This window comes from Linepithema humile, chromosome 8 (genome assembly GCF_040581485.1).
Source record: "Linepithema humile isolate Giens D197 chromosome 8, Lhum_UNIL_v1.0, whole genome shotgun sequence".
Classification (NCBI taxonomy): Eukaryota; Metazoa; Arthropoda; class Insecta; order Hymenoptera; family Formicidae; genus Linepithema; species Linepithema humile.
In genome coordinates, this window is record NC_090135.1 from 981,177 (window position 1) to 1,042,124 (window position 60,948).

The 60,948-nt window shown below is 40.4% G+C and overlaps 5 protein-coding genes and 3 long non-coding RNA genes across 11 annotated transcripts; 4 read left to right on the forward strand and 4 right to left on the reverse strand.

Annotated features, from left to right (window-relative positions):
* Nucleotides 1–5,761: 5,761 nt before the first annotated feature.
* On the reverse strand, nucleotides 5,762–6,343 carry LOC137001526 (uncharacterized). Its single transcript, XM_067360567.1, has one exon. It carries the CDS (start codon nucleotides 6,341–6,343, stop codon nucleotides 5,762–5,764), a length of 582 nt encoding a protein of 193 aa, XP_067216668.1.
* Nucleotides 6,344–12,477: 6,134 nt separating this feature from the next.
* On the reverse strand, nucleotides 12,478–14,821 carry LOC105672330 (uncharacterized). Its single transcript, XM_067360569.1, has 5 exons — nucleotides 14,755–14,821; nucleotides 14,064–14,692; nucleotides 13,757–14,008; nucleotides 13,550–13,642; nucleotides 12,478–13,455 (listed from the first exon to the last, which is right to left on the reverse strand). Exons 1-5 carry the CDS (start codon nucleotides 14,819–14,821, stop codon nucleotides 12,478–12,480), a joined length of 2,019 nt encoding a protein of 672 aa, XP_067216670.1.
* A 12,268-nt stretch (nucleotides 14,822–27,089) lies between these two features.
* On the forward strand, nucleotides 27,090–29,162 carry LOC105671991 (uncharacterized). Its single transcript, XM_012366654.2, has one exon. It carries the CDS (start codon nucleotides 28,048–28,050, stop codon nucleotides 29,062–29,064), a length of 1,017 nt encoding a protein of 338 aa, XP_012222077.2. The 5' UTR covers nucleotides 27,090–28,047; the 3' UTR covers nucleotides 29,065–29,162.
* A 4,919-nt stretch (nucleotides 29,163–34,081) lies between these two features.
* LOC137001618 (uncharacterized) lies at nucleotides 34,082–36,322 on the forward strand. 2 transcript variants are annotated; one of them, XR_010891578.1, is made up of 5 exons: nucleotides 34,086–34,587; nucleotides 34,729–34,843; nucleotides 34,954–35,034; nucleotides 35,138–35,344; nucleotides 35,623–36,319. It is a non-coding gene; the product is annotated as an uncharacterized lncRNA (long non-coding RNA). The 2 variants fall into 2 exon arrangements; XR_010891577.1 differs by having other exon boundaries at nucleotides 34,082–34,587; nucleotides 34,954–35,344; nucleotides 35,623–36,322.
* Nucleotides 36,323–42,858: 6,536 nt separating this feature from the next.
* On the forward strand, nucleotides 42,859–48,931 carry LOC137001615 (uncharacterized). Its single transcript, XM_067360729.1, has 4 exons — nucleotides 42,859–43,716; nucleotides 43,804–44,433; nucleotides 45,591–45,799; nucleotides 46,644–48,931. Exons 1-4 carry the CDS (start codon nucleotides 43,404–43,406, stop codon nucleotides 46,842–46,844), a joined length of 1,353 nt encoding a protein of 450 aa, XP_067216830.1. The 5' UTR covers nucleotides 42,859–43,403; the 3' UTR covers nucleotides 46,845–48,931.
* A 1,135-nt stretch (nucleotides 48,932–50,066) lies between these two features.
* On the forward strand, nucleotides 50,067–52,457 carry LOC137001616 (uncharacterized). 3 transcript variants are annotated; one of them, XM_067360731.1, is made up of 4 exons: nucleotides 50,067–50,561; nucleotides 50,860–51,646; nucleotides 51,871–52,054; nucleotides 52,334–52,457. In XM_067360731.1, exons 1-3 carry the CDS (start codon nucleotides 50,455–50,457, stop codon nucleotides 52,039–52,041), a joined length of 1,065 nt encoding a protein of 354 aa, XP_067216832.1. In that variant the 5' UTR covers nucleotides 50,067–50,454; the 3' UTR covers nucleotides 52,042–52,054; nucleotides 52,334–52,457. The 3 variants fall into 3 exon arrangements, with proteins under 3 accessions (XP_067216832.1, XP_067216833.1, XP_067216831.1); XM_067360732.1 differs by having other exon boundaries at nucleotides 50,860–51,113; nucleotides 51,195–51,646; nucleotides 51,871–52,457; XM_067360730.1 differs by having other exon boundaries at nucleotides 51,871–52,457.
* Nucleotides 52,221–54,078, reverse strand: LOC137001620 (uncharacterized). Its single transcript, XR_010891580.1, has 4 exons — nucleotides 53,785–54,078; nucleotides 53,491–53,668; nucleotides 53,013–53,417; nucleotides 52,221–52,598 (listed from the first exon to the last, which is right to left on the reverse strand). It is a non-coding gene; the product is annotated as an uncharacterized lncRNA (long non-coding RNA).
* A 3,505-nt stretch (nucleotides 54,079–57,583) lies between these two features.
* On the reverse strand, nucleotides 57,584–58,758 carry LOC137001619 (uncharacterized). The gene is made up of 2 exons (XR_010891579.1): nucleotides 58,415–58,758; nucleotides 57,584–58,091 (listed from the first exon to the last, which is right to left on the reverse strand). It is a non-coding gene; the product is annotated as an uncharacterized lncRNA (long non-coding RNA).
* Between the last annotated feature and the right edge of the window lie 2,190 nt (nucleotides 58,759–60,948).

Consider the following 60,948-nt stretch of genomic DNA (forward strand, 5'->3'; position numbering starts at 1 on the left):
GCCTTCCTAGAGCCTCGGCCAGGGCATCAGCCTTCCTCTCGCTGTTTGGGCCCGGTACTTCCAGGCGGGTGGCTCCCGTCCTGGTTATCCCGGGCTTTAGATGCGAGATCCCATACTCATCGAGGCTGATCCTGCTCCTCGCCTCCCTTAAGATCCGGATGTAGTCCCCCATCGAGCACGTGACGATGATCGCCGCCGTGCTGGGGGGCCTCCGGACCTTTCGGGTCTTTGTAGGGGCGGTTTGAGCCGGACCCTTCTTTTCCTGTTGTCCCCCCACCTGGGCCATCCTCGTCCTTTTTTCCCTTCCCGCCATCAAAGCGTAGCTTTGGTTGGCGGGAGGAGGGTCAGGTAACCTCTTCTGTTGTTGCTGCTGCCGCTGCTAATGCTGCTGTTGTCCCTGCCGTTGCCGCTGTGGAAAGGGGGTTCTTCCCTCCCGTTCAGCCGGCGGTTCCGCCAGGGTCGCGGCCAGTCCTTCCCCATCCCGACACGGACGTGGGGTTCCTTCAGAGGGGGCGGTGCAGGCAAGAGGAACGGCCTCGGCCTTTTCCCCCTTCTTGCTTCCCCCCCTCCCCTCCCTCGGGGAAGGGGAACTCCTTCCCTGTTGTTGTGGCCGGGGGTGGGACATATCCCAGCTCAGCAAGCACCGCCGGTAACACTCTCTCCAAAGCCGTCCTTATTCTCCGGATCTCTTCCCTTTCAATATCGGAGGAGAGGGGGGGAGAGACATTTTCTCTCTCTCTCTCCTGCGTTGTCCCGCTGTTCGATCCCGCTCAGTCTGTTGAAAAGATTCTTTCTTTCCCCCCGTCTCGTTCATCCTCCCCATCAGGCCCAATGCCGGGCTGATAGAGGGCGGACCAGTCGTCGGGGCAGGGGCGGATAGAGGAGGAACTGTTATTTTCTTTTTTAGTTCCTCCATCTCTTCCCTTAGCCTTCGATTCTCCGTTCTAAGTCCCTCAATCTCTTCCTGCATTTCCCTCTGCTTCTTCAGGAGGAGGTCCTTTTCAGGGGAGGTAATAACACCCCTCTTCCTGAGTTTTTTGGGCCTTGCGTCATCGGCTCCGCCTGCCCTCCTCTCGTTTGTAGACGTTGTCCCTTTGTGTAGCCCCATCACCTTTTCCTTTGGCGTGCTGAAAAAGGGCTCCCCATCCTCAAGCTCACTCGAGGAGGAGATCACCCTTTTCGCTATCCTTTTCGCTTCGGCGGGGGGGGGGAGGCATCTCCGCCGACCCTGGTCGTCCTGGCGTCTTTTTGCAGCCGACCTACTGCGGTTTTGTCAACCACTATGTCTCGGCCGGCTCCTTCACCCCTTCTCTCACTCATCTTCATCCGTGTCCTTGCGGCGACCTCCTGTATAGCTTTGTTGTCGTCATCATTTGGTCCGTCCTTTGTGTTTATGCTATTTATGTCTGTATTTGTTCCCATATTAGTCCCACAATTATGGTAGGAAATACAGGTCCCTCCCGGCAGAGCCTCCTTACCGGGATAAGGCGACTAAAATACTGTGGGGTTGCGCCAGGTGCCCCACAGGGATCGTTTGCGACCGCACATTTTTAGAGTCTCTGCGGCCATTCAGCCCTCGGCACGATGCCCTCCACCTTGGTTTGAGACTTCCGCGCTATTGTCCCGGACTCGACACACCAATCGGCGCGTACGCCTTACGGGCCCCCAAAAAGAAACTGGCCCGCTCGGCGCACGCCACCGACCGACCAGCGGGGAGACCCGCCCCACCACCCGCCTGCATGAGGCCCGACATGCGGCGGATCACGAACGCCGGCATGCCCCGAAAGCGTGCCCCCGGATATGAATGCGGATTTCCCCGGGAAACACGTCCCGACGCAGCCGCCACCCCCTCACCATCCACATGCCGGCCCGCAAGAGGACCACTAGTCCCCACCCGGACGGGCGTGAATGTGGTGAGTTGTGTGTGAGTGTGAATGAAGTGTGTATGTGTATGAATGATGAGTGAGTGTGTGTGTATGCAGTACAGGGAACGGCACCCCACGCATCGCCACGATGCGCGGGGGCCCCCCGCCGAATGCACGCATGACCCCCGACTTCCGAGCATCTTCGCATCGGCAAAGGCGCCCAGAGAGTACGGGGGCCAAGGATGTGTGTGTGTGTGTGTGTGTGTGAGCGTGTGTGTATATGGTCGCGCGAGCACGAGGAAGGACGACCCCCGACCGAATGCGACGAGTCCGGGTACAACCGGGGAGGAGAGCAGCACACCTCCACCCCGCCAATCCTGTGGTTTGTTCTCGGAGTTTCCTTTTCCTAGGCCGACTGCCCACCCAGGGCTAGCGAGCTCGGCTTACCCGGGTCTTTTTATAGAGGTTTTTCCACCCTCGCGGCCCGTGCAAGCTCCATGCAAGCACCGGCCCCCGGCCCCATTAACTGGGGTTACGGTATGAGTCGCCACGCCCCCTTCCCCCCCTCCCCTCGTGCAATGGGGGCACGACTGTTATGCTGGAACACCGGCGTGCTAACGAGGCTGGTCAGGCCCCGGATTTTTTCTCGAGGTTTACTCCTCTATCCCGGTAGAGTGAATAACACTCCTAACAAATCCAGGCACCCGGGCGATTGAAGTCAGGGCCGCCAACCCCTACCGGCTAATCGGGACAAGTCCCTTGAGGGGTAGCCGGATCCCCGTTCCTCCCTAAAGAGGAACTGTGCGCTCTTAGCACCGTGAGAAGACTCCAACGAGCCATCCCACGGTGAGCCCCCTCACCACGACAAGGTGGCGCACAACGAGAAGGGACTCAACCTAATTTTTTTTTTTTTTTTTTTAACGAGGGGAAATGCCTACGCATACTCGTGCCCCCGGGGGAGGGCAACGGGTTATGTGGGACCCGCACCCACTAAAACCCCTCGGGTGACACTACCCTAACCATTAATGGATGAGGGGCGGGGTATTGCCAAGTGGCATGCTTCCCGCACCCCCTCCTGGTCTGGTCATCGTGTGCGGCCTGTTTCTCTCAATAGGAGGGAGAGGGATTCTCCTCCTTCTTCTACCACGGAAGGGGTTTTACCACGCCCCTTCCGGCTCAATGTGGGACCCGTTGTGGATCTGAGAGCCCCCCCCCCCGGGAGTCACAGATCGTGGTCCTCATCGATGTTCCCTGATGGTGGTGATGTTGGCGGTTACCCGCGGGTGTGCGAGGTGTGTGCTACACCCTTTCCTCCTCTTTTTCTACTTACGGCGAGAGGGGTTTATCATCAGAGGTGTAGTCCTCATCGTCGTCATCTAGGTCGGAGCTGTCCAGCAACCGGCGAGCGGCGGCCTCCTCTCTTTGCCTCCGCCTTTCTTCCTCCTCCTTGGCTCGCATCGTGCCCTCCGCGAAGGTGTTCAGCGCGGTCCATGCCTGTTGGAAGTTCAAGACTGCCCGGATTACCTCCGGGAGTGTTAAATCCTCCCCAATCGATGCCTGGAGAATTTCCCTGGATCCTGACCAAGCTCTGCAGATTTGCAGAGTGTGTTGAACCGTGTCAGGGCCCTCATCGCAGTGGAAACATGCATCCGAGTTCGACTTTCCCATACGGTGCAGGTATGCGTTGAAGCATCCGTGCCCCGTTATTAGCTGGGTCAGTCTGAACGTCGTCTGGCCATGTGTGCGGTCCAACCAGGCCTGAAATACAGGCAAGATTGCCTCGCGGGTCCTCCACCCAAGTGCGGTTTCTGGGCCAGCGATACTGCGGAGCCATTCCTCGCGCAGACGCTTCTCCTCCTCTTTCCTTATGTCCCGTTCGATCTCGGGATTTAACTCTTCTCTCTTCGCATGCTCCCTCAATTGAGAGAAGATGCTGGCCTGCTTGTTCGCCAGCAAGTGAATGGGCGGGATCCTGGCCAATAGAGTAGCGGCCGCATGCAATACCGTACGGTATGCAGCGATTACCCTTTGCGCTATGGTGCGCTGCGCCTTGCGCAAAGGCATCAATGCGCGCGGTGACGCCGAGAGTTTCTGGGCCCAGACTGGAGCTCCGTATAGTATAACCGAGTGGAGAACATGAGCGTACAACCTGCGTTTGTTCTCCCCGGGGCCTCAGAGGTTCGGCATAAGTCGCGCCAAAGCTCCGGCTACTTTGTCCGCCTTTTCCGCCGCATATTTGAAGTGCGGAAGGTATGTCAGCTCACTATCCAGCTTCACACCCAGATAGGTCATGGCTGGTTGTGTCCTGATAGCCCCATCTCCGACCCAGATGTTGGGCGGGTCTGCCGGGGCTCTTCCCGGGCGATGGAACAGGACGGCCTCCGTTTTCGGGGTGGCCACGGTGAGTCCGAGCCTACGGATACTCCGCAGCACCCTCGAGACCTGCACGCAGGCTCGTCTGCGCACTTCCAATATGCTTGGGGCGGTAGCCACTACCAGCGTGTCGTCGGCATAGCACACCACCGAGCATTCCGTTTCCAGATCTACCTCAAGGACCCAGAACAGACCCCTGAGGGACTCCGGCCTGGACCTCTCTCCTTCCCCCGTCTCCGTCTATCGTCGGGTACACGATTGAGCGTTGGCTGAGGTACGCGTCCAGTATCCTTCGCAGGTAATCCGGGATTCGCTTGTCCGCAAGGGCGTTGCGGATGGTTATCCATGGGATTGAGTTAAACGCATTTTGTACGTCCAATCCCACGGCCAGTGCGTAACCTCCTCTGGTTGTTGCGTTCTGGATGATGCGCTGGACTTCCAGTATGGCGTCGCAGGTTGACCGGCACCTACGGAAACCAAATTGGTGTGGCGATAGGTTGGAAGTCGCGTGTTCCGCCATGTGTGCGTATATGCGCTCCGCGATGACCCGCTCAAAAACCTTCCCTATCTCATTAAGGAGACAAATGGGGCGTGCTCTCGGCAGCTCATTGGCTCCCTCCTGAGTTGGCTGACCGGTTTTGGGGATTAGAACCAGTCGGGCCTCCTTCCATGGGGCAGGAAAAATCCCATCCTTAAGGCACGCATTAAAGCACCTAGTTAGCTCCTCGATCATCACTGGAGGGATCTTCTTCCAGTAGGTAGCTTTGATGCCGTCTATTCCCGGGGCTACGTTGGTCTTCTTGGTTCCCAGTATCGCCGCACGGGTTTCATGGGGGGTAATGGCCCATGCTTCATCCCACAGCCAATCCTGCCATCGATTGCGGAGGTTGCGCGTTTCTCCTGCTGGGAACAGCGAGTCCAGGAGTCTGTCCAGGTCCTCTCTGCTCAGGGTCTCGGTGAGACCGGTGCCAGACCTTTGCAATCGATTCATCACCAACCTGTAGGGCAAGCCCCAGAGGTTCCCATCGATCTCGCCAATTAGATCGCGCCAGGCCTTCGATTTGGCCTTTATAATCGATACTTTGAGCCGATGTCTAGCTTCTCTATACGCAGATTCGTGCTGTCCGATCGGTCCAGAGAGGTCTTCCTCTGTCAGCGCCTGTCTTTTTTTGATTCGAGACCAACATCTCCTGGCTCGGACGCTGTTCCTGCGCAGTTCCGCTATCTCTGGGTTCCACCAATACATCACGCGATTCGGGCTCTTCTTCTGGGACCTGGGCATTGAAGAATCGCACGCTTCCTTCATCGCGCTGTCTATCCAGGCAGCATGATCTTCGGCGGATGTCAGTCCTCCTGAACCTACCATGTTGCTCCACACTAGGGATGCTCTGAAAATGTCGACATCTATTTTCTGCTGGTTCCAGCGTGGTGTGTCTTCCAGCCGGGTTTGCGGGCGAGAGCCTCGTTTCTTCTTTTTCCTCCTGCTAACGGAGAAAATAATCCCAAGGTGGTCAGAAAAAGTCTCAATTTCCGTTGCGACTCTCCAGTCCGTGATTCTCGTGGTTAGTTCCTCTGTGACCCAGGTCAGGTCCACGATTGAGGAGCCTTGCGATCTCTCGCATGTGGGTGCGTTTCCCACGCAACCCTATATTGCGAGCCCAGTTCACGAGGGCACGGCCCCTCCAGTTCGTAATTTGGGATCTCCAGCATTCAGATCTTGCGTTGAAGTCCCCGCACAGTATTACTCTGGGGCCAGCGGCCCGGACAACTTCTTCCAGCCCATGCAGGGCCCGACGGAAGGTGGCAGCGCGATCCTCTCCTTTCTCAGGGGGGATGTAGCATGAGACGATTTTAATGTCTCCGCAAGAAATTGCCACGAAGTTGTCTCCTATCCTAAATAGGCTGCATCCGTGCTGGAGGCGGTCTCGGCTCCAATAGATAGCAGCTCTACCATCTTTGCTGCCATGCCAGAACGGGGAGTCGGGGATACAGTAGGGCTCGGACACCACCGCGATCCTAATCCCGAGTTCAGCAATGTTTTGCACTAGCAGATCGTGTGCTTGCCTGCAGTGGTTTGTATGGACTAGGAAGACCCTAAGGTCCATTATCTACGTCCATCTCGACAGCCCCCCGTGCTGGATCCTCGCTTTCCAGGTTCCCGAGCCGTGGTACCTTTTTCCTACCTTTAATTAGGGTCTTGTGCGCATCGCATTGCCCAGAACCCATTCGATGTCCGCTGTCTTTTTTCTGAGAGGCACAAAGTAGACAGTGCAGACTCTTGTTGCACTCTGTTGCATTGTGGCCTATCTCACCGCATCTGTAGCACCTGTCGCTTCTGTCTTCGTCCGAGGGGCAGGTTGCTTTCAGGTGTCCGAACCCCCAGCATTTGTAGCATTGTACTGGGCGCTAAAGTACTAATTCCACTTTGACTGTGGTCCACTTTGACTGTGCCCACTTTGACGGCAGCCGCTAGGGGGCATTGAATCCAGGCCAACCCCATCCCATTAGTCATGGGACGTATCCGACCAGTGCGGACTTCGTCCATCTTACATCCGCCTATGTCTGCCACGACCTTTTTGATTTCGGCGGTGTTGACTGTGTCGTCCAGTCCTATCATGCGGATTTCTCCTTTGACGGAAAGTTTCTCCAGTTAGACTGAAGATAGATACTTCCTCGCCTTCCTTTCTTCCTTCAAAGGCTTCTAGGAGTTTTCCAGCAAGAGCGTCTGCTTTCCTGACTCCATCGGCTCCAGGGATTTGTATAAGGATGCCCCCACTAACGGCTTTACAAATCTTGGATCGAACGATACCCAGATCCGTCAATGAGACCTTGTTGCGGGCCTCAGTGAGGATTTCCGCGTAGGAGCACTGGGGGTTCCTGCTTTTGATGGCGACTGCGACCGTCCTGGGCGCTCTTTTACGTGTTTGCGCACTATTCCGGCTTGTGCTCCTTTCTTCTTTCTTTTTCTGTACCTGTTTCGATGTTTCAGGTTCTGTTATCTTCTGACTACCTGCTTCGTTCGTTTTTTGCATTTTCCTGTCCTTTTTTCCTTTTTTAGACCTGACAATCTCGGTTCAGGTTCCTCTGGCGTTGCTCGTTTTGCCCTCACCACGTACCACCACTATGGGTTGCTTCACTTTGACGTTTTCCGTGATGGTCGGCTTCTTCCCAGCCGTTCGTTCCCTGGGTACCAGGGAGTTTGCGGGTTGAGGGTCCTGGTTGGCGGAGCTCCTAGTGGCCAAGGGTGGTCGTATGAGCTGCTCGGGCATGAGTTGGCTTCCCAACGCCTTGAATCGTGCAGATATCATGGTTCCCACCTGAATCATGATGTTCCGCGCAAATTCTTCCCAGGGCCTCTCCTCACCTTCTTCCGAGTTCCCTCGAAGTCTATCCTCTCCTCTACTTCTCAGGCTCCTTCCCAGTTTCTCCTTTCCTTCCTCTTTCAGGTTTCCTTTCTTTTTTCCTTTCAGGTTCTCCCTCTCTTTTTCTTTCAGGTGTTCCTGGGATCTAACCTTGTTTTTTTCTTTTTTCAGGTTCCCCAGGTCGTGTCCTCCAGTTGCGGTTTCCCTCTCATGGGTGGTGAGCTCTTCCATGTCGACCTCTGGTATTTCCCCGGCTGCTTCAGGTGTTGGATCCAGGTAAGTATCAAGGTGAGTATCTGTTCCAGGTGCCGAAACGTGGGGATCAGGGTAAGTATCCCTATTAGTATGGGTAAATTTTTTTATTTCCTCCTTAACGAATTTTAGTTCTCTTTTCAGGGTTTTTACTTCCCGATTCAGGCGGTCGTTCTCCATCGCCATTCTCTGGGTGTCATCTTCCGGGAGGCGTTTTCCCAGTGTCTGAGTAACCAGGTTGATGGTGGAGGCAGCGTCCTTCAACATCCTGGTGAACGTTCCCTTTAGGCTTTTCGATTTTGTAGCAACCCTTTCGATTGCTGCGGTTTCTTCCTTTATAGTTTTGACGAGTTTTGTTATCTCGTTTCCATCTTCTGCGTTATCATGTTTTGGGAGGTTGTCGTCCCCATAGATTTCCTCGAGTAATTTCTTTTTTCTCTTGAATCGATCTATCCAATCATCTGCTCCTCTTTCTTTAACCGAAGCTGAATTTCCTTTTCCTTTTCCTCCCTCAGTTTTCTCCTGGCTTCGGCGCGTCTCACGTAATCACCGGTGGTTGGCGGGCGCCCTCTTTTGCCGTTGCCCAGTCCATCCTCTGTTAGTCCATAGACTTCTTCGTTCTGCAGTTTATCGACGTATGGCGGATCCGCGACCGGTTTACGTTTCTTCTTCCCTTTGTTCGTCGCGATAGAAAGGTTGTCTCCCATCATTATGTCATCTTTGGTTTCTTCATTGGACATCTTTTGGCGCAGCGTTCTTTTCCTTGTGTTATAGCTGCTTGTGCTTCGGATGCTCATCCTTTCATCATCAGACGAGTTTTCTGTCTTTCTTGTGATTGTACTCGCATTGGAGTCGGAGCCTGCCTGTGTATCATCCGAGTCAATCTCGATGACACTCTCGAGGGACTTATCAAGATCCTTACCTGCATTTTTGGCCGCCTTTTTCATTTTGCTCTTTTTGTAATCAGCCTCTTTTTTAATGTCAACCAGCCTGACTGACATTTGGGAATTTTTAGCGATCATTTTTCCATCGCCCACCAAGCTCGCAAGCAACTCGGTGGGTAGCCTGTAGTCTGATGACGACGAGGGAAGGGCCAGGACGCTACCCTCCACACCCGCCGACGACTGGGTCTCCGGACCCCCTGTCGTAGTAAAGTTAAAATCTTTGTGCGACATATTATCCATAAAAATTGGTTTGTTGACACAGTGTTCTTCTGCAGGTTTGTAATCAGAGTTTTCCTTCTCCTAGGTCGGTTGCCGGCCAAGGCTCGCGAGCCCGACCTGCCCGATGTGTAGAAGCACTACTGGGCCCGGTCCAACAACACGTCGAGCGGCCCCAGCAGCTGGACCAGACCGGGATCCCGGGGGATACACCCCAGAGGATCCGCTCCGGACCATCACCGTCATCTTAGTCTTCAGTAAGGCTATAGATGACCCAGTCAGATATATCTGGTAGTTTCAAGCACATCTGACTGTCCTTCCTTGAAAGGTCCAGGGAAAGTCCCTGGTCATCTCCCTTGTGGGATACCTGGACTGAACCCCAGCCAGGCACCCACATCCCCCCACCGAGGCCGGCGACCCGGGCCCCATTAGAGAACCAACCGCCGGCCCAGGTTGGCATGCACTCACCCGTAGACCAGGAGCACCCAGACCACGGGGAGGCGCCGGCGGGAGCACCCGCAACGTTTTTTATAGAGGTTTTCTCCTCTTGGCGTGCGCCTCCGCCTCCCAGAGAGAAAACCCCAGAGGGAGAACAGAGACGCGCCTGCGGGAGCACCCGCGTCGTCACGGGCAGGGAGCAGTTCTTCCCCTAACGGTGCCGTGCAACCGGGCGATTGTAGTCGGGGCCGCCAACCCCTACCGGCGATTGGGATTCCATTCGTGCCTAGACACGAACTTCGTCCCCAAAGAGTCGCCGGGCTCCTTGTTCCCCCCATAGGAGGAACTGTGCGCTCTTAGCACCGTGAGAAGACCTTTTCAGGCCGTCCCACGGTGAGCCCCCTCACCACGTCAAAGTGGCGCACAACGAGGGGGCAACCTAACCTAACCTTTTTTTTTTTGCGCGGGATGGGGGAAATGCCTTTACGCACTCCATCAGGCCGTCCTGACGGAAGTGTGGGACTCCTGCTGACCCGACCCCAATTAAGGGAAATACGGGTCAGACAGACTACCCACTAAAACCCCCACCCCGTTGACAAGTCTTTCTCCTGTGCCTTGTCGACAATACCCCGGGAACGCCCGTGAGCATAACTTTCGGCGGTATTGTCAGGTCGCACCCGTTTGTTTTTTTTTTGGGCACCCTGGCCAATTAAGGCCCCTCTCCAGGCCTTTGTAAACCTGACTCCTGCTCTTGGCACCTTCTCACCCTCTTAACGGTATTGAGGGGAGTTTTGTAACGGTGGTGCTATACATTCCGTTTCCTACGATGAAAATGAGGTTAAGGTCGATTGCCCGTCGATGGAGTCATAGTCCTGATCATCATCATCATCATCCCCGTTTTCGGAGTTGTAGCGTCGCCGTCTCCTTGCCGCGGCCTCTTCGCTTTGCCTCCGTCTTTCCTCGTCTTCTTTGCCGCACATTACCAACTCCGCAAAGGAGTGGAATGCGGCCCATGCTTCCCTAGATTCGATTATTATTCGAATCACCGCTGCGAGCGATAGATCTTCCCCGACTACGCTCTTCAGTTCCTCTCTCTGTTTGGCTTAGGCTTGGCAGAATTGCAGGGTGTGTTGTGCGGTATCTGGACCTTCCCCGCAATGGAAGCACCTGTCGGTGTTCAGCTTACCCATCCTGTTCAGGTACTCGCTAAAACACCCATGTCCGGTGATCAGCTGTGTCATTCTAAAGGTCAGCCGGCCGTGGGATCGATCCAGCCAACCAGTGAACACCGGTACAATCGCCTCTCTCGTCCTCCATCCGGCTTCTGTGTCCGGCCCGGAGATACTTCTCCGCCACTCCTCTCTAAGCCACGCCTCCTCCTCTGATCGGATTCCGCGTGCTTTTTCGGGGGTTAGATTGCCCCTTTTCTCCGCTTCCCTCAGTCGAGTAAAGATGTGACATCTCTCGACTGCCAGTAGATGAATGGGCGGAGTCCTCGATAGTAACGCTGCTGCTGCGTGCGACACGGTCCGGTATGCCGCGATTACCCGTTGCGCTATCGTGCGCTGCGCCCTGCGCAATGGTATCAGCGCGCGAGGAGGTCGCGAGCGTTTCCGCCCACACTGGCGCTCCGTATAGGATTACCGAATATAGTACATGCGCGTATAGCTTCCTCCTGTTCTCCCCCGGGCCCCGAAGGTTCGGCATAAGCCGCGCCAGTGACCTGGCCACTCGATTCGCCTTCTTTTCCACGTAGGAAAAATGCGGTTGGAAGGACCACTCCGGATCCAGCCTCACCCCCAGGTAGGTCATCGATCTCCGGATTGTGATGGCCCTGTCCCCTACCCAGATCGTTGGTGGGACAGCCGGGGTGGCGCGCCCCGGGCGGTGGAAGAATACTGCCTCCGTTTTGGGAATGGCTACGGTTAGCCCGAGTCTACGAATCCCGCGGAGGGTTCTGGCGACCTGAACGCAGGCGCGTTTGCGAACCTCCAGGATTGATGTTGCCGTGGCGATAACCAAGGTGTCATCGGCATAACATATGACTGAACACCCGTCCTCCGTTTCCATCCTAAGGATTTTGTCGTACGCGATATTCCATAGAAGAGGGCCCAGAACGGATCCTTGAGGGACGCCCGCCTGGACCTCTCTTCTTCCGACATGTGTTCGGTCGATCGTCGGGTAGACAACTGTGCGCCGGTCCAGATACCCATCGAGGATTCGCCGCAGGTATTCCGGGAATCTCTTGTTGACGAGGGCGCGCCGAATAACCATCCACGGGATGGAATTGAACGCGTTTTGGATGTCCAGTCCGATCGCAAGTGCGTATCTTCCTTGGCGTGTCGCCCCGCCGATGACCCTCTGCACCTCCAGGATGGCGTCGCAGGTAGAGAGCCCTCTGCGGAAGCCGAATTGGCGCGGCGATAGGTCATAAGCTGGATGGTCCTGCATGTGTAGGAGCATACGCTCCGCAATAACGCGTTCGAACACCTTCCCCGCCTCGTTTAGAAGGCATATAGGGCGCGCTTTGAGCAGTGCGTTTACATCTTCCTGCGATCCGGGCTTTGGGATCAGCACTAGCCGGGCCTCCTTCCACGGAGCAGGAAAAGTCCCTTCACGGAGGCAGGCGTTGAGACCATTAGTCAGGTCCTTGACCATGGGAGGCGGGACCCTTTTCCATATGGCCGCCTTCAATCCATCGAGCCCGGGGGCCGCGTTGGGCTTCTTATTGTCGCGGATCGCGGCAAGCGTCTCCTGCTCGCTGATGGCCCACGCATCGTCCCACCTCCAGTCAGCCCATCTGTTACACAGATTGCGGGTTTCACCCGCTGGAAACAGGGAGTCTAGAAGACGGTCGAGTGTCTCTGCTTCCATCGTCTCTGTGAGGCCAGCACCGGATCGGCGTAACCGGTTCATGACTAATCGATAGGGCAGCCCCCAGGGGTCCCTATCGATTTCGGAGATGAGCTCTCTCCAAGCCATTGCCTTGACCCTGATGATCGAGTTCCTAAGTGCCCGCTTGGCCTCTCAATACGCGGCTTCGCTGTCCTCAAGCTCTTCAGGGGGGGTGGCCGTCCCTTGTCCGCACTGCCTACATTTTCTCCGTGTCCAGTGCCGTCTGGCACGGATGCAGCTCTCGCGTAGTTCGGCGATGTCCGGGCTCCACCAGTACGCTGATCTGCGCGGGTTCTCCTTCCTAGATCTGGGCATCGAGGTGTTGCACACATCCGTCATCACCCGATGCGTCCAATTGGCCCACTCCTCTGCGGAGGTTTTACTGGCTTGTCGTACAGCGCCGCTCCAGATGAGAGAGGCCCTGAATATATCCTCGTTCATCTTTTTTATGTTCCAACGGGGTGTGTCCCTGTAGGAGGGTGAACGTTGGCGATAACGTCTTCTTCTTCTTCTTTGGGCTTCCTCGATGTTGAAGAGGATCGCACAGTGATCGGAGAGCGTTTCCAAATCTGGCTCGACTCTCCAATTTGTCACACGCTCGCATAGATCCTCGGTGGCCCACGTGATATCAACCACCGATGTGCCCTGCGGCCGGACGCACGTGGGCGTGTCTCCAGTGTTGACTACCCGTAGTCCCAGGTTGCTGGCCCACTTCCAAAGGAGATCGCCTCTTTTGCACGTTATCTTGGAGCCCCAGTGTGTGGATTTCGCATTAAAATCGCCGCACAACACTGTTTTGTTGCCTGCTGCTCGGACAGCTCCTTCCAGCTCATGCAGCTCCCTGCGAAAGGCGACCGCACGGTTTCGCCCCTTCCCAGGGAGGATATAGCATGAGATGACCTTCACGTCTCCGCACGAAATTGCTACGTAATTGTCGCCGCGTCGAAACAGGCTACAGCCCTGTTGGAGGTGGTCTCCATTCCAATAAATGGCAGCCCTCTTGCTGCCGCTCGCGTGCCAGAATGGAGAGTCGGGAACGCTATAGGGCTCGGACACAGCAGCAATCCCGATCCCCAATTCGGTAAGATACTGCACGAGTAGATCGTGCGCCTGCCTGCAATGGTTGGAATTGGTTTGAAGGACCTTAGTCCCCATTATCCAATTCCATCATTGTCTCGGTCCTCCTTGCCGAGTTCTCCATTACCGCACGCTTGGGCGGCGCTTTGCCTTTGCTCTTAATAGGTATTTTCTTCGCACCGCATTTTTCCGAGCCTAGACGGTGCCCGCTCTCCTTCCCCTGAGATTCACAGATCAGGCAGTGCGGGTTGTTTGCGCATTCGACCACTCTGTGTCCTGCCTGTCCACACCGATAACACCTCAGGCTTCTATCCTCGGGGGAGGAGCAACTCACCCTCATGTGCCCGAATTGCCAGCACTTAAAGCACTGGACGGGGCGGGTGCGCAGTAGCTCCACCTTCACTGTCGACCAACCCAGACGAAACTTTTTGAGACCGTTCATACGGACTGCGGCCACGAGGGGGCACTGTACCCATATCAGACCCAGGCCGTTCGTCATTCGCTGGATCTGTCCAACCCTCATTTCCTCTACCGTACAGCCGCCTTTCTCAGCAACGGCACCTTGCACCTCGGCGGCGTCGACAGTCTTCAAGTCCGATAATTCGGAGTTCACCCTTGACGCTGGGCCTGGAGATTATTACCTCCTCTCCCTCTTTCCTCTCTCTAAAGGCTTCGCAAAGTTTACCGGCTAGGGTGTCGGCTTTTTGGGTTCTGTCGGCTCCAGGGATCTCAATGATTACCCCTCCGCTGGCGGTCGGGCGTACCTTGGAGGAGTCTATCCCCAGGGACGTGAGGGAAATTTTCCTTCGGGCCTCGAAGAGGATCTCAGCATATAAACACTGAGGATTCTTTCCTTTGATGGCTACCGCCGCTGTTCGTGGCGCCCGCCTCGTTCTCCGCCGTTGCTCGCGGGGTTTTGCCTGTCCTTTCGGCTGCGACACCTCGCTCGGGAGTATTTTGCTTCCTTTGCCCGTACTTGCGTCTTTACCAGTTGCGGTTCTCTTCTTCTTGGGCTTCCGTTTTGTGATCGTGGTCCAATTTACCGCTTCCTTCATGTTATCGGCCTGGGGCGGAAGAGCCTTATCATTGTCGGTGTTACCGTTTTGGCGGCGAACAGTCACTCGCTGGTCTAGTCTCACGTTCTCCGTGATGATGGGTTTCTTCCGCTCGCGTCTCTTACTCAGAGCTGGGAAGTCAGAACCCAGTCTTTGATCGGCAGGTCCGTCAGAGGCCAAAGGAGGCCGCAGGGGTTCTCCGGCAACAAACGACTCTCCACCCAATAAACACGAATTGATATAAGATACGTATAATAATCCATAGAACTATACGTACTATACGGTGTAAGAAACGTATGAAATAAATCTATATAATCGGTGGATATGTCCGCAATCCATCCCATTTTATCTACGTATATATAAATGGATTTATAAACATATTTATGAAACGTATTTTTAACGTATTTATAAACGTATTTATATAAACATGCTATACAGTATAAGAAACGTATAAATTAAACGTGTATAATTGGTGGACATGTCCCTAACTAATCCCATTTTATATATGTATTTATAAACGTATTTATAAACGTAAGGTTAACATTTTACACACACACACATGCGCGCGTGCGTGTATGTGTAGGCTAATAAAATTTAAAAATTACATTAATAAAGTACATAATTTGTTATAAGATTTATTATAAGAATACTATAAAAATAAGAAATTCACATACAGTTTTAATATGAATTATAAAAAGTAGGTTGATATTCTTATTAAATAGATTAAAAAATAATGATTAATTTTCTATTAAATAAAATATGAAAAATACATAAGAGATCATGAAAATAATTAAATATTTTTCTTAGTAATAGAATAACTTAACCGATTATTTGCTAACTTCAACCAGTCCTTTACAGCGCTTTCAATAATCTTATCTCCCGTATATGGCCCACTTATCTCATTGAAGGCTAATTTGGCACTTGCTAAGAAAATGATAAATATATTTACATATTTTTTATTTAATTGGATAAGAAACTTTTGTTGAGAAAATTAATAATAATTATATATATATACCGTAAATAACGTTCATAAGTCTTTTTCCTTTAAAAGCAATCTTTTTCCGTCCAGCCCAATTAAAGTGTGTTGCTAATTTGTTCATTAATAGAAATCGTAACATGCTCATCACACAACAACGTTGATTTTCACCACTGATTGACGCTAGTCTTGTACGCTGTAATGAAAAGAAGAAATAAATATATATATATATATATATATATATATACTTTATAATTTTTAATGTAAAATATATATGTGATTATACAAGAAAAGTTAATATGCATTTTAAAAATTGCTAATATATTTGTTTAAACTAACATAATAATTGAAGTTTTCTTCAACTTCTAATAATTTTTCCATTTCTTCAAATTGTTCCATAGTTGAAAGAGGAAGTTCAGGTAACCCTTCAGGTTTTGTCAATGTTGTCATTTCTGTTGAATTTATTTTTCGCCGAAGTGCATCAATTTTTGACAGAACTTGCTCATACGTAATTTCAATGCTTTGTAAGTATGATAGAACAACGCGCTGAAATTCAACCTCTGACAATGGTACAAAATCCTTTACGCGAGGAATCTTGGTAATAGAATGAGAATTAGATGTCCCAGTAATAGATTGACGCTCCTGATCTGTTTTATCTGTTTCCATACTAGAAAAAGTTTTTTCAACATTTTGACGTCCAAGTTTTGCAGGTGATTGTATAACTATTTCATTGATAGATTGAATAGATTTAATAACAGGGGCAGCAGGTATTTGTTGTAATAAGAATTGCACACTTGTTGTATGTTCTAATTTATTTTGAAGCAAACTACTAATTCTTTTTTGCAGTAAAAAATCTGTATTATTCTTGTCTTTCTTCATAAAAGTATACTTTCTTATTTCCTTTGTCTTTTCATTAGCCAAATTGTTATTTTCATTTAAATCTTCATCACTTGTTGAAAAATCTTTTGAATCTTCTGTAGAATCTTCTGTATTTGAAGATGGAGTCGGACTTTTAACTATTCTCTTTCGTTTTATAGACATTTTCGGATCATGTTTCTTCTTACGTTTTGTTGATGCAGCAGTATTTGAATCGCTGTTTTCTAATTCATCACATTTAGAGTCAATTAAATTATATCGTTTAATTATTTCTTTTTTATTTTTTGAATTATTTGATGATGAAGTGACTTGTTCAATATTGTTGACGCTTTTGCGCGTCTTGCGAGCCTACGCTGGCGAGTCGCGAGATCGGAGCGACACGTCAACTCCGATTTTTGCTCTCTGTCCAAACAGAGTTGTTGTTTCGGTCGCGCTGGTGCTGAGCTTTTTTCCCGCTCTGGGTGGATCGAGTAGCTCGGGGCCGGGGGAGAGCTTTTGCATTCCTAAGCGCGGCCTACCGGGAGTCTTGCGGAATCGTTTCACGAAAAAGGCCGCGTGCGCTCCGCGTTCTGCGAAACGCGTATTTTTTGTGCCCGGCTCGGCTCGGCACTCCGGGTAAAATTTACGGTTATAACAATTCGCACCGCCGTGTTCAGGGGTTGAGAATTGTATCGAACGATAACAAATAAAGTGCTGTGAAACAAACGAAAAGTTGCTCCTCTTTCGCGCCATCCGATCTGGTACATCCGAAAACTACAGTTGCGCTGGCTCCAACCGGCCATTCTACCGCACGGCGAGCCACCAACGAACAAATATAATTATTCATAAACTGTTCAGCCGCATCATAATCATTTAAACATTCAAATAAATGAAATTTAAAGTATAGATATTTACATATTTATGTTATATATAGTAAGTTTACTAGTTTTAAGAATACGTGTTTCATATATACCTTCTGTATGTAGAACAGCATTAATATCAAATTTTTTCCATGACGATTGGTAGACTGCATTAGATTTTACTAATGCTTTAAATTTAATGTCAGATTTGGTGTTTGGCCAGTAACAAATTGAATTATTATCTGTTAACCAGATAAGAGGGACGACCGCACATTCTTTTTGAGTTTTATTTAAAAATTGCACTACTGCGTAGACACTCATGGCAGCTAGTAAAATTTGTACCCCTTTGTCTTCTTTTCTATATCTTTCGTAATACATTAAAGAAATATGTTCAAAAAATTAATATATATTTATAAAAATTTCTCAATGTATAATATCAATTTTATTAATATCAAGTGTTTTTTCTTTTTATTTTATTTTAAATGATTAATATTTTTAATAATATTTAAAAGACATTCTCCACGCAATTAAAATAATTAAAATATTTTAGTTTATATACATTTCTATATTATGTGTTTAAGAAACTATATCTATTATAAAACTAATATATGTATATATAAGATTTCATAGTTATATATATATATATATATATATATATATATATACCTGTAAAATTTTATTAGATTATTTATTTCCTTGTTGGTGCTTAATTGGAAATGCAGCATATCCTTTCTTAAATGGAAAAAGTAGGCATTTATAATTTATTTCTTCTACAAAGATGTAATTAATAAATCATAACCATGAACAAAAAATATTCCTAATCTGGAAGATGAAATAAGAGTGTTGTATAAATCATGCATGTATCTAAAAGGTGTTCCAATACACTTATAACGCCCTTCTATACAAATAATGTGTTTAATTTCAACAATTTTATTATAAACTGAAATAATGTTATTTGGTTTTTTTACAGAAAGTTTGAAACGTGGAGTTATTAAAATAGAATATTTCAATGAATTATTGTTTTGTGATTCATGAATAATTTGTTTTGGAATATACTTTGTTTGAATAGAACAATTTAACGATGAAGAATCTAGTTCTGTAATTCGATTTGCTATTTGTTGAAGTGGAAGTCTGGTACCACGAACTAATCTCTTTATCTTACCTAAATAATTTTCATATGGAAAACAACTAAAACTTTCTAACGGGCCATACATTTTGACATCTTTGCAAATATGAAGTAAAGAGTGTACATTATATACTACAAAGCATGGACCATATATTGTTGCTGACTGTTGAACAAATTGAAATATACCTTGATTAGCAATATGTAAATATGAAGCAATTAATGTTTTGCTACATAATATTGTTACAGCTATATGTAGCAAGAGAAGATGATTGTATCTTTTGCTGTCTAAATTATTATACATTACAATAGGGAAAAGATATATTATGAAATTCCGAAATTCTAAAGCCTTCCATCTTTTGATTTCCATAAAACTACGAGGTTTCCTAGCAAATTCATTTGATACATATTTTTGTAATTGTTTCATCAAACAATTCATATGAGCTAAATTTCCTTTTGATAATTTACATTTTCGTTTTCCCTCTATGAAATAATTTACTATAATCCGTTTCACAACACCTAAATATATTAAATGCATAGGATCTAAAGGGAATTGTGTCACTAATCCTATATCTTTGATTTTAAGTAAAGGAGATATACTTTTAATATGTGTACAGTTAAGAGAAGAAATTTGATTTAATGAAAAGTCACTATTTTTTCTTTCTTTATATTCTTTTTTCACCGGATAATATAATTTTTTTTTAAATGGAACTTAGAAAATTTATTATGCCCTTTATTAAGAGCTTCAGTTTTTGCTACTATGCAACATTTCTCACAAGCATGTTTACTTGTATGTCCCATAATCATTTTTAACATTGCTCTCGCAGGTGCGTCATAAATAAAGGATCTTATTTTTATTTTAAATACACTATCTTCGTATTCAATATTATTTAATATTAAAAAATTTATTTCTTTTATAAAATCATGTAAAAATAATTCTAACGGATCAGGTTTTCCACGTCCACAAAATAAACCTATCATATATGGCGAATCATCAGTTAACATATCACTTCGTAGTAATATAGGCCAAACTTCAGTTGAACTACTTTTGAACAGTGGTAAACCGTCAATATTAAAATCTAATTCGATAACATTATTTACTAACACATTTTTTAAACCACGTTCCAATTTCTGTTTTAATTTCATTTCTATGCCAAAATAACACATATCACCATTATTTAAAGTAAATATTTTCGTCTGTTTTGGAGTCTTTAAGAGAGATCTAGCAGTAAGCGGTAAATAATTATATGTTTGTTTCAACATTTGCAAAAGTTCATCGAGTGCGGTATGTGTGATATTATATCTGAGAGCCCAGTTGCGTAAATTACTTGTATTGAATGTTGCATATTTGATTCCATTATTGCATTCAAAAATATTTTCATTTGAATCATGCGCAGGTGTATATCCTGTGACAACTGTATTTGCACATGAAGAATGTGCTTCCATATTAAAATCAGTAATACTGGTCGAAGATATATCATCTTCATTTACGATAAATACATCGCTATTGTGAACGTTATTATCAGAATTTGATTTGTTTTCATTTATACTAGAACGACCTAATGTATTTTCATAGTTTATTTTATTATCAGATAATAGTTCAATATTAATAAAATTGGATTCACAGTTTATTTGATCTATCTTTGCAACAGTTTGAAATACAAACTTTTTCTTATCTTTAAGATTTAATTGCGTGGAGATGTCACTATTTTTTGAAATATTACAACTTGTAAGCATTGCTTTTAATTTACGTTCAATTTTACGACGCAAATGTCGTTTACTAACGATTTTCTTTTCTAGAGGCATATGAAATGTTCCAATTATTTTCGAAAATTAAAAATAAAAATAAATTAAAAATTTATTTTATTAGAATAGATTTAGAAATTAAATATTAATAATGTACGGGAAATAGCAACGGAGAAATCTGAAACATTAAAACACATTTTTTGTTACTTTTACAATATAATTGTAAAGTGTATCTCTTGAAAAAATTATTTTATAATAGTATATAGCGAGATATTATTTTATATATTTTTATATTATTAATATTCATCATTCAGCAAAACAATCTACACAGCTCATATATTCAAAAAATATTCAGAAGAGATCCTGAAGATATTTTTGAGAGATATTTTTGGTATCTTCGGGATGTCCTTTAAATATTTTTTGGATATGCATGCTGTATAGGTAATATATACTTACTAAAATCTATAACGTAATTTAAGAGATATAGATAAAGCAAGTTAAATATAAGTTAAGTATAATGAAAAAAATAAGAGTACAATACATATAAGCTTATATATTGTAATATATATTTTATAGCAAAGTTCTCCAACCTTCGTAGACAAAAAGCGAAGTCGCGAATATATAATTATTAAAACACAACTGTCCACAATGCACATGTTCATGGCACATGTTCATTTTTAAACATTTCCTAAACGTATATAAAACATATATAAAACGCGCGTATCATTTCTAGGTTAGAGATCCTTGATTTATAATTTATAGCATTTCTATTGTGTATATTTATATAAAATAATTACTTTATTGGGTACTTACATTTATTGCAATTGATACTAGTTTGGGCAAACTTAATTGTTATTTCAACGGACCACATAAATTAGACAAGAGCGAATTACGGCTGGTATAACTGAGAGTTAAGTTGCCGTGATGATAAAACAAATGCGACACTATTGAAAGCTAGAAAGAAACACACCCATAAACAAAAGTCACTCAGCGCAAGCGCATAGGAACGTGATTCACGCGGAACCGTGTTCCCGCGTCTTCGCTCGTTTTTTATTATAACTGCTTTTTTTACTATATATGTATATATATATATATATATATATATATATATTTACTATATAAATATATATATACAGTAAAAATTGTAATAAATGAACGGGATAAAGGGAATTTTTTAACAATTAGTATTGCGCGTATAAAAATCGTTTATTATTATACTTAATCTATTATATTAAATTATTAAGTATTAAAACCGTTTAAAGAAAATATATTTATTGCAATTTTTTATGTATTCCATTATACAATGTAAGAAATATATTTATTATTTGTAGAGCTAGATTAATTTGAAATGTTAAAAAAATATATAATAATAACGCTTTTTAACGTATAGTATTATATATTAAAAGAATCGTTATTATATACTTATACTAATAAAAAATGTTTTAAAATCGTATATTTATTACAATTTTTTAACGTATATTATTGAGCAGTATAAGAACCGTTTATGACTTACATCTATACTAATTGAAAACGTTTAAGAAATGTTTATATTACGAATTTTTAAACGTATACTATTATACGGTATAAGAATCGTTTATTATTTATACCTATACCAATTCTAAACTGTTGATATGTATATTATACTATATTTATACCAATAAGTGTTTATTGGGCAGTGCCTCCAGTCGCGCAGACATCATAGTCCCTACTTGGGTTAAAATGCTCCTCGCGAGCTCGTCAAGGGATTTGGTGTCTTGCGTGCCTTCACGGGGCTCGTTGTCCTCCTGCCTTTTGCATTTGCGGGGCCTGCGTGCCCTGACTTCCTCCACGTCTTGAGAGGCTGCTGGTTCGCACATCTCCACGTCAAGTGTCTGGGTCTCTATTTCAGGCACGAGAGGAGAAGGGTGGCGGCAAGTGTTGCGCAAAACTAGCACGCGCATCTCCTCCTTGACCTCCTGCAGCTCCTTTCTGAGGGACTGTACCTCCTGTTGGAGTTGCCTTTTCTCGGCTGCCATTCTGCTCGTTTCCTCGTTAAGAGAGCGCCGACTAAGCGTGTCAGCAGCTATCTGTATGGTGGATGCCGCGTCCACGAGGAATTTGGAAAAGGTCCCCTTTAGGTTTTTGGAATCCTTGGCCATCCGCCTGATCGCCGCAACCTCCCTCTCTACCGTTCGGACGAGAAGAGCAGCGTTGGCTTCCTCGATCGCCCCGCATTCTTCTTCTTTCCCCTCCTCGGGGGTGAGGCCGGGGCTACTGGTGATTTTATCCAGTACCCGCAATTTCTCCTTGCATCTCTGCACCCAGTCCTCGACGATTCCTTCCTCCACCTTTAACCGGATCAGTCGTTCTTTTTCCGTCCTGACCTCTCGCTTGGCCGTTGCTAGCCCTACGTAGTCTCCTGTGGTTGGAGGTCGTCCGCGTTTGCCTTCCTCACTGTCCGATATCGTCCACGCATAGGACTGTTCTTGTTGCGGTCGTTTGGTGCCAGAAGAGTTTGCTACCGGTTTCTTCTTTCTTTTCCTATCTCTGATAGAACCGGTACGGGAACGCTCGTCCAATGTCCTTTCGTCCTCTGACTCACTGGACAGTCTACGTTGCGGGGGCCTTTTCCTCAGCATGGCGCTGGCTGAACTGAGCATGCTCGTCATCGAATCACTCGAGTCGGAGAAGCCTCCTCTCATTTTCTCCGTGGGAGTGTCCGAGATATCGCCGAGGATCATGACATCTGGATCCGCCGACTCGTCGGGTTTCTTCAGCCGGTTTTTGGGTACCGCTCTTTTCTTCTTGCTCTTTTCCGAAGAGCTCGTCTCTTTCTTTATGTCCACCAGCATAATTGATGGATTAATTGTTTGGGCGATAGCTGTTCCATCAGCCGCCGAGCTCGTCATTAATTCAGCGGATAGCCCGTCATATGATAACAACGGGGGTAGGGCCAGGACGCCACCACTACCACCCGCCGACGACTGGGTTTCCGACTCCCCTGTCGTGGTAAGTTTTCCTTCGATCATCGACATATCAACCATAAAATACGGTTTGTTGACACAGTGTCCTTCTGCGGGTTTGTAATCAGAGTTTTCCTTCTCCTAGGTCGGTTGCCGGCCAAGGCTAGAGAGCCCGACCTGCCCTGTGTGTAAAACGCGACCGCGTCCCATCCAACAACGCGTCGGACGGCCCCGGCCGCAAGACCGGGCTGGAAACCCAGGGAGATTCCCCGGAGGATCCGCCCCGGACTATCACCATCACCTTAGTCTTAAAAGGACTACCAGTGACCCAGTCCGATGTTTCGGACTGTCCTTCCTCAAAAGGCCGAGAAAAACAACCCCGGTCTTCACCCTTGTGGGACATCTGAGCTGATCACAGCCAGGTACTCACGTCCCCCCACCGAGGCCGGTGACCCGGGCCCCATTATGGAACCTAGGCCACCGGCCCAGGTTGGCATGCACTCACCCGTGGACCAGGAGCACCCAGACCACGAGGAGACGCCTGCGGGAGCATCCGCAATGTTTTTCATAGAGGTTTTCTCCTCTTGGCGTGCGCCTCTGTTCCACAAGAGAAACAGAGACGCGCCTGCGAGAGCACCTGCGTCGTCACGGACAGGGAGTAGACCTCCCCCTAACGGTGTCGTGCCACCGGGCGATTGTAGTCGGGGCCGCCAACCCCTACCGGCAATTGGGATTCCATTCGTGCCAAGACGCAAACTTCGTCCCTAAGGAGTCGCCGGGCTCCTTGTTCCCTCCATAGGAGGAACTGTGCGCTCTTAGCACCGCAGAATGACTCTTGCGAGCCACCCAACTTTTTTTTTTTTTTTTTTTTTTGTTTGGGGCCCGACAGTAGCCGGAGCCCCTGGGGGTGGGGAAATCTTCTAAAAGACGCCCCTCCGCGTGCAATGTGCAGTCCTAATGACCGCACTGCGGAAGGGGAGTGTGGGATTCACCACCTAGCAAAACTTTGTTAAGGTGGCGCCTACCCACTAAAACCCCACCCCCATTTGAACTTGGTCCTCTCCTGCCATTAAGTGGGAGAGGGCTGGGTATCGCCAGCGACATTTCATCCAGACCCTCTCCCTGGCATACCTTGTGCGGCACTTCAATTCCCCCCCCCCCCTAGGGGGGGGTAGGAGGTTGCCCTCTTCCGCCTTCCATTTGTCTCCCTCTTGGGGGCTGAGGGGGAAGGGGCAGGTGCCCAAAAGGGGCCCAATCTCCTTATCCCCCTCTCCCCTTGACCCTCACCGCGAGACGACAGTCTGTCTAGGCCGCTATCCCGCGGGGGGCCTAACTTCTTTGGGTAGGAGAGGGATATATAATCCCTCTCCTCCCAAGGGTCCACCCGACCTGGCCCTAACTGGATCAGGGCTTCGGGGCTTTCCTTTTGCGCAGCAGTCTGCTGCCAATCCCCCTACTCCCGGCAACCGCTGTGTCCCCGACACCAGTCAGGGAGCACAACCGCCCACGGGAGGGGGGATTGTCCACCGTGGCCATTAAGGCCTTTAGGTCCCTTTCCCTGTCGGGTGGGGGCCATTCTGGGCGGGGGAATCGAGTGCAGAGCATCCGACTCCCTTCCGCCCTATTTTGCACCGAGGTCTGCAGGTCAACCTGCCCCCAATTTGTGCCTTGGGGAACGACCTCGGTGCTTTCCATCTTCAGGGCGATGAGTTCCCTGAGTTTCCTCATGAAACCCACCGCCCTTTTACGGAGCTCAGTGGGGCAAGCAGACGGACCTCGGAAGAGGAACTGGAGGCTCACCCTTCCGTCCGCACTGGCGCCCCATAGGTCCGGCCTATGGGCCTTTTCAAGGCTCATCTCAAGTAGAATGCCTTCGCAGGCATCCACCATCCGTAGGGAGTCTCCGTGGAGACAGATCACCTCCACTTCGAACTCACTGAAGGATTCGGCCTGCCGGAGATCCCACAAGCCGTCCTCTGGCAACGTGGGTCCAGCATCCTCCTCCTTCCTCTTCTTTGGAGGTGGGGACTTTGCCCTCACCTCCTTCTCCGTAGGTGGAGGATTCGGGGGAGTTCCCTCTTCCTCCTCCGCCTCTATCTCCAGGAGTGGGGAGTCAACCCCCACCACTTCCTCAACCACCACCTCCATCACTGGAGATGGTGGGGGGAAAGGATTAGCCCCCCCCTCATCGTCAATCACCACTCCCATTACTGGGGGTGGCAGGGGGGGACTTTCAGTCCCCCCATCTCCTCCTCAACCACCACCTCCATCACTGGGGATGGTGGGGGGGGTCAGTCCCCCCCTCAATCAAACTGTCTGGAACAGGTTCCAGGGGAGGATCTGTCCCCCCCCTTTCCCCTCTTCTTCCTTCTTCTTCGTCTTCCCCTAGGGGGGACGAGCGGGCAGGAGCGTCCACCGATCCGGTGGGCCGCATCTTTGCCCGCCTCCTTGCAAGCCGGGCAGCTCGCCCTCCTCTGCGAGCATGCCCGGGCTTGATGACCGGCACCCCCGCAGTGGAGGCAGCATTTGCTTCGATCCACCGCTAAGGGGCACCGCCATTTTTCGTGCCCCCTAAGGAGGCACTTGAAACATCTGGGAGGGGGGGTGACCTCCCCTCCCATTCCCACCATTCTATCGGGCGTTAGCCCTTCCTTCCTCTGGGTCTGCGTCCCAACGCTACGCACGTTAGACGCAGACCCTTTCCTCGTTATAGAGGAATAGGAGGGTAAACCCCCCTTTCCTCCGGGGCCTTTGCCCCCTCTATTGGGCGCTTGCGCGCAGCGTCCACGGATCTCCTCGAGGAGGGTAAGGAGGACCCTTAATGTTCTGAGGGCCTCAGCCCACAGTTCTCCGTCCGCGGTAACACGTTCGTCCAGGGCGCCCGCGTGGCACGCCATGGATGGCCCGTCGCTAGATGACGACAGGGGGGGCACCGGGACCGGATACCCCCCTCGCCGGCCTCTGGGGTTCCGAGGCCCCTAAGGCGGTAACGGTGTTCTCCTTGTCGTCATTTAATTTAACATTAGTTGTGATTTGTTGACAGAGTTGTCTTCTCCGGGTTTTTTATCGTGGTTTTCCTTCCACTAGGACGGTTGCTTACCAAGGTTGACGAGCCCGTCCTGCCCGGGTTTTTTAATCGGAGTTCTTCCTTCTCCTAAGGCATGCTCTTAGCCCCTGTTGGTTCACCCCAATCCATCCTGGGACCAGCGTCCCGATCCGGAAAAAGAGATCATCAGCGTGGTCTACCCCAATCCATCCTGGGGCCGAAGCCCCAATCCGAAAAAGGAGATCATTGACCCAGGGGAGCCCTGGCACCACGACAAGGTGGCACGCCATCGCCAGGGAGCCACCCAACAACCTAACCTAACTTAACCTAACCTTTTTTTTTTTTGTTCAAAGATGAGAAAATCTTCAAAAGACACCCTGGTCCGGTCCAGGGTAGTGCTGGATTCGACCGAGACTTGCTTCTGGAAGTTTCTGATCCTGACCAATTTTGAATTCCCCATACCCTCAGCCTAACCCCATCCAACATTCCAGGCGGTACGGAAATGTTGTTCGATGCTGAGGGAAAGGACAGAGATGACAAATCCATCGGCCAAGCAGAACCATCCACGCATCTCGACCGCCTACCAGTTAAAAACTCACCTCATGCCTAACAGGCCCTTACGTGAGAGGGAGGCAGGCTTACTAACTAGAGCATTTCTCTACCTCCCCCTCAGGAATGCCTTCTAACGAAGACTCAAACAAAGAAAAAACGGGAATTGCTAAAAAGTAAGTATAAGAACCTAATCAACTAATAAACAATCGTTTAAGAACACAATAATTAATATTTACAATAACGCAACACCAATATCATTCCATAAGAAGACATCCGAGTTGCCCCTCTTATAGAAACAGTAATAATAATAATAGCTGTATTGACAAAACTAATTATATACTAATTATTCTACGTTACATTAATCGGATATTTCCGAATCCAGATGACCAATTAATTGTCTCTTATTCTCACTTTTTCAAATTGCTGTGTAAAACTCCAGTCACCATCTAATGTAATACCAAGGTATTTTAGAGTTGGGGTAATAAGAACCTCTTTGTTTTTAATAATTAATTTATAGGAACCACACCCAACTGCAGAGGCCGGAAAAGCCATCGCCTCCGTTTTATGCGGAGAGACTTCAAGACCAAGTCTTTCTATCTCTCTGACTACCATGGCAGATGCCATCATCAAAAGATGGGACGCCCTCTCGATACTCTCCTCCGAGACGACCAAGATGGTATCATCCGCGTAACCAATCAAATTACAACCCGACGGAAGAGCCAATCCAAGAACGCTATTGTACCCAATGTTCCACAGGGTTGGTCCCAAGACCGAGCCCTGCGGAACACTGCGGTACACCCCTCGCGTCCGAACAATACCCTTGGAGTCAATGTAGACCAGGCTTCTATTCAACAAATAATCCGAAATAACCCTGTGGCGATTATATCGTCACATGCTTTCCCAAAAAGAGAAAATATTAACCAGAGAAACACGTATACGAATACGGTCAAATAAACATAAATAAAGATAACAGACGAGACGGTAGACGAGAAGCACAGTGACAAACATCGGGACGTAACAGACAAGAAATAAACGAATAGAACCTTTTCGAAGCCTATCGAAGGTGAAATTTTAAGGCGAACGATAGGAAGAGCGGTTACATGCTCGAGGAGTCCGCTACAGGCAATCGCCGTGTACAGTCGCTTTTATCATCCGCACGATTTTTATACATTGCTGTACCGATTATTCAAAGATCGAGTTTTATAATAAATTGGTATTATCTGCAACTACTCTCTCACATTATTTTAATTCCCGACTCGTATCGAGGCGTCCAAAGTAATCGCGACGCGCGTAAATCGCCAAAGTGGTGACCCCGACGTGATCGCGAACGAGCGGGAATTCGCGATTCTTTGTTCGTGTGAGAGCAGTACATTTTTTTTTTTACTTTTTATTGTGACGACCGGTGAGACGATCTGTTCGATCGGACCCGGAAGAGTGAGAGTGACCAGTGGCGAGAAAAAACGATTTGACATGGTGGTGACCCGAGACGAAGAAACGAGCGCTCCGCTGCCGGAGCCAGAAGCACGAGCGCTGGAGCAGCCGCGACTCCAGGGAGTGCCGATGAATCTGCTCGGGATGCAACCGGCGAGATACGAGCAGCCGCCAGGGTATTTTTTACCCGCTCCTGAGGTGAGCCGCGTGGGCATGCGGATGCCAGAGTTCACGCCGTCAGACCCTGAACTCTGGTTCAGTATCGTCGACCGGAGTTTCCAAGCCGCCGGAATCACGGTCGACGCGACGAAATTCGGTTACGCGCTGACGGCCATTGGGCCGCGTTATACAGTCGAAGTGCGCGATATTATCATGAATCCGCCCGCGGAACGCGCGTATGATACTTTGAAATCGGAACTGATCAAACGGCTCAGCTTGTCGCAGGAGCACAAAACACGTAGACTCCTCGAGCACGAAGAAATCGGAGATCGAAAGCCGTCGCAGTTCTTGCGGCACCTGCGCGGCCTCGCCGGAAGTGCCGTGGGCGACCAGATCTTACGAACGATCTGGCTGAGTCGGCTGCCGGCGTATATTCAGCCGCATTTAGTGACGCGAACCGGGGACACGCCAGAACAATTGGCGGACATCGCGGACGCGATAATCGAGGCGACCCGGGCGCCGGTGTTCCAAGTGGCGGAGGCAGCGAGGGCCGTAACGCCTCAGGGACAGAACGCAAGTGATCCCGCGTCTCTGGAGGCGAAATTCGAGGTACGCCTGGCGCAAATGCGGCTGACAATGCAGCAGGAGATCGCGGAGCAGATGGCGGCAATTCGAAGATCCATCGAGGCGATCGGCAGCGAGCGCTACCGGGGAGGTCGCGATGACGACCGACGTCGTCCGCGTTCGCGTTCGCGTTCGCGCCCGCGCGCGCGATCGGGAGATCGCGATCCGCCGGCCAGTGGTATGTGCTGGTACCACTGGCAATTCGGGGCGGACGCTAGACAATGCAGAGCACCCTGCTCGATGCAGCAGGGAAACGCGGGGGCCGGTCGCTAGTGGCGGCGAGCGACTCAGGCCACGGAACGCGACGCCTGTTCGTGACTGACGCGAGTTCTAAAGTGACTTTTTTAATTGACACGGGTGCGGATCTCTGCGTGTACCCTCGAAAGATGGTTCGAGGTCCACGACAGAGATCCACCTACGAACTTTCGGCCGCCAACGGTACAACGATTTTTACTTACGGGACGGAGACTTTACAATTAAATTTCGGATTACGACGGGCGTTTTCGTGGCGGTTCGTGGTCGCGGACGTCTCGAGACCGATAATCGGCGCCGATTTTCTGGCACACTACGGACTCCTGGTAGACCTACGCGGGTCGCGTCTCATTGACCAAGTGACTAGTCTAACCGCGCGGGGACGTTGCATCCAGTGTGATGCACCCAGCGTAAAGACAATTACGGGAGAGACTCAATACCACCGATTACTGGAGCAGTACGCAGATATCGCGAGGCCAGACGGGCGTCCGGGAGGCGCGATCCACGCCACGCGGCACTACATAGAGACGACACCGGGACCACCCGTCGCGTGCAGACCGCGGAGACTCGCTCCGGACCGATTGGCGGCGGCGAAACGAGAATTTCGAAAAATGGTGGAAGCCGGGGTCGCGCGACCGTCGAATAGTAGTTGGTCGGCTCCTCTGCACATGGTGCCGAAGGGAGGAGAAGAATGGCGACCCTGCGGCGACTACAGGGCATTAAATGCGCGAACGATCCCGGATCGCTACCCGGTGCGACACATACAAGATTTCGCGCAGGCTCTCGCCGGCAAGACGATTTTTACAACATTAGACTTAGTACGCGCGTATCACCAGATACCGGTGGCAGAGAAAGACGTGCCGAAGACGGCGATAACCACGCCGTTCGGCATGTACGAATTTCCGTACATGTCGTTCGGATTACGTAACGCAGCGCAAACCTTTCAGCGCTTCATAGACGAAGTTCTGCGCGATTTTGATTTCTCTTACGCGTACATTGACGACATCCTCGTCGCGTCATCCTCGGAGGAAGAACATCGCGAACATCTGCGAATGTTATTCGAGCGTCTACGAGAATACGGGGTTATCATCAACCCCGCGAAGTGCAAATTCGGCCAGAGCAGCGTGGAATTCCTAGGATACGAGGTTTCCGAAGGAGGAACTCGCCCGCTGCCGACGCGAGTGGAGGCGATACTGGCGATGCAGTCGCCGAGGACGGCGAAAGAACTCCGAAGATACTTGGGCATGGTAAACTTCTATAGGAGGTTCATGCCCAAGGCCGCCGAAATATTGACGCCCCTGAGCGACCTTCTGCAGGGAAATATCAAAGGAAAGGCGACAATATCGTGGACGGCGCGGGCTCAGCAAGCATTCGAGGCATCAAAGACAAATCTAGCCGAAGCCGCCCTTCTGAGACACCCCAGGGCAAACGCGGAGCTCGCATTGTTTACCGACGCGTCCGAACAAAGCATCGGCGCGTCCTTACAACAACGAGGCAGTGACGGCTGGGAACCATTGGCGTTTTTCTCGAAAAGGCGCCCAACCGAAACGAAATACAGCGCGTTCGATCGAGAGCTGTTAGCCGTTTACCTGGCGGTGAAGAACTTTCGGCACATGGTGGAAGCCCGCACGTTCGCAATATACACGGATCATAAACCGATAATCTACGCATTCCGCCAGAAGCCTGAGAAGAGCACGCCGCGACAATTCCGCTACCTGGATTATATCGGACAATTCACCACCGACATTCGACACGTGGCGGGCGTAGAAAACGTCGTGGCCGACGCGCTATCGAGGATAGAAGAGCTCAACCTCTCCCCTGGATTACGCCGCGTTGGCGGAATCGCAGGAGAAGGACGAGGAGATCGGAAAATACTTGCGGCGAGAGTCCGGACTGAAACTCAACAGGATAGAGATTCCCGGAACCGGGAGGAAGATTTATTGCGACACGACAACAACGATACCACGACCGTTTTTGACAAGGCCTTTTCGCCGGGCCGCATTTGACCTGATACACAATTTGGCGCACCCGGGTATAAAAGCGACGGGCAAGCTCGTGGCACAGCGCTACGTTTGGCCGTCTATGGACGCCGACTGCCGGGTCTGGGCTCGAACATGTGTGCCCTGCCAACAATCGAAAATATCACGACACGTATCAGCACCGCTCGGAACAATTGCTGCGCCATCCAGCAGGTTCGAGCATATTCACCTGGATATCATCCTAATGCCAGTCTCGGAGGGCAAACGATATTGCCTGACGTGCGTGGATCGCTTCACACGATGGCCGGAGGCGTTCCCGTTGCGAGACCAGGAGGCAGAGACGGTTGCGAGAGCCTTCTACGAAGGGTGGATATGCAGATTTGGAGCACCTCTACGGATCACGACGGACCAGGGCCGTCAATTCGAGTCCAGGCTTTTCCGGCGGTTGAGCGAGCTCACGGGAGCGCGCCACCTAAGGACGACGGCGTACCATCCGCAGGCGAACGGGATGGTCGAACGATTTCACCGACAACTAAAAGCAGCGATCAAATGCCAGCAGAACGACCGCTGGACCGAGGTGCTGCCGACGGTGTTGCTCGGGATCCGAGCAGCCTGGAAGGACGACCTGCGAGCGACCGCGGCCGAGATGATATACGGCCAAACGTTGAGGATTCCGGGGCAGTTCCTGAATCGGCGACCGGCGGAGGACGAGGACGACGCCGCCGATTTTGTGGGAAAGCTGCGAGAGCAATTTGAGAAGCTGCGACCTGTGGATGGGACCCGGCACGGGGAACGACGACCGTTCGTATACAAAGACCTGACGACGGCCGAGCACGTGTTCGTGCGACACGACGGGCCGAGGACGATGCTACAGGCGCCGTACGAGGGACCATACGCAGTCATCAGCCGCGGCGAAAAGACCTTTGTCGTGCGCATGCACGGCAAGGAAAAAACGGTCTCTATAGACCGCCTTAAACCTGCTTACATGTTACAGCCACAAGCAGAATACAGCAGCTCAGCAGGGTCGGCGACACGGAGCCGAGAGGGTGCGGTCGACGGACGAACAGCGAGAGACCAGGACACCGAGGTCGAGCGGCAAGGCGCGCGAGAAGACGCGAGGCCGCTGCCCCGAGTGAGCGAAAGGACGACACGAACGGGAAGAAAGGTCCGATTCCCGAGTCGGTTCCAGGCGGGACTGTAACACCGATTTACCTGGACGCAGATCGCGGAGTCGTGAGGAATCGCCGCGTATATATATATATGTATAAGAAAAAGAAGTAAATATACGGGTCGCGATTTTGTTTAATTTTTGACTGTTGTTTGCGATAAAATTTTATACATGGTAGCATGGACATAAGTCGCGAAACGAAAGAAACGAGTTCGGTGCGTACCGGAGATGTGTATATATATTCTGTGTTTTTTTTTATTTTTGGTAAATGTAAAATGACGAATTTCAGACCGAGAACGACGGGCGTTAGCACAACGATAAATAAATTGAAATTCTTGGATGTAGAGTACAGCATATCATTATGTAATAGTTATTCGTTTTATGTGCTTCGAAGTATCATGTAACGGCGAAGGAAAAGTGGTAGCATTCGTCTCGGTCTGCCATCGGAAAAACTATCACAGAAACGCGCAGTGTTCAAACGATATCGTGCTATCGGCATAGTACTGGCGGGGGAGTACTGTGGCGATTATATCGTCACATGCTTTCCCAAAAAGAGAAAATATTAACCAGAGAAACACGTATACGAATACGGTCAAATAAACATAAATAAAGATAACAGACGAGACGGTAGACGAGAAGCACAGTGACAAACATCGGGACGTAACAGACAAGAAATAAACGAATAGAACCTTTTCGAAGCCTATCGAAGGTGAAATTTTAAGGCGAACGATAGGAAGAGCGGTTACATGCTCGAGGAGTCCGCTACAGGCAATCGCCGTGTACAGTCGCTTTTATCATCCGCACGATTTTTATACATTGCTGTACCGATTATTCAAAGATCGAGTTTTATAATAAATTGGTATTATCTGCAACTACTCTCTCACATTATTTTAATTCCCGACTCGTATCGAGGCGTCCAAAGTAATCGCGACGCGCGTAAATCGCCAAAACCCTGCAGAGATAACTCGGGAACTCCATGGAGGTCATGGCCGAGCGAATCACCTTCCACGGCAATGAGTTAAACGCATTTTTTATGTCAAATGATATCGCGATGACAACTTTATTTGCTTCCGTACTCTCGCAGACTAAGCGTTTAAATTCCAGAATAGCATCAATAATCGACCGTCCCTCCCTGAAGCCAAATTGGTTAATAGAGAGGAAACCGGTCGATCTCAGGTGGTCGTTTAATCTAGAGACGATAACTCTTTCATACAGCTTGGAAGACTCGTCTAAAAGGCAAATCGGCCTGTATATTCCCGGATCTTCTGGATTTCCATCTTTCTTTTTAATGAGAACTAGTTTAGCTGTCTTCCAAGCTGTAGGAAAAACACCCTCCTTAAGACACGCGTTAAAGCAGGCTCTCCAGACCTCCATAAAGTGCCCCGCGCCACCCGCAATAATGCCACCAAGGACTCCATCCGGTCCTGGAGCCTTTCTATTGCCGTGTAGTTTTTTAAAAGCTCGCCACAGTTCCGCCGGGCTGACATCATAATTATCAAACCAAACAAATCGAGAAAGAGAATTGATAGATGTATGCTCTCTGATATCATCCGGGAAAAGAGCATTCACAATATTCTCTACAATAGGGTGAGAAAGAATTTCGCAAACTAAATGTGATACAGGCTTCAATTTTTTGGTAACTATCTTATAGGGAAGACCCCAAGGATTATTATTCACGTCATTAAGAAGCTCTCTCCACGCTTCGTTCTTTGCTCGGATAATACTTAATCTATATTCGCGCAAACACAATCTATAGCTTCTATATTTCTCATTTACTAGAATAGGATTATCTTTCTTTTTAGCGCGAGAAAGATTTCTTTTCGCTCTTGTAACCAAACGCCGAGAGGTCGCTACCTCTTCGTTCCACCAGTAGGCAGACTCTCTAGAAGATCCTCTATTTCGCGGCATAGAGAAATCCGAAATAGTCCGTAGTGAATCACCCAGCCATTGAACCAATGAGTGCGCAGAGGATAAATTCATAGAGTCTAAAGACCATAACATACCGATATAACCAGCCGATAATAAACCTACATCTAGTTTGCGATAATTCCATTTAATAAATTTTTTATTTATAGCTTTAAACGTACTTCAGGACATCGATCACGTATTCTTCGGTGACATAGTTTACTTTTAGATTTTCATTGGTGGCCATCACGGTTTCACCGTTCATCATTTCCACCGCGATCATGTAGTGAAAGAAATGAATAATAACATCACTAGAAGCAGTGAGGACTTACATATCGGTGCAAGTACAAAATATCCCAAGAACCACACTGAATAAAATTTCACGATTACAAACATAACCCTAAATTTAGTAAGACAATCTTATTGAGTTTAATTGTCACATAAGTCAACTTATAAGTGCAATCAACGGCAATAAAAAACACAATTACTAATGTAAGTTGAACAATTTATTAATTTATTACTTTAATTTATTACTATTACTAATAGTTGTAAGTTGTAAGTTAAAACAATTTATTAATTTATTACATAAACGTTTATTTGAAAAATTTCTCTAATTTAGTATATGTATTTCAGTTTAAAAATGAATGTTACATATAAGCAAAGAGAAATGCTATTAAATTACATGGAATCACATCGAGAATTACTACAAGGACGATTAAGTAGAAAATCGGAAAGCCGCAGGACAATGGTATTATATTATTAATGCATAATGTGTTACATTAAAAATATGCATAATGTGTTTCATTAAAAATATTTTAATTTACATATATACATAATATATAATGAATTTGTTTGCAGAAAGATATGTGGGATAACTTAGCGAACACTTTAAATTGTTCTGGTGAGGGTCCCAAAAAGAGTGCTGAAGAATGAAGAAAGGTAAAAGCGCAATTAAAAAATAGTATATTACTTATTTTTCTAATTTTTGTTATTTTTTAACTACTTGATACTCATAATGTAAATACTTGTTTTATAATAATAGAGTTGGAATGACTGGCAAATGAACGTCCTCAAAAAGGAGACAAAGAGAAAAAATTATTCGAGGGGTACAGGTGGTGGTTCTCCTATAAAAGTTAACTTTACTGACATCGAAGAGAAGCTATTGGAATTACTGACACCCGAAGCTGCCGGAATTGCGAATGTACCTCAAGGAGAAGTTCCAGTTTTAAAGAAGCCACACATTGAACAGGTATTAACATTTTTAAATGTTTATGAAGTGTTATATTTACTGAAAGATTTAATACTGTGTGAGCAATACGTTTATGTATTTATTACTTTAATATATACAAATATTTTAAAAATATGTTATAAACATTGCATTCTGATTGGAGTAATATTGGGATAATAAAGTACTTTCTATTTCCAAAAGATATTGAAATATACAGTAGTTGTTATAATATTATGTTTATGATCCTTTATTTTAAAAAATATGAAAAACATTAAGAATAAAAAATTTATTATTTTCAGAGTATTATAAAAGACAGACATTTACAATCAACAAGTGTGCATGAATTTGGAGATAAGTCTGTTGAAACACAACCACTTGAAAACATCCAAAGTGACGAGCTGCAATTAATCGAAGATTGTGAACTTTTAAATGAGCCTGCATTCAACGAAGGAATCTACACATCAAATTTTGCACACAAAAATAAACAACATTCTTTAATCATAGAAAGTACAAGTAGTAACTCAGGTAATGAAGCTGATAAGGAAAATATAAATGGCAGAAAATGTAAAAAATTATTTGCGAAAAAACGAAAAACAATATTACCTGTTCCTTCGCGTACCACTCTTGCATCAAATTCACTAAGTGGCATGTCCGCACAAATGCTACAAATGCAAGAGGAAAAATTGTTATTAAAAAAAGAAGAGTTACAAGCTAAACGCGATATGCTTGCAATCCAACAAGAAATATTACAAGAACTGAGGAGCATGAACTCAAATATGCAGGTTCTATCTGAAAATTTATATTCCTCATTGGAAGATACTTCCACTTAAAAATGAACAAAAAGTACAATACGATACTAGTACGAATGAAAAAGACTGCAATACATTCTACGTATGATTTTTTCATTTTACGCATTATTTTTTTTTAAATAACTTATTTTAATCAAGAAAGCTGTTATTCAAGATATTAAAATATTCTTTATAAATGTTACATACATGTTAAGACAATAATCTTTGTGATAATTAATTTTAAAAATATTTTATTTAAAAAAAACAAGATATAAAAATATATATATTTTATATATATATATATATTGTTTTTTTTACACTTACAAATATATATATTCATTTTAAGACTGTAATGTAACAATATGATAACTACGTTTTAAACGTGATATTAGATTAATAAGAAAAGTTTAAATGTGATATTAGATAAGAAAAAATCAGTACCAAAAAAAATATCAAAGCTAAAATAGTTTTAATAATACTTTTTAGTTCTTAGCTTATTTACTTATGTTTTCTGAAAATGTATTACTTGACTAAATAATGTTCATTGATAGAAAGTTTAATAAATGATAAAAAATGTAATTACAATATTTTGTTTCTTTTCTTATTTTTCCTATTTTTTAAATGTTACATCTTTATAGTTTACATTTACATTACAATAATGTGTTATAGTACAATGCTACGTGAAATATCGACGTATCAATGCTTCTCAAACTTCCTGCCCTGCTCGACCTCTACCGTTATTTATGTCCCGTGGAAAATCATCATCTTCTCGGTCTGTTTCATCGACATATAAATCAACTTTGGGGATATTATATTCCTTTGCAATATTGTGCAAAACGCAAGCAGCATTCACTATCAATGCTGAAAGAGCGACAAAGAAAAATTATATCATTTATCTCGTGAATTAATAACAATTAATATAATGTCTATAGTAATTTATATTTTTTAGTAATAACTGGAAACCTGCAAACTCTGGTTTGTAATGTGCTCGTTCTTTCCTTAAACACCTCCATCGACCTTTAAGCACTCCGATGCAACGTTCAATAACGCAACGGGCTTGAACATGCACTTCGGTATATCTAGCAGAAGGAGTGCCAATGGGTTGATTTAACATTGGAGTTAACAAATATGGGAGAAATGGATATCCGGAATCTCCTATTAATAAAAGCAATACATATTATTACATTATTGTGCAAAGTTGTAACACGCAAAAAGTTAGTATTTATTAATAAGTTCTAAATATAAAGAATATCATTATATATTCCCAATCAGCAGACAATATTTTAAAAATGTTTTTTAAATATTTATTTTTGATTAATTATACATTTAATGCAAAACATGTTTATTAAACATTAAAATAATATTTATTTTACATTTATATTTCATTTATAATTTATATATTAAATAAACATTTAAAAAATAATTATTTTATATTAAATTTACATTTATTTTATATTTACTAGTTATTTTGCAACAAACATTTAAAAATCATTTGTTGAACGTTTGTTTAATATTTCTTTTATATTTAATTTTTATTTATTTCATATTTACTAATCATTTTGCAACGAAAACTTAAAAATCATTTTTTTAACGTTTGTTTCATATTTATTTTATATTTAATTAACACTTATTTTATATTTATTAGACATTTACAACGAACATTTAACAATTATTTTTTTCACATTTTTTCATATTTATTTTATATTTAATTTTTATTTATTTCATATTTACTAGTTATTTAGCAACGAACACTTAAAAATCATTTTTTTCATGTTTTGTTTTTATTTATTTCATATTTAATTAACATTTATTTTATATTTATTAGTCATTTACAACGAACAATTAACAATCATTTTTTTTACGTTTATTTCATATTTAATTTTCATTTATTTCATATTTACTGGTCATTTAGCAACGAACACTTAAAAATCATTTTTTTCATGTTTTGTTTTTATTTATTTCATATTTAATTAACATTTATTTTATATTTATTAGTCATTTACAACGAACAATTAACAATTATTCTTTTTACGTTTATTTCATATTTAATTTTCATTTATTTTGATTGTTTTTTTGCAACATGCAAAATTTATCATTTATAACAAAATTTTTAAATAAATAATATGTATAAAAATTAAAAAAAATTATATTTTATAATAATATTATAATAATATTAAAACGATTTTGAAATAAATTTAAATTAAATATAAAAAATAAATATAAGACAAACGTGAAAAAATAATTGTTAAATATTCGTTGTAAATGACTAATAAATATGAAATAAATGTAAATTTAATATAAAAAAATATTAAACACATATTCCAAAAATGATTTTTAAATGTTCGTTGCAAAATGACTAGTAAATATGAAATAAATGTAAAGTAAATATAAAATAATTATTTTCAAAATGTTTATTTAATATATAGATTACAAATAAAATATAAATATAAAATAAATATTATTCTAATATTTAATAAACACGTTTTGCATTAAATGTGTAATTAATCAAAAATAAATATTTAAAAAAGATTTTAAATATCTGCTGCATAATGTTGAAATAATTAATAATAATTAATAATAACACAATATCATACTTTTTCCAAGGTTGTAAATCTCGAAAAAGTATTTCACATTGTATGTCTGCTCTTCTCTATTCGATAGATGAACCAATCGCGCACACGAACCGATTGGCTCTCACTTGTGCATTCGTGCCGGCTCTTATATCTTGTATCATTAGGTGCGTTCAGCAAACTCAACAGTTGTAGATTTTCCGCTGAATCTCGACGTTAATTTATTGGTTCTAAAATGATATGAGCCAGTCACATTTGATTGTTACTAAGCGGTTTGTTCTGCTGAACGCGGCCATTGATTATGACGTTATGGTTTCTGCATATAGAACGCGACAATGCTTGCAACGCGGCAAGACGCAACGCGGTAACCAATCAATTTTTTGCTCTTATGGAAAAGTTGTAAGTTGATTGGCTACCACGTCGTCTTTTGCTGCGCAGCAAATGTTATCGCGTCCTGTGTGCAGAAGCCATCTTCTATCTTCTATTATCTTCTATCGTGCAATCGTGCTCAGTGCTCAGTCGTGCTTGAATTCGATCAGCCAAGTGTGTATTTTATACGAGTACATAAATATATCAAGAAGCATTATTACTTTTGCATCAATAAGTTATCGCAGGTATGTATGTAATAATAATATAATCTTATCAAATAAATTAAAAACACATTAAAAAAACAAAACCGGATGAAAATATAACCTCTCTGGTGCGGTACATATATGGCACGTGGTCTTTCTTTGTGAGGAAATCTATTTTTGCATCATTTTTATACTTCTAGCATCGTTTCTATATTTTTGTTTACATTTTTCTACTATTTTTTAAAATAAATTACTGCTATTATAAATGAAAAATGCAGAAAGTTTAAGAATTAAAATGTTTTAAGATCCTATACACACAAAGAACCAAAGCATTAAAGTATGCAAAAATAAGAATTATTTGCAAATCTAATAATATATATATATTTTATATTTGTTCTGCACGCTTGTCTTACATTTGTTTCTCTTATTTGTGAAATTATTTAATTGTGCGATTTTGTGAAAGATATATATAGGTAGTGAATGTCTGAAGAACCAATTATGCAAATCCCTTTATGTATACAAAATACACTCAGCGCAGAAACCGACTCCCACCTCACCCCCCATTCACACCTAACGAGGCGACAATATTTCGACAATATATTAGCTCTTCGAACTTTTGCATATTATCCTGAATGATCTTTAACTGCATTAGTGAGAAATGTACTGTCAGTTATTGCGTGTAAAAAAAGTTAACAAATGTATTATATATGATCTCAGATTTATTGATCGGCAATGTTTTTTTTTTTTTTTTTTATTGACGGATCTTACTCGATAATTATTGATTCTTGAGTATTATGCGTTTGACATATTTTTTGACATATTTATACACATTTTTCTTGTAAAATAAAAGACACTAAATGAAATGTTCAGCATTGCGCGTTTTTCAGGCTTGGATCTTTTATGCTAAAAGATTATATATACATTTATTATATTTATAAAAGATATAATATATATATAAAATAATAATTTTCTTTCAAAAAGAATTATAACTATTAAAAAAATCTTAGAATCTTATTATTAGAGCCCGGATTTTCCGCCGGCCGACGTACCATTTCGAGTCGACCGTAGCGAGTTCCTCACAGCTCGCTTCACTTCGACCCGCTCGACGAGCGCGACATAGTGGGGAGAACTAGCTACGGTTGCTCGATTTGAGAACTTAAATCCGGGCTCTACTTATTATACATATTAAAACTTGTATAAAATATATTCTACAATTTGTTTTATATAATCGGTTATTTTATAAAATGGTCAATTAATCTATCTTGTTAATATATTATAATTATTGAATTTTGTTTGTAAAAATGTGAAAAACATGATCATTTTTATTAATATGCATAAATTTGACTTTAAAATTTATATAAAGTTTATATTTTAGACGCAGCTAAGTATGCCAAAAGATGTACCATTCCATAAGTTGTCCAATAAGGCCAAAAGGAAAAAAATTATTGCTGAAGAGAATAAAATCAATTCGACTAATTCCTCAACTGACAATGATGAATCGCATATTCAGCAACTGCATACTTTTACTGATACTCATATCGAGCCATCAGATCATTTTAACAGCAAATCTTCATGCAATTCTATATGCAGCCAATCCGAACTTTTCAAAATTTCTGATCATCACTCCGAACTTTCTGATAACTTTGATTCTCCATCATCTCTACATTCATCATCTAATTCTTCAAGTTTCTCTCAATCTGATAATAATACTCTTAACCCGCAATGGAAGGTTCTCAAATTTCTTTGTGGTTGGGCTTTAAAATACAACATAACACATGAAGCAGTTTCTAGCTTGTTAGCAGGTTTGAAAGAAAACCATGAGTGTTTTGTTGACAATGATGAGTCGAATACTAGATTTCCTATCGATGCTCGAACTTTGCTTAAAACGAATGTGAAATTATTTAAGAAATTTGTTGAACCAGGATCTTATATACATATAGGATTAAAAAATCAATTACTGAAAATTGCTCCTAAATATTTTAAAAATGTTTCCACTTTTAAATTACTGATAAACATTGATGGTTTACCTCTATTTAAAAGTTCGAATGGTCAAGTATACCCCATTTTATGCACTGTCGTGTCCATACCTAAGTTGCGTAAATCAGTTATTCCTATTGGTATATATTATGGCGATGCGAAACCTCTTGATTTAAATATGTATTTGCAAGATTTTATTAATGAAATCAATGAACTTATAGAGCATGGTCTTAATGTTCGTAATCACACAGTATTTTTAGATGGTACCTATTTCGTTTGTGACGCACCAGCGAAAAGTTATATCATAGGAATTGTGTCGCACACAGGTTACAATTCCTGTACTAGATGCACTGTCCGCGGTGTTACCTCTAATAATCGACGTATCTTTATTGATTTGGAGTGTCCTTCTCGCACTTGCCAAGATTTTTTAGAACGGAGAGACTATGATTTTCGTCGTCGTAATACTCCACTAATTAATATTACCAATTTAGATTTCGTGCATCATTTTATTCTCGACTATTTACATTTGCAATGTCTTGGCGTAATGCGAACAATGCTAATGAATATGTGGTTCCAAGGATCTATACCTCAGAAACTTTCCGCTACACAAATCCGAATACTGTCGGATCATCTTGTTGAACTAAAACGCTACATTCCCGCAGACTTTGCAAGAAAGTGCAAAGAGCTGTACATCATTATGCGATGGAAAGCGACAGAATACAGATTATTCCTGTTGTATGTAGGTCCTGTTGTCTTAAAAACTATTTTAAGCGATCAAAAATACACACACTTCATAGAATTTCATTGCGCGATGAGAATTTTATTAAATTCAAATTTATGCAAAGAACAACAATTTCGACAATTTGCTAGAGATATTTTAAAACATTTTGTTCAATCGACTGAAATATTATATGATAAAAGTTTTATTACGCATAATTTTCACAATAACATACACATAGTTGACGATGCAGACTATTTTGTAGACAAATTAATAGATTTCAGTTTAGATACAATATCTGCATTTCCGTTCGAAAATTATATGCAAAATATAAAGCAAAAAGTTAGAGGACGAAATAAACCACTTGAACAAATTGGTCGAAGAATTGGTGAAATCATGAAGTTTCAGTTAGATTATCCAATGCAAATCTCCGAAAATAATGATGAATTCCCAAAACTTTTTTCTCCACATAATACCGGTCCAGTATTATCAGGTTGCAAACGTCAGTATCGTGGTTGTGCTCTTTCTTTATTCAAAATAAAAAATTATGTTCCGGATAATATCTGTGGCACTGCCGACGGTGTAATTATTCAAGTGGAAAATATAGCTTTTTCTGATCATTTACAAGTTCCAGTTGTCATCGGTAGGGAATTTATTAACAAATGTGACTTTTATAAGGTACCTATCGAAAGTTCTCGAGTTGGTATATTTAAAGTTACACAGTTATCTAATCTGAAGATATGGCCATTGTCGCAGATTACAATTAAATACGTACAGTTGCCATACAAATCTGCTAAAATCGTATTATCGATTTTACACTGTGACACTTCAATTGCATAGGATTACGTACTAGGTTTCTTTGTTTTCTGTCTCAATTTTTTCATTTTCTATTTCTTTTTCCGTTCTCTTTCTATTTGTTCTTCGTCTCAATTTTTTCATTTTTTATTTCTTTTCTATTATCATTTATTTTTTGTCTACGGACTCGATTCAATTTTATGGGAATATGTCTTCATAAAAGTAAACATATCAGGTAAAGTAATTTAGTTATATACAAAGTGAGTGCATGAAAAATTGTAATATAAATGTTCCAATATGCGAAGATGCAGGCAAATAATAAAATATAAAAGAAAATACAGTGAATCTTTGAAATACTGTTTTATGTATCTAGATCATTTTCGACTATTCAAACTTGAAGAAAAAAATATGTTTTTTTAAAGTAGAATAACTCAGCGAAAAGTAGTCGCACATCGAGATACGTAAAAAATATTTTTAATCAAATTGGCTGTTAATTTATGTATTTTATGAAAGTCAATATGCCACGAATTATAAATGACATCAATAATTTATTGTTATAAAAATTACATATTATTAATACAAACTTTTAATAAATAATAAAATATCAAAAATATTAATGTGTGATTTACAGAAATTAATAGAAAGAAACTTTGAGGCACAATGAATGAACCGACGCAAACAGAAAATAATTCTTCAAAACTTGACAATGATATGAAAAGTAATCAAGAAGTATCCAAAAAAAGCTATGATGGAAAAAAAAGTTGGGCCATTGTGGAATTTGAGTCAGACACAGAAGATGACCTCGAAGGATTTATAGACCTTGTTCCAACACTGTGGATTTCAAGTACGAATGCGCTATGTTGGTATCCCATGCACCAGCATAAAGCAACAATTGAGAAGTTAGCGAAGAAGTGCGTAGCAGTAGATACAAAATGGAAATGTTTTTCGATGAAAATGATTCAAGAAGGCATTGGTATGTACATGCAGATTCATTACAACTCTTATGATAATAATGTATATCAATTTCAAATTTCATTATTTTAAATTTATGCTGTTGCAGAAGACTACAATAAGGGTATGAAAATGCTCGTTAAAGTTTCAAAAAATCCAAATTTGAATATACATTCAGATTTAGATGAAAAAGGAAAGGGCAAAAGAATGAAAAAGCCAAATAAACGATTCGATGATTTCGCTAATATTGCTGATGTTACTACAGATGCTGATTGTACATTAGAGAAAAAACAAAAAAACACTAACATACTGCTTACGTATCCAAAACTGATCCCAAGCATACCAGAATTAGATTTTAATCAAAATAAGGAGAATCAACGCCCAAAACGATCAAATTCCGTTCTTCCAAAACACGATAAATTGAAAATAATTAATTTAAAGGAAACAGATGTCGTTAAGCAGCTCTCTCTATCGAAGGAAACAGATTTTCTCTCCCATGTATCTAATAATGATAAAGTGCGGCAACTTCAGTGCATAGAAAATCGTCCTGATTCTCTAAACAGACCTATGGAAATTATTACTCATCTTTCTCATACTGCTGATCATCGCAATCGAAATGCACCTTATTCAAGCCACCAGGGATGTAAGATGCCTTCAAAAATGATGCATAAATGTGCCTATGGGAGTGACGGAAAGATTACACTAGAATCACTCGCAGATGCAGTATGCTTTTTCAACAGTAAGTTTATATTTTAGATATTTTATTTATCTACTTTTGCAACCAAATTTGTCTGCATCCAAGTTAGCTTCTTTTGTTATTTTTTATACCTTGAAATTTTGTCTAATTTTTTATTATTATTGATACTACCTATTCTTCGGAAAAACATTTTGAATAAATGTTGTTTTTTTTTTATTTTATCACGTTATTGTGACATTGATATTCTATTCAAAAACGGATAAATTTACCATCGATGTCTCCAATTTTATTTTAAATTTCAGAGAATGTGAAATCATATTTTAAGAAATACCTAAAAACAAAATTTTAATTTTTTTTATTAAAATTTCAAATTTTGACGTAAAAACACAATATTTAAAGAAAAGTAAGAAGTTTTTACAATTTGCTTTAAATATTTACAGTGCTCATAAAATTTTAGTTTTTGGTAAATTTACAAAAAAAATATTGTCCAGAATGACATTATGATAACCATCATTATATATATGTATAAAGTAATTTTTTTAATGACTGCTATCACAATAAGAAAGTGTTGATTTTTTCTAGAGTTTTTGAGCAACTTTTTTTGTTTGAAAATTTACGAAATATTAAAAAAATGCTTATAACTTTAGTTTTATATATCATCATTATATTCTATAAAAATACAGTATATGTATAATTACTGACATAATGTGTCTGTAAGATATATAAAAAATTTAATTTTTTTCAAAATTTTAGCTTTTGGGCAGATTGTAAAAAAGTCGCTTTTTCAAAATTATTAGTTAAATAAAAATTTTGCCAATTTTTTTTTAACTGTAGTGCAAATAAAAAATAGAATTTTTTTTATTTTTTCAAAATTTAGCTTTACCTAGTAAATAAACTAAAACAATATTAAAATTTAAAAAACGCTTAACAATCTTTCAGATTTTTTTCATCAAAATTTCGAAATTTTGTCAATCTTCAAAATATAAAAAAGAAGTCAGAGATCTCGATGGTCAATGTCCATTTTGGTGTAGAATATCTTATTTATATGTTATATAAATGAATATATTTTTTTTACAATATTTTAGGCGAATCTTGATGTGTGTAGTTCATTCCATTTCCTTCACATAATTCCTTCACATTCCTTTAAATATTTTCTTACGAATTTAAAATTATAAGAGCCGTTTTATTTTTCCCATCAGATGAATTATCGTCATGTAAGATAACGTTGAAAAAAATGGACCGAACTATTGATAGTTTTATGGAGTTAGAATCAACGAAACCTTTGTCGGAAAAGTCTAATACAACAAATACTATAAGTTTGTTAAGTGATTTTCCACTCTCGACAATGGACGAACTTAAGGCAATTGAAAAAAAGATAAAACATGATGCTACTTTCCGTTCCCAATTGGTAAGATTTTCTTTATTAGTATGTTCTATACTTATTTCTTTATATTTATTATATTATTATTTAGATTATATTATTTAGATAGATCCATTCTATCAAGTTTTATTGGAATAAAAGCATTCAAAAATGCATATAAAAATTCATCTAAAGTTCATTTAATTTATATTATAAATTGATATAAAACAAAGTAAATAAATCAATTACAAACAAAGTAAATGATTGTTACAGAATAAAAATTTACTTCAATTTTAACTAAGATAAAGGGCTGGTAAAGATAAATAAAAAAAAAAAACTTAAAATTAATATAGATAAAATACTCATAAATTATGAAATTTTGCTTAAGCCGTTTTTATATTTTATGACAATATGTTTTTAATAATTACATGTGCGCGTGGTGGTTTATAACATTTTTCTGGGCCAATTGTACAAAAATCTACGCTTTTAAACAAGACATTTTTTCCAAACGTTTTATTTCAATTTTTTCTCCATTTTTACCAAAACAATTTTCTATACATTAAAAAAAAACAATTTTATCTTTTAAACAATATAAAGTATAATAATAATAAAACCTTGTTAATTTTTAAAGAACTTTTGGAGAATTTAGTTTCGATAGTGAATAAACAAAAAAATAAAGTAAAAATTTAAAAAATACAAGTTTTTATTTTTTTGTGAAATTTTGGAATTTTGATGATAAAATTGCGAAGAAAATGTTAGGCATAATATACTTTCAGCCTTTAAAATATAAAAAAGTCAAAGACCTCTATGGTAAATATGTTGTCCGTTTTAGCGTGAAAAATCCCATACATTTTTATACAATTTCACGTAATTTCAATCAATTTCCATTTAGATTGAGGCTCTGCATATAACAGCTGAGGGTGACAGCATTCAAAAAAGAGTCAACTCCATGTTACGAATAGTATTTAATGATAATGCGGCTAGCTTATTTAATTGGAAGGGTCAGCGAGGAGTCAAACAAAAATTGCAAGGACGACGAATTAGCAAACTAATGATAGGTAAATTAACATTATATTATTTTATGTTATTTTAAAATAACATGCATTTTTAATATACATAACGTTTTTATGGAATATTGATTTATTTATAGAAACAATGATCAAAACATTTCCGAAAATGACGGAAAGTATATTCGGTAGAAAAGCCGGACCATGGTTGGCTCAAGCCAGCTTTCGCTTAGAGAAGAAAAATAAGTGAGTACTAAAATTGTTTTTATTGTATACGTAATCGATTATTCCCATTTATTATATATTATATATGTATTTGTCTTTTTTATCGTTATAGACGTAATAATACTAGTAATGAGAAGGAGAATGAGAAAGAACCTGATATAAGCAGTGGTGAAGAAACCAGTGTTGCCAGTAGTGATGCTTCAAAAACCGATAATTAACGAATTATTGTTTTTTCTTCAGATTTTACTTATTTAAAAAAAATTTGGTTTGCTTAAAATGTGATTATCTGAAAAGATTACGTTTTTACATAAATTAAAAATTGTTCTAAAGATTACTAATAATGTTAATTTTCTTATAATTATAGTAGTTTAAAAAAATTTCGTTTGTTTAAAGTATATAGTTTGAAAAATGTATGTGCAGTTAACATATTAAAAGCATAAGATATAAATAAAACATTTGACATATTATTATGTATTATTACTCTTTTTTTACTATTTAAATATTTCAACCTACTTATTCATTTAATATTTTTTTATTTATAATTATTATACTAGTATTTTGTACACAATATTTCTCGTCGGGACTTGATGAACTGCAGATATCGCTGTTTTATAAGAAGATTTTATAAAAATATAATTATTGTTAGACAAATAACGACAAATTAAAAAAAGTTTTTAACATTAAATTAAACATTTTTTAACACACACACACACACACATAAAATACGTCAATTTTACATTTAAAAAATATTTTTTAACATATATAAAAGTTTATTTAATGTTCAAAACACATTATTTTAATATATATACAAAACATTTATTTTATATTTGCAACACGTTATTAAAATATACAAAAAACATTTTTTTAACATATACAAAAGTTTATATAATGTTTAAAACACGTTATTTTAATATATACAAAACGTTTATTTCATGTTTAAAATGCATTATTTTAATATTTTAAAAACATTTTTTTTAATATATATAAAAATTTATTTAATGTTTAAAACATATGTTATTTTAATATATACAAAACGTTTATTTCATGTTTAAAATGTGTTATTTCAATATTTAAAAAACATTTTTTAACATATAAAATTCGTTTATTAAATGTTAAAATAAATATTTTTTAAATGAAAAAAAAAGGATCTATCTCATTAATTTTAACATTTTTTAAACATTTTTTTATCATTGTAAAAAATGTTTTTAAAATGTTTAAAAAATATGTTTTTGCTATATGGGTTAATACAAATTGCGATTAAATACATAGGGCCTAAGCAGAATGGCTTATAATTTTAAGACAGCCTTAAGTCTTTGTCTCGAAGTGACGCACAATACTGTCTTGTGTCTCGAGTCTTAAACGTATATACACCGTGTCACGCTGCAAAAAGTACGTGTGATAAACGAATATATATAAAAAAGAACTATATATATACACAACTACTAATAAAAGGTAAATATTTCATAAACATTTATAATATAATATATTTAAATCTGTTAAATATGTAATAACAATTTTATGCATTTCAATGTATTTCAATAAATGAATAATAACCTAACCTAACTTTTTTATAAAAAGTATTTATTAAAGGTTATACTTATTCATAAATCAAATTTTTGATCTAATATTATATGTCTAAATCTAATTATATGTATATATAATTATTTTATATGTAATCTAAATTATTTTGTTATTAAAATTATATAACTATTTTTTTTCTAAAAGTTTAACAAGACATTTTATGCTTTAACTTAACAAATTAAAATTAGAACATACTGTTATATTTTTTTTATTTGATATAAATTTTGATTAATATAATTATAGGAATAAATATGTGTACAGCACGCGCGCTTTCCTCCCCCCCACACACACAATCATAATGTTAAAATTAAATCTTTTACAGAAAAATTTCTAGTGCAAAATAATGCAAAGAAAGAAACAATTTTTATTGATTGTTTTATTTTGGATGTTTATATACAAATTAAAACGCAAAAAAAGACATGTAAAGTATGAAAGAAAATGGCATGTAAGACCTATAAATCAATTAAGGTACAAATACGGAGATTATAAAACACTTTTTCAAGATTTGAAAAAAGATGAAGATTTATTTTTTTTAAACTTTAAACCACATATAATGGAAGGCTCCATATGTTTAACAAACGATAAATAATGAAAATGGCGATAAGAGCCGTTGCTCTTATCGCCATGCTCAGGATGTTCGTGCTAAATTTTTAATTTTTCTTAAAGAAATTAGTAAATTAGTCTACAAGAGACAGTTAAATTGTACACCGATCTCAATTCGAGATACTTAAAGTGTACGAAAATTTTAAAGTACATTGTTCTCATATATCGAGAAACTTTAATGTACGTATAGGAATTATTGTAAAGAAAGGAAGAGAGAAAAAATATCAGGGCGCGAGTGGCTAAGTATCTCGAATTGAGATCGGTGTACAATTTAACTGTCTCTTGTAGACTAATTTACTAATTTCTTTAAAAAAAATTAAAAATTTAGCACGAACATCCTGCAACGGCTCTTATCGCCATTTTCATTATTTATCGTTTGTTAAACATATGGAGCCTTCCATTATATGTGGTTTAAAGTTTTAAATCACGCGGGCATTATGACGCGTTTATGTCCTACAGCAGCGCTCGGAATTAGTTGCACATTTCGAGCCGATTTCCGAGACGACGCCTCCTGTTCCCCCACTACCGCCCGGCTGCTGGCGGCCGAGCCGCCGATAGCTCTGGCGCAGGAGCGTTTTATATAAGAAATAAGCTGGGTTGTTGAGGTACCTTTCAGAAAATAGTAATATTTTCTTTATTACATAAATAATGTTTATTTTCATTAATAATTAAATATATATATTATGTATTAATAAAAATAAACATTATTTATGTAATGAAGAAAATGTTACGATTTCCTGAAAGATGCCTAAACAATCCAGCCTATTTCTAATATAAAACGCTCCTGAGCCAGAGCTATCGGCGGCTCGGGCTCCAGCGGCCGGGCGGTAGTGGGGGAACAGGAGGCGTCGTCTCGGAAATCGGCCCGAAATGTGCAACTAATTCCGAGCGCTGTCCTACAGCATTGTTGATTTCCTAATCTAGGAGAGATAAATGTTAGAAGCGTGGGGTCTGAGTAGTTTAATGGTCAGAACATTCGCCCGGCAAGCGAAAGACCCGGGTTCAATTCCCGGCTTAGCCACTCGCGCCCTGATATTTTTTCTCTCTTCCTTTCTTTACAATAATTCCTATACGTACATTAAAGTTTCTCGATATATGAGAACAATGTACTTTAAAATTTTCGTACACTTTAAGTATCTCGAATTGAGATCGGTGTACAATTTAACTGTCTCTTGTAGACTAATTTACTAATTTCTTTAAGAAAAATTAAAAATTTAGCACGAACATCCTGCAACGGCTCTTATCGCCATTTTCATTATTTATCATTTATTTTTTTGTTATACAAGAATGACTTTACCAATATTTAACAAACTACTTCAATTAACTGAACCTTATTTAACAAAAAACCACTATCGAGCACTTCCTGCAGAACAAAGACTATTAATAGTGTTAAGGTAGTTTAACAATTTTTGTACTTGAACTTTAATTTTTTATTTCAAAACAATTAAATACAAATTTTATTAAGGTAACAAAAATAGGGTCTAAATAGGTATTAAAAAATTATCTTAGACTAGTTACGTATAAATTAAAATAGTATTTATTACTTGTACATACTTCTTGTCAAATAGGAAAGATGTAGATTTTAAAACAGATAATTAACTATCTCACTCGAAACGTATCTTGATAGTATCTCATTATAATCAATAATAGTAATAATAATGTGGATATATTATAATAACAAATTTTTCTTAGATATCTTGCCACTGGAGATCTTCCCTTATTTATCGCTTTAGCATTTCGAGTTGGCGAGTCGACAGTGCGTATGCTAATTAAAGAAATATGCCAAGTTCTAATAAATGTATTAGAACCAATATATTTAACACAACCAAATGAAAAAGAATGGAAGTCTTATGCTGAAGGCTTTTGGAACAGATGGAATGTGCCAAATTGTGTGGGGGCAGTAGATGGGAAGCACATCACTTTGCAATGCCCTCGAAATTCAGGAAGTCTGTATTTTAATTACAAAAAATATTATAGTATTGTCTTGATGGCAGTAGCAAATGATGTATACAGATTTACACTGGTAGATGTTGGTGCTTATGGTGGAAACAGCGATGGTGGAATTTTTAGCGAGTCGTTAATTGAAGAAAATCTGAAAAACAAAACATTAAATTTACCTAAGGGGACTTTTAAATTACCTAACAGTCAGGATTGTACACCAACTTTCTTATTAGCAGATGATGCTTTTTCACTAAGTACTACAATTATGAAGCCATATACAGGAAGAAATTTAGACGAAAAACAAAAAATATGCAACTACAGGTTTTCGCGAGCTAGGCGAACAGTTGAAAGCGCCTTTGGGATATTTTCGAATAGATGGAGAATATTTCGAAATTCTATTTGCATGCTACCAGAAACAGCTGATAAAATAACAACAGCATCACTTTGTCTACATAATTTTATAATGATTGAAGAAGAACGATGTAAACAAAAATTATATAGTACAAATCAATCTCTCAAAAACAACGAAAATGAACAAGTAAGAAAGATATTTAAATTTCCAATTTACAAATAATAATATTTACTTACTTTAAATTTTGATACATTTACAAATATTTAAAATGTAATATAACAATTAATATATGACGTAATAAGTAATATTTTTATTGTAATTCTAAATTTTTATAATTTTTACAAATGTTAATTAAAATATTTGATATTATATATATTTTTAATCAGATTAATCATGTCATTTTTTTAAAGGAAATAAGGTGGATGTCTTTATCAGAAAATTTAGATTTTGATGAAACTGTATCTTCTGCTTCGAAACAAAGAGATACGTTATGTAAGTATTTTATATCACCTGCAGGAGAAGTCCCCTGGCAATACGATTATGTGCAAAGAGGTATATATGATGAAAAGGTTCAACACTAAAAATATGGTTTATGTACGTATGTAACTTTTAATTATTTATAAACCTTATTCTTTCTAACAAAACATAATTATAAAAGAAGATATACAAGGCATTCAAAAAATACAGTACAATACTTTAATAATATATTTTAGAGAGATCTTAATTTAAATTGGAAAAATGTAATATAAAAAAGTCAAGATCTTATAATAGTTTTTGTATTGGAAGATCATGTACATTAACATTTGTAGAGTTTACCAATGATACCATATTGATTTTCACAATCCAACTAATTTTAATCTTTTGCTTTTTTAGGAGGGGTACTGTGTACACTGCAACAATCTGCTGTAATTGATAAGCTTTACTTATATATATATAATTTATAAGAATAAGAAAATTTAATTATTAAGCAAAGTATCAATAAAAATTATTAAAATTATTACTTACTTTTTTAATGTATTGCTTACTATTTATTATTAACTTCATTAATGTTGAAATTTTCATTATTTATCCATGTTTAATCATATAGCATAATGTTTCAATCAGAAAATTACATTTGCAAGAGAGCCTTGATGTTGATCTGTGTGTAATAATAAATCAATATTTACATAAATAAAAAATAATTACAAATAAAGTTTTTATTAATTATGCAATGAATAAAATATACATTAATGTAATGAACAAAAAATATATGTTTAAGTATTGAAAATAAAAGTAAGGATATACACTTTAGAATTGCACAATAAGTATTTCAAATACAAAGCATTTTTTAAACATCTTGAATAATAAAATTATACGTTTTATTTAAAATATATATAATTGAACATTATATATATATATATATATATATATATTTTAAACTCAAAATCTTTATAATATTTTTGATATTATTATTGATAATATAAAAAAATGAAAAACTTTTGTGTAAAATGAATGTTTCAATAATAAATATAAAAAGAAAAATCACGCGTTAAATATATGACAGACATATTACGTTTTTTGTAATGAAGCAAATAAAGCATCTGTTATCATTTTCTTCCTGATATTTTTTTCAGTTTGTGGAAGATTTGACAAGTGAGCAATAATAAACTGACTAAATGCTTCATCTTCATTTTCATATTTGTTATCCAAAACATTGACAAGTTTTTGTGTAACCGATGAAAACATTTTTTCAAATTCTTTCGTTTCATCTATTTTGCGTTTCTTGTATTTCACAGGTTTTGTATCTAATTTTTTAAGAATATTTTCTTTGTTTTTCTCCTCATTATTAGAATTATCTTCTTTTTCAGAATCACTTGATATTTTATGAAATACTTCATTAGATTTTGGAATATTGACTGATAACTCCGAAGATGATGTAGAAGATGAAGTTTCAATCGCTTTTATATTACTATGCGTTCTGAAAATATAAAAATATATAAGTATATATTATACTATTAAAAGAAAATTTTTAAGCAATAATAACTACAAACCTTCGCTGTCTGACATAATTGTCAAGAAATGACAATTGGGAAAAAAATACAAAGGATTTGTGAGTTGAAGCAGCACTTCCACTTTTATATTGACCATTCAAGATTCGTTTCTCACGATTGTATTGATTTCTTAGAGATGTACATCTAGTTTGGCAGTATTCAGGTGTATAAAAATTACCTGAAAATTTTGAGATACTTAAATCCATTATCATATTTACTTATCCATCATATAAATTAGCAATAAAATGTGATAAAAAATATATTATTAAAAAAAAAAAAACATTTGTAACTTACCATAATTTTTATTTAGCATAATTTTAGACATTTCATTCTGTTACGTCCTGATAGATGTAGAATTTTTTCGTTGGGCTCGGCGATCGATGTAAACGGGTCTGACCGCACGAGCCGAGCGGCGCGTTTAGGACTTGCGACGGGTCAGCGACTGGAAGAGTCGTTTTTACTCCGTCAACAAGTCAACCGCTCGTGGTTCTCTTTTTGGGTCAAGGAATTGAATCCCTATTACCCGGGGCGGAACCTTTGTGCACAATTTGAGAGGGAAGGTGTGAGGGGGTGACAAACGAGGAGGGTGTGGTTAAATAAAAAAAGAACAAAGTTTAATTTACTAAAGACAACATTTTAATTCGATTGAATTTATAATTAGGATACAAAACTTAATTCTTAATCGCATATGTTAATAATTTTATTTATGTATTCTTTACAAGTGTGTGTGTGTGTGTGTGTGTGTGTGTGTGTGTGTGTGTGTGTGTGTGTGTGTGTGTGTGTGTGTGTGTGTGTGTGTGTGTGTGTGCGTGCGTGCGTGCGTGCGTGCGTGCGTGCGTGCGTGCGTGCGTGCGTGCGTGCGTGCGTGCGTGCGTGCGTGCGTGCGTGCGTGCGTGCGTGCGTGCGTGCGTGCGTGCGTGCGTGCGTGCGTGCGTGCGTGCGTGCGTGCGTGCGTGCGTGCGTGCGTGCGTGCGTGCGTGCGTGCGTGCGTGCGTGCGTGCGTGCGTGCGTGCGTGCGTGCGTGCGTGCGTGCGTGCGTGCGTGCGTGCGTGCGTGCGTGCGTGCGTGCGTGCGTGCGTGCGTGCGTGCGTGCGTGCGTGCGTGCGTGCGTGCGTGCGTGCGTGCGTGCGTGCGTGCGTGCGTGCGCGCGCGCGCGCGCGTGTGTGTGTGTGTGTGTGTGTGTGTGTGTGTGTGTGTGTGTGTGTGTGTGTGTGTGTGTGAGTGTTTTATTTTTCCGGAGGGAGGACAGAAGAAATAATAAAATAAAGAGAAATGAACTGACTTACTCGTTGCAGGATAGTTTCGGATCGGGTTGACTATGTTCGGTGATTCTGAGCAGGCGCCCCGTTGAGGGAAGGTGTTATATGAGCGTCGGACCCCTTTTTTTTGTAAACGCGTGGGCACCCTGCTGCGGGATGGTGTCGTCAGGGTGATGGGCCCTCTACTTGAGATGCACCACGAGATGGTCGCGATAAAGTATCAACTGGTTTTACTCTTTGATTCGCGCCCCTGAACTACTCGAAAAACTGTTTCGAGAAACTGAGCTAAACGGAATAATTGCGCAAAACTGTTTGAAAAACTGTGTGTGATTGTGTCCGGAGCCACCAGAACACGGGTTTTTATACTTTTTCTTTGGGGTAGATCCCTTTGGAAAATCTTAGGTTTTTGGAGCGGGGATCGAATAGGAATTAGTCTTGCGAGAAAATTTTTAATGTGGGGGAGGATGGCGTCATTTTTAGCTAATAGGATTGGGTTTAGATGATTAGGTTACTTAAAATGAGATAGGAAGAAAGAGGCCCTAACGAATAAGGAATAGCGTCGTTTCGGGTCCATGTATGATGGGGGTAGGTTTTTGAGGTGGCGTAACCCGGTTGGTGTTAATTAGTATAGGTGGGGTGCATCTCAGCGTCTTAAGATCTGGGTGGGCGTAGTCTTTAGACCATACGATGGAACGATGGGTGGTCTATAGAAGTGCTTGCCCCGATTCTCGGCTTTCGGATTGGATGGTTAAGAATCGGTATATAAGTTCGCAAAGCCTTGGGTCACTGATCTAATAAATTTGACAGTTTACGACTGTCGCGTGCCCTTGGTGTCGCGTGGAGAGTGCGACTAATGCATCTCGGTTTCCCAGACCTACTAAACACGTGCGCCGTATCAGGTGTCGCGCCTTCTCGGCATGCGACTGCGGTCATTCCCCGATCGTTACTCGGAAAAAACCCTATCTACTAGCTAGAGTTCCCGTAGGTGGAATCCAAGAATATGACTAGTTGGTGCCAGTTTTTCTTTTTATCTCTTACTCTAACCGTCTGGAGTCAGTTAAGGACTCCAGCTACCGCGAAGTTTTGACTTTTACGGTTTTTCTGGCGACGATAGGCACGCTGAGCGGCCAAGGTATTTTGAAATATCCATGCTATTTTTCTCTGTGAGAAGATTCGAGCTCCTGGTGTCTCATGAGAAAAACAGCTCTGGCGTTATAATATTTCTTAAGAGTTTTTGTTGGTTCCGCGTTTACTAGGTCTGGTATTTAATGAAAAGAAAAGAATCGTGTAGTCTGATCAGGACGTAACACCCCCCACCTTAGACAAATGTTGGGGGTATGCAACATTTGCAATTAAATTAAAGATAGATTCTTTTCTTTTCTCGATTAACATTCCCATTTGAGATGCCGAATCGTTCTTACACTGCTTGTTTGTTAAAGAGAAGGAAAGGAAAGGCGACCTCCAAAACCCCTTCCTTATTCCTTTCGTTCTTTTTGCTGTCGCTTACATACTGCATATATTTTTTCTTTTGACTCTATTTCTAATAATAAAAATCTACTATAAAGGATTTGATGAAGCCTTCTTCCGTGGAATCCTTTCAAATGTTCGATAGAACATGGTAAAATGAGTAAAGAAAAGAAAAGATGGAGTTTTATTTACGTGATAATCGTGTCCCAGAATGTCACGTGCAAAGGTCCGTAGGTCAGTCCAACCACATATACCCTTTTATTGTTTTTCTGGGTAGCCACTTATCTTCTCCATCCCTTGGCCCAACTCGGCTTTCATCTTTATACAGGAACCTTTTTGTACAGTCTTCTTATCTTCAATGTTATTAATAAAGTTTCCGCAACCTTCACATAGGTTGATCTCATGGATCAGCTAGGGTAATGTGATAGGTGCGTATTCAAGTTTGTCCTTAGTCACCTTAGTCACGGATTGTGACAACACTGGTGACGGGAATTGTGGTAGTCTACCACAATTAATGTATTTTCCCACTCAGGGCAGTCGTACATTAAGTTCCGTGAGCAGCGGGCAGGCTCCAGGGTGATCTTTCAGTGTGGCGTCAAGTGGATTAGTGGCACATTACTCTTCGATATACTATATGTATAGATCTTTCTTCTTCTTTCTCTCTCCTTTTTTGTATTTGTAAAAGTTGGTACTTTGACATTCTATACTGTGACTGATCATCGAGTAATTCTCCCTATAGCAAATTGTTAATGAAAAGGATTCCACTTTATCTAAGATTTACTTATGAGAGAATTATGGATATGTGAAAATCCTTTAAGTATACGACATTATTTATTTATGTATGTATTAAGTAAAATATATACTAGAAGTTAATCCTACGTCTAAGTTAATTATTTTGCTTATTTACTTAGATATATATATATATGCTTTAGAAGTGTATGTATCTATATATATGTATATATGTATATAAGATTATATATGTTTGATTATTTATTGAAGTAGATAGTAAAAAAAAATTTTTTTTTTTTTCTTTTTTCCCTTTTTCTTTGTACTATATATATATGTTTGATATATAGAGATATATGTATATATAGATTTTTCTTAACATTATTTTAAACGTGTATATATACGTATTCATATATATATGTATGTATATATATATATAGGTGTGTGTGTATAATATTATGGTTATTATTTATACTATTGAATATATATATGTATATATATTTATGTATTTTCTCTCTTATAAGAGATAATTAGAGATAACTTTTTATAAAAGATAGTTATATAAAAATTTTTTTTCTTTTTTTTTCTTTTTAAAAAAAACTTTTCTTTTGCCTAATAACAAACACAATATATATATGTATATATTTTTGTTATTCTTATCAGTTATTATCTGTGATTATAGAATTAATTATGTATATATCCTTATGCGTGATAATAAGGGTGTGGTGTTTAACTCAACGCGGATGGTACGGTGTGTGTGGCTATATTCGCTATTTTTTGCGCGACTCCTAATTCTATTAATAAGTCTCTGAGGTTGTGGTAGACGTTGTTAGTTTCGTTCTTAATATCTAATTTGATGAGTGCACCTTCGTCACGAATTGGTTTAATGTATTTAATGAAAAGAAAAGAATCGTGTAGTCTGATCAGGACGTAACAATTCCAAGCGTTATCTTTAATTATTCTGTCTTTAAAATTATTATGTCTTTTATTGTATAAAAATGGGCGTTCTCTGTATAATTCAATGAGAAAAGCATCATCATTTTTTTCTTCTATAGCAATATTTTCTTGTTCATTTGATATCTCTTGACTGTATACATATGATTCACATATGTTACATTCGCAATATTCATGATCTTCCATTTTAATTGACTGAAACAATTAATAAAAAAGTATACTAATGTACTAGATACTATGGATATATAGATTTAATTTGTCAATCCATGTAATACAATTTAAATAACAAGATAATTTTGATTAGATAATTATATAATAATTAGACATACAATTAAGTTTAAACATATAATATTGGATCAAAAATTTGATTTATAAATAAGTATAACCTTTAATAAATCCTTTTTATAAAAAAGTTAGGTTATATTTATTTATTGAAATACATTGCAATGCATAAAATTGTTATTAAATATTTAACAGATTTAAATATATTATATTATAAATGTTTATGAAATATTTACCTTTTATTAGTAGTTGTGTATATATATAGTTCTTTTTTATATATATTCGTTTATCACACGTACTTTTTGCAGCGTGACACGGTGTATATACGTTTAAGACTTGAGACCAGTGATGCGATATTTCCCACAGCGGTCCCGGCTCCGCTGCCTCACACAACCTTACAGAAGCGCTACGTCGCGTATCCGTGTGAGCTCGGCCGTTCAACCAATGGAAGAGAGCGAACGCTCCCTTCCACCGAGCCGACACAACAGACGATAAATGCATGCTACTTGCATGTTAAAAGCAAGCGTTTCTGATTCAGAAAAGAAATTCTGAGGCGAGTGGCTGGAATATTAGAGATCACCTGTTTGAAACCTGCTTCGTGCAACTTTTTTTTCTTTTTTCCACATTTGTTTCTAACATAGTAAATTATTAGATAATATTTTTTTGCCCAAAAAAATAATATTTTCTATTTATTATTAATATTCGCATATATTAAACTAACAATTTTAGAAATAATACAGATCTGCTATTGTTAATAGAAAAATGAAGTTATTTTACAATGTTGCAACAAAGTGCTAATTTAACATATGCGAATATTTTTAATAAAGATAAAATAATTTTTTTTTAGCCAAAAACATTATGTAATAATTTACTTAAAATAAATATCAAAAAAGGAAAAAAAGTTACAAAATCACAGTTTTCAAACACGAGATTTTTAATATTCTTGCCATTCGCCTTACTCGTTTAGCCATGCTTGTTATTTTACATTTATCAACATAAAAGATTACACGCCTGCAAAGCTTTTAATTATTTATTTTAAACTACTGCATATTAGCAAGAGTTACTGCAGTAACTACATATACATGTACTGTGGAGATTAGTGGAGGAACACAGTAGCATATTAAAACTGCAGTCAAATAGATGTAGATTGGTAATTTTATTAATACTATTAATAAGTAGTGGTCTTCCGCACCACCTTTGAGGTTCCACTTATGGCGCGTTCGATTTTTTTTTAAGTGGATCGTCGCCTGGAGCCCTATTGTACCACTTTTTTTTACACCTGTTATTTACAGGTTAAAATAATTTACAGTAGTTGACACTGTATTTTTGTATCTATATACTTACTGTACTTTGTATACTCACTGTACTTGTACTTTTGCGCGTTGCGCGTATATTGGCGAGTTGAGAAAATTACTTACTTTATAATTTTTTATAAATACAAAATATATTTTGTATTTATTATGCCTGCAATGCTATCAACAGTAATGAGAAATACAAGGTGTCCCATTTTAAACAATCCACTCAAATATCTCAAAAACACCGAGTTAAATAATAAAATTTTTTAAATAAAAGTTGTAGGATTTGGAGAGGGAAAAAATATAGGGATATTTGTTTGACCTTGGATGGAAGCGCTTCTGAGATTTGAAGGTCATTTTTATTTTTTTAAATGGAACCACTTTAATTTTTTTATATAAATCGATTTTCCATAATATTTGTCGTAAAAAGTTATAAAACTAGGATGGCCAAAAATTGAATGGTTTACAAGATATTTTATACTTTAATTTGACATAATTTTACATAAACTATAAAATATCTCGTTAAATATTCATTTTTTAATTATCTTACTTCAACACTTTTATGCACAAAATAATGAGAGGAATCAATTGGTGTAAAAAAATACATAGTTGACTTTAAGAAAAAAGTATATATATTTAAGAAGAAAGTATATTATATCATATCTGCTAAATATAGCTTAAATATAGCTCTGCTAGATTTTTTCTTAAAGACAACTATGTGTTTTTTTTATACCAATTGATTCCTCTCATTATTTTGTACATAAAAGTGTTGAAGTAAGATAATTGAAAAATGAATATTTAACGAGATATTTTATAGTTTATGTAAAATTATGTCAAATTAAAGTATAAAATATCTTGTAAACCATTCAATTTTTGGCCATCCTAGTTTTATAACTTTTTACGACAAATATTATAAGAAATCGATTTATATAAATAAATTAAAGTGGTTCCATTTAAAAAAATAAAAATGACCTTCAAATCTCAGAAGCGCTTCCATCCAAGGTCAAACAAATATCCCTATATTTTTTCCCTCTCCAAATCCTACAACTTTTATTTAAAAAATTTTATTATTTAACTCGGTGTTTTTGAGATATTTGAGTGGATTGTTTAAAATGGGACACCTTGTATTTCTCATTACTGTTGATAGCATTGCAGGCATAATAAATACAAAATATATTTTGTATTTATAAAAAATTATAAAGTAAGTAATTTTCCCAACTCGCCAATATACGCGCAACGCGCAAAAGTACAAGTACAGTGAGTATACAAAGTACAGTAAGTATATAGATACAAAAATACAGTGTCAACTACTGTAAATTATTTTAACCTGTAAATAACAGGTGTAAAAAAAAGTGGTACAATAGGGCTCCAGGCGACGATCCACTTAAAAAAAAATCGAACGCGCCATAAGTGGAACCTCAAAGGTGGTGCGGAAGACCACTACTTATTAATAGTATTAATAAAATTACCAATCT

Excerpts from the sequence above, each read along its gene's own strand:
- LOC105672330 (XM_067360569.1), bottom strand. The coding sequence starts at position 14,821 with ATGGGATGGATTGCGGACATATCCACCGATTATATAGATTTATTTCAT. Across the intron at positions 14,693-14,754 it reads TACGTTTCTTACACCGTATA|AGTCGTTTGTTGCCGGAGAA; the intron begins GTACGTATAGTT and ends TATTGGGTGGAG. Across the intron at positions 13,643-13,756 it reads GGCAATTCGGGCACATGAGG|GGGAAGGAGAGCGGGCACCG; the intron begins GTGAGTTGCTCC and ends TGTGAATCTCAG.
- LOC137001615 (XM_067360729.1), top strand. The coding sequence starts at position 43,404 with ATGAATGAACCGACGCAAACAGAAAATAATTCTTCAAAACTTGACAAT. Across the intron at positions 43,717-43,803 it reads AATGATTCAAGAAGGCATTG|AAGACTACAATAAGGGTATG; the intron begins GTATGTACATGC and ends ATGCTGTTGCAG. Across the intron at positions 45,800-46,643 it reads CTACTTTCCGTTCCCAATTG|ATTGAGGCTCTGCATATAAC; the intron begins GTAAGATTTTCT and ends ATTTCCATTTAG.
- LOC137001526 (XM_067360567.1), bottom strand. The coding sequence starts at position 6,343 with ATGGACCTTAGGGTCTTCCTAGTCCATACAAACCACTGCAGGCAAGCA.
- LOC137001616 (XM_067360730.1), top strand. The coding sequence starts at position 50,455 with ATGACTTTACCAATATTTAACAAACTACTTCAATTAACTGAACCTTAT. Across the intron at positions 50,562-50,859 it reads AGACTATTAATAGTGTTAAG|ATATCTTGCCACTGGAGATC; the intron begins GTAGTTTAACAA and ends AATTTTTCTTAG. Across the intron at positions 51,647-51,870 it reads AAAACAACGAAAATGAACAA|GAAATAAGGTGGATGTCTTT; the intron begins GTAAGAAAGATA and ends ATTTTTTTAAAG.
- LOC105671991 (XM_012366654.2), top strand. The coding sequence starts at position 28,048 with ATGGTGGTGACCCGAGACGAAGAAACGAGCGCTCCGCTGCCGGAGCCA.